A 72,089-nucleotide genomic window follows, 5' to 3' on the forward strand; every position below is an offset into this window, starting at 1 on the left:
GCTTGGGACACTGGTCAGTGGGCAGATGAATTGTTCTCTGGCCACCCAAGCCAGGTCCTGCCAAACCTGGCTGTGCGATGACCAGTATGCCATGGGGTCCATGGATAGGGGTGGACGAAAGTCACTTACCTGTCCTCGAAGGATGTTTGCGGTGGGGGGAAGGCGCTTCGCTGGTCCCCCCGCGAAGTTCAGGCCGGGGGGGGAGGCTTCCCGCCTCTCCCCGGCCGAAATTCAGGCCGGGGGGGAGGCTTCCCGCCTCGCCCGGCCGCAAACGCGAAAGTTAAAAAAAACAAAAACGCCCCCTGATAGGCTACGTGACGATTCACGTAGCCTATCACGGTTAGATCTGCAAAGTCAGCCGTGATAGGCTACGTGAATCATCACGTAGCCTATCACGGGTGACTTTAAAAAAAAAAAGCGCGTACGCTAATGGCGGCCCCCATAAGGAGCCACCATTCGCGTTCCTTATTTAGTCGCTGTAGTCTACGTAAATCTTTACGTAGACTACGGCGAAAATAAGGGCAACGCAAATAGCGTTGCCCTTATTTTCGCCGTAGTCTATGTAAACATTTACGTAGACTACAGCGACCAAATAAGGAAGGGGAATGGCGGCTCCCTATGGGGGCTGCCATTATCCGTACACACTTTTTTTTTTTTTTAAAGTCACCCGTGATAGGCTACGTGACGATTCACGTAGCCTATCACGGCTGACTTTGCAAATCTAGCCGTGATAGGCTACGTGAATCGTCACGTAGCCTATCAGGGGGCGTTTTTTTTTCTTTCTTTCATTGCAATGGCGGCGGCGGCAGCCAGTCAAAAGACCGGCTGCCGCTCCCGCCTCGCTCGAACACCCGCCGAACCGCCGGCCGGACCAGCCACCGGGAGGGACATTCGGTGAAGGTAAGTCCTGTCCCGGGGGGGGTGCGGGGGCGGTGCATAGGATTTCTCCCCGAAACTTGTTCGGGGGGCCGAACACGTTGGCGCTTGGCCCCCCTGAAGTTTCGGGGAGAAATTCTCCGCCATCCCTATCCATGGACCAGTCCTCCATGGGTTCCACCAGGTAATGCTGCATAGACGTTGCGGCATCATCCTGGCGGGCAGGTTGGGTGCCTCTCCTCCTAAACACTGACTGCCCTGCCTTGGCCCATAACCCCTGGCTTGTAGTCCTGCTGGGAGTGATGCTGCTGGAAGGGGTGGGGAACAGTCTCCCCACCACCGCCTCCTCTTCCTCCAGCACCTGCCCCAGCCTCTTTGCCCATTTCCGCCTCAATGGCCCCACCAGTTTTTCCAGCCACATTGTCAGGGAGTTCTCCCCACAAAGGCTGTCTTTCAGGCAGGGATCACATGTGGTGGCCAACATATACATCCTCTCCTGGTACAGGGGCTCTATCCACAGTACTAGGCCATCCCTCAGCCTTGTCAACACTTCCCACACATCTGGCAGGAATCGCCTGCCTGTGGTAGGGTCCGCAGATTCCAGGAGCTCACCCCTCTGCTTCTGGAGATGCCTGGCTGCAGGGATCACCTGGCTGAGGAGGGTGGTGCTGGTGTTCAGGATCTTGGTGGCCTCAAGGAATGGCATGAAGACCAACAAAAGCTAGGACATGGCATCCCATTGCTGCCTGCCCAGGGGTGCCTGGATGCCAATATCCCTGACCCTTGACACCACATGGACAACATGCAATTGCTCCATCTTATGCTCCAGCATGAGGTAGGAGGAGTACCAGCGTGTTGCCACATCCTGCACCAGCCTGCACTGCAGGAGCCCCAACTCTGCCTGCTTCTCTTGCAGCAGCCTACTGCCCTTGACGCTGTGGTGGAAGTGCCCAGCCACCTTCCTGCAGCTCTCCAACAGGTTACAGATGCCAGACCTGGGGGTGGGATACGCCTTAGTGCTGCCAATTCCAAGAGTGTCCCTCACGGTCAGGTTGAAGACATGTGCAATGCAGCAGATGCCCTCAAATCTGCTGTGATGCACAGCCTTCACCATGTTGGCTCCCCCATCCATGACCATGTGACGGTGGGTGAGCTGATGCCTGGCCAGCCACCTTTCCACCATGTAGTTCAGGGCCTCCATAATCTCTGCTGCCATGTGGCACTGGTCCATGACTTGCACGTGAAGGAGGGCCCAGCAATACCCATCCTTCCCACCAGTCCCAGAAGCGCTGGCCGCTACCGTCCCTGTGGCCGCCCACCAGTGAGCCATCAGGGACAATTAAGCATGTGCTCTGCCCTCACTGGACCAAATGTCTGAGGTGAGGGGCACCATCCATGTCTCTGCCTGGCGTGGACAGTCCAGCACTTTCTCTCAGCATGCCTGGAACAGGGAGGGCACCACCCACCTGCTAAGGGTGGTGTGACACGTATGGGAGAAAAAGCCCGTATAAGGCCTGAACCAAAGTATCTGGTCTGAACCAAAGTCTCTGAGAGGGAAAAATACAGAGAATATTGTAAGGGATAGCTGAGGAAAACAAGACACAAAGAACTGGGTAAGGGAGAATAAACATTCCTGCACACAGATAAAGCAGGCTCCAACTCCAATCTCATGGACAATGGGTAGGCAAAAACCCATTCCGTACTAAGATACTGCCTTGCAGGAGGAATTTGCAGATCATTGTGACCCAGCTGTGTTTAGGGGTGTATTCACAGTTAGGGAGCACTGATGAGCACCCCCAACCCTAATGTGATTGGATATAGATAACATAGGTAAGCCTTTAATTGGCTAAAGTCTTTCTCTTCATAATTTTACTATGTACTTTGTTTTCCGTTAAAAACCCATGTAACCTGTTCCCAAAATGGTAGTTCCTTTGTGAACTACCCGTGTATACATGTTTTGGTAATAAGTGTGATTTCAGATACATTGACCACCAGCCTCATTTTTTATTTATTTATTTATTCCTTCCTTCCTTCCTTTGGCAGGGGCTCACGGAGAAGGGCCACTGAGGATGATCTTAAGGTCCTGGAAGGCACATATGGGAGGAGGCGATCCTTCAGGTAACCTGGCCCCAAGCCATTAAGGGCTTTAAATGTTAATACCAGCACTTTGAATCGGGCCCGGAAATGGACTGGCAGCCAGTGCAGCTGAAAAAGTAGGGATGGCGGAGAATTTCTCCCCAAAACTTCGGGGGGCCGAGCGCCAACGTGTTTGGCCCTCCGAAGAAGTTTCAGGGAGAAATTCTCCGCTCCCCCGCCCCCCCCCCGGGACGGGACATACCTTTCCCGAATGTCCCTCCCGGCGGCGGGTCCAGCCGGCGGTTCGTCAGGTCTTCGTCAGGGGCGGGAGCGGCAGCCGGTCTTTTGACCGGCTGCCGCCACCGCCATTCCAATAAAAGAAGAAAAAAAAACGCCCCCATGATAGGCTACGTGACGATTAACGTAGCCTATCACGGCTAGATTTGCAAAGTCAGCCGTGATAGGCTACGTAAAGCGTCACGTAGCCTATCACAGGTGACTTTAAAAAAAAAAGCGCGTACGGATAATGGCGGCCCCCATAGGGAGCTGCCATTCGCGTTCCTTATTTGGTCGCTGTAGTCTACGTAAAGATTACGTAGACTACGGCGAAAATAAGGGCAACGCTATTTGCGTTGCCCTTATTTTCGCCGTAGTCTACGTAATCTTTACGTAGACTACAGCGACCAAATAAGGAACGCGAATGGCAGCTCCCTATGGGGGCCGCCATTTGTGTACGCGCTTTTTTTTTTTTTTAAAGTCACCCGTGATAGGCTACGTGACGATTTACATAGCCTATCACGGCTGACTTTGCAGATCTAGCCGTGATAGGCTACGTTAATTGTCACGTAGCCTATCACGGGGGCGTTTTTGTTTTTTTTTAACTTTTAATTTCGTGGCCGGGTGAGGCGAGGCGCCTCCTCCCCGGCCTGAATTTCGGCTGGGCGAGGCGGGAAGCCTCCCCCCCCGGCCTGAATTTCGGCCGGGCGAGGTGGGAAGCCTCCCCCCCCGGCCTGAACTTCGCGGGGAGAGCAGCGAAACGCCTCCCCCCCACCGCAAAAAGCTGCGAGACCAGGTAAGTGACTTTCGTGTACCCCTATGAAAAAGTACTGGCATAATATGAGCTCGCAGGCCAGTCCCTGTTAACAATCTTGCTGCCCTATTTTGGACCAGCTGAAGTTTCCAGACTGTTTTCAAAGGCAGCCCCACATATAATGCATTGCAGTAATCCAGATGAGAAGTTATCAGAGCATGGATAACTGTAGCTAGGCTATCTCTGTCTAGATAAGGGCGTAGTTGGTATACCAGCCTAAGCTGATAAAAAGTGCTCCATGCTACTGAACACCTGTGCCTCAAGTGACAGTTCTGGATCCAAGGGCACCCCCAAACTATGAACGTGATCCTTTAGGGGGAGTGCAACCCCCTCCAGAACAGGTTGAATATCACCTAGCCGGGCAGATGAACCACCCACTAACAGTACCTCCATCTTGTCTGGATTGAGTTCCAGTTTATTGGCCCTCATCCAGTCCATTACCGTGCCCAGGCCCTGATTCAGAACAGCCACTGCCTCACCTGGATTTGATGAGAGAGGTAGAGCTGGGTGTCATCTGCCTATCGATGGCACCTCAGCCCACACCTCCGGATAACCTCCCCCAGCGGTTTCATGTAGATGTTAAACAGCATGGGGGATAAAATAGAGCCCTGTGGAACCCCATGGCACAATTGCCATGGCACAGAGCAATAATCCCCCAGCACCACCTTCTGGAATCGGCCATCCAAGTAGGAGCGGAACCACTGTAATGCAGTGCCTCCAACTCCCAACCCAGACAACCTATCCAGAAGGATACCATGGTCAATGGTATTGAAAGCCAGTGAGAAATCCAGGAGTATCAACAGGGTCGCACTCCCCCTGTCCCTCTCCCTTTGGGCGGGGGTGGTTCTCATTCCCTTTTGTTTCCCCACAGTTTCACACACACACGGCAGCTTGTCACAGGGCACCACAAAGGCCATCAACCTCTTGAACCCCGCATTTTCGATGAGACTGAATGAGCGTCCAACACCACCATCTCATTGATAGAGTTGGTGATCTGGTCAGGTGCTGGAAACCTCCACTTGGTGGACCCACACTTCCCCCAGCCCATCTCCTCCATGGTGGCCTGCCTAAGCCTCCTGGGGATGAGAGATGGAGAGCTTGCAGGAGTTCCAGCAGCCTTCCACTATCGGCCTTCTGCGTGCCCCTGCTGCCGGCCTGCTGGGACGTGGGGGCCTCTTCCCGCAGCAAGCCCAATTGGTGCTGTCTCCTTAAGTGCAGGAGCAGGCTGCTGGTGCTGCAGTGCCCTGGCTGCTTCCCCCTGCTGAGAGACGCCTTGCAGTGGCAGCACATGGCAGTGCTGGGATCCGCTCCCACCTCAAAGTGGTCCCACACGATGCTGCCCTGATGTTTCGGGGGAGCAGGGGACGTAGACTGCCTGCCTTGAGTCTGGGGGGGGGGCACCACACGAGCTGGAGGAACAATGGAAGAGGGGTCAGGTGCTGGAGACCTCATGTCCATCAGTAGGCTCCCCTCTTCCATCACAGATGGAGATGCCGCTCTTCCTTTGGCAAGTGTGCTAGTACTGCTGCTGCCTCCGCCAGCCTCCTCAAAGAGTGACCTCTGGGCACTGCAACTGGCTTCCGCACTCTACTGCCCTACTGCACCTGGATGCACTATCCAGACTAGGGGAGAGCCAGCTTGCCTACCAGTGCAGCTAGTGACAACAGCACCTCACCCATCTCTGCCCCTCCCAAGACCCCAAAGCTGCCTCACGTTGGGCTGGCTTGTTTGCCACATGGTAGAGTATTATTGGAATAATAAGTTAATTAATATAAATAATATGTGTGCAGTGCTTTGTCCACTGTATTGCAATGTGGACGTATTGCTTTGTTTGAGCACAACACAAGCACACACACACACATGAGCAAAAGAAAATCGAATTCAGAACTACCTAAGCAATTAAAAGGGTTTTAAAAAAATTATTAATTCATATTTAATTTTCTTTTAAGGCAAACAAGTAAAGTTCAAGAAATAGAGGAGGGCAGCGGAGGGGATAAGATAAGAGCCAAGAGCAAGCAAAGAATAGAAAAAAACTTTAACTTATGTTTTTGGAGGATCAAGCTGGAAAGGAAACAGACAGTTCACTTCAGAATTGCCGGGGAGGTGGGGCAGCCAAACAATGAGGCAAGGCACAGGTAGGCTGCTATAGTAATATTTTCTTATTCTAGAATTTAGAAAGCAAGAAAAAACTAAATGGTTGAATATTAATTAAAATAAGCGGTGGGGGGGACAGACAACGAAGGAACAAGCCAAGAAGTAAATGCTTGTTTTTAAAACTCTAGTTAAGACTGTGTTTTAAAAAATCTAGGAAACACAGAGTTGAATGAACAACAACTAGGAGAAAGGAATAGAACAAGCTGCAGTGAGGGCCAAACAAGGGTGAAGAACAAACTAGCTAACTACTAAATGTTTGCTTTTAAAAATCTTGGAAAAGCAGGGTTGAATAGAGAAAGAAGAAGCTGCAATGAGTAGCCCTGCCCCCCGATCTAACCAAACAAACACAGCCTTCTCCCAACCAACCACCTTGCACAATAAAAAAACGCAGCCTTTCGCCAAACTATATATAACCCCTCTTCCACCACCGTCTCTGATTGGAGACTGCTGGCATAGGTTCAGCCCTAGAGTTCCCATTTACCAAAGCATACTCCCTCCTCCTCCGCTCGCCTTCCTGCCTCCCCCCTCCTCCCACATCCGCTCACCTTCCCCCCTCCCTCCTCTTTCTCCTCCCCTCTGCGTAATCTTTCAGAAGTTGATACATGTTGGAGACAGCCTGTCTGTCTGGGCTGCTCAGAAGTGATAACAAAAGCTACGAATCTCCAAGGCAGATGAGGTGCCTTGTGGAGGAGCTGCTTTGGTTTGGGTGCCTCGGTGCTGCTCTGATCAGCTTTGTATCACAATGAGGCACCTCCGAATCAGCCCACTTCACCTCCTTATTCAGGCTTCATACTGAAGCGGTGCACAGCCCTAGTTAGAAGCTCAGTTTGTTATCTTGTTTGCTACATTTTTGTAGTGCCAGCTTTTGGTTAATCTTATATTTATGTTACATTTTCTTTCGCTGCTGATAGTGTAATCACAGAGAAAGTTTCTAACACTCATATAACGACCATGCAACTTTTCTTATTTTTTGAAATGTTCTTAAATAAAGCATTTTATGGATTTCAAGTGACTTTTTAGTCTGTGGTGATGTCTGCCTGCTTGGACTTAACTTGGTTACCCACCAGGGTGTCTAGAACAAAATCCATTTGATGTAGTTTCTGGAGTTAAATGGGACCGAATTAACATGGGTGCATTGGTTGGGAAATGAAGCCATTTCTAAGGACAGGAAAACAAAGTCAAGGCACTCCACGGATATCACTGTTGGATGATTACTGAGTTATAGGGATTATAACTCAGGTTATTTTTTGCATAATGCCAAATCTATTTTAAAAGCTGTTTCATGCTATTAAAAAAAATAGAGAACATGGGGAAGGAATCTAAGGCTCCACTGAATGACTTTTTCATTAGTAAAAAGAGTCTTCCGGTAGCAGTAACATCTAAATTGGTACACATTTGTGAAAGCACAGGGTGCAACACTTGGAGAAAAGTACCCCTTCCTATACCATTTGAAGAGGATAGTGTAAGTTACTTGAACAATATGTGGAGCAGGTAAAAGTGACGCCAGGCAGTATGATAGAACTGAATGCATCCCTTTGGCTCATGAGTATTGGATTATCACAGCTCACTGAGGAAAGGAATCAGGCAAGGCTAGCTTTGATAAGCAAAGCTGGATACTCTGATAAATTATGGTTGAAATGTGAATGTTTTGAGAGGGAGTTAAAGCAGGCAGTAGTTCAGAACTTAAGCTTGGTCAAAGAAAGAGAGGAACTGAAACAACAGGTAGACCTAATAGAGTCTAAATGTAATTGGCTGATAGCTGGAAGCATTCCGTGCAAGGAATGCAGACTTAGAAAGTGCTATCAAGGTTTAGACATAGCAGCTGAAAAAACAGCAGATTACATAAAAGTGTGAGGAGAATCATACTTCATGCATGGCTGTGATAGATAAGTTGAAGGGAACTCTGCAGGCACAAAGGACTGTTTGTTCAGTAGTCAGAGAACCTTCTTTGGATGCCATTGTAGATTATTTAAAATGCTATGAACATGACTGGGAGAACACTTGTTATGTGTGCAGTAGGAGCAACAGGAAATAGTTCCATCTGCTCATCCCTTACCATTAAAGGAATTGGGAAATAATCCCAAGAATTTGAATATCATCCTGAGTAGTGGGACTAAATAGGAGGAGGAAGATACAATCCAGAAACCTACCATTACTATGCAGCCCACCACACCCTTTAAAAAGAAGACAAATGGCAGAGTACCCTGGCTCCTTCAGAGATGACAGGAGGAGGAGAGATTGAACTAGAGAAAAGAGTTGAGGAAGAAGTTATTATTTGCCAGGTTGTAGTGCAAGTTCCTCCAACTCCCACTAGTAGGACAGTTGCACAGACAGTTTTTACATGTCTTACAGAAACAGAAAAAGAGGCTTTGGCAAAGGTGCTTGGTCCCTTGAGTGATGCAGATTCTAATATGATCTGCTAATAAAACTGGCTCAAATTCTAATTGCCATTGTGAATTTCAGAATTAGATAATTAGGTAAAACTTCTAATTAGGTAAAAGCAATGACAGCTTTCACAGCTAGTGTTTAAAAACATGTCCTAGCTGGTGGATTGCTGCTACTCTGCATATTTTAATTAAAGGTGAAGCAATTCCACAGTGTAGTAAGTCTCAACTACTGGATAAATTCCACTGAATATGTTTAACCGACTTCATTGCTATCCATTTCAGAGCATCAGGACCACACACTTATGGCACATCAAAGGAGTTTCTTCAATTTCAGATGGATTCCACTCTTGGATTTTGTGACAATCTGAACCGCAGGAATCGAAGGCTTTTCTGGGTCTGGTTTCAGTTCAAACCGGAGCAAAGTCAAGGCAAGAGCCACTTTCATCTCCATCATGGCAAACTGCTGTCCAATGCAGTTCCTGAGCAAAGAGAGAGATGATACAGCATTATATTTTCAAAGAGATGGTCATGGAACATTTGGCAAAATCAAAGAAGCCTGTACTGCAACTCTCGCACTTTGAGTAGGAGGTTACCAATTTTCATTTAGAGTCAACAGTCACCTATTGGGAATTTGATCTATATCTACAAGACAGCTGGCTTTGTGGTGTAGTGCCTGGACATTTAGGTAAAATTCCCTGGCATTTGAGTCATGGGGTGAAGTTCAGGGAGCAGGATGACTCAGGGGGAGGGGCTTCAATATCCCCTTTTGTATTTCCAAATATTGACATGAAAAAGACCCAAACCCAAAGGAATAAAAGGCTTTTCTACATGAGGTGTTTAACCTGCACCATTACCAAGGCTTCTGTTTCTGGATTCTTTGTGGGATTAAGATCAGCTCCTTTACACATGTTTTCTTTTCTTTTTTCTGGGGGGTTTCTTTCTCTGCCTTTCTATATCTTCCATTACTCAACCACTAGGTGGCACTGTGGTATAGTGGAATTACGCAAATACAGCAGGTTTCTTACCCCCTGTCAGAGATGACACCAGATTTCCCTCCTTAGGAAAAAAAACCCCAAAGCTAAAGAAGTTGCGAAGCATGAAAGAGGTCCTGGAGGATGACTGCAACATATATAAAAAACTCACCAACTACCATGAGTGAGGAATCACAACCGCACAATAAAAACCTCATGTAGAAAGGCCCTTATAAAAATGGTTCTAGAGGATTGGTATTTATTTATTGTGCACACCTGCAGAAAGGTAGCACGAAAGCACAAAAACAAACACTCAAAGTAATAAGCCTGTTTTTGAGAGGTGTGAATGGGTCTTTTCAATGTGTTGCTGGTGTGTACAATCCCATTAAGTGTGTTGGCACTATTTTGAAGTGCTGTAATCATGGAAATCACAGCAGCAGTGAGTACCTATGGAGTGCCATGTCGGACAATAATTTTCTCCACATGATCCCTGTGCCTGGAGATAGCTGAGCGTTATCATATGAAGAATGTTTTCCTGTGTGCCCTTTGCTATGCCCCAGTGAGAATTCTCAGGCAATACAAAAAATTCTCAGACCTTCAAAACAGAAACGTTAAAGTGTAACTCATGTGATAATATGAATGAGGGACCCAGTGTTGAAAAAGTCGCCCAGTCCTGACATAATTGCTTGACCATGTCAATACCTCCAAGAGTTAACAATCGCCTCAGCGTAACTGGAAGTGCAAATAAGCCTTTAAATGTCACTACCTTGGCCCAGCAGCAAAAGGCAGGAAAGCATAAGGGTGGCGCAAAGCTGAATTCTCTGGGGAAAATCTCAAGGGTTCAAAGACCTGAAAGAGAAATGTAACGTATGAATGTCTGAACTGATGTGGCAATGGTTCCTGGGGCCAATTCACACATCTGCTGGGCGGGGCACGATAGCCACTTCAAACTCCTGCATATGCCAGATCCTAGGCTGTGGCCAGCTGACTGTGCGCATCCACCACCACCACACACAGATATCAGCATCTGGCTGAATTAGGGCTCCAAATCACATGGAGAGCCCCCACAGATCAAGGAATTTCTCCCTTTCAGAAAGTCACCCACCATGTGTAAAGGGTGGTGGAAATGGCAACAGAAGACTCCCTCTATTCTCACATTTAGAGAACACTGGATCAGAATGTCTGGATACAGTTTGTGTGTGGTGGTGGGTAATACCCAATGGTTATGTTAAGTGAAGAAGCCCATGTATAGAAGTTTAAAATGTTAAACTTTTTTTTCCCTGTCCCTTCTCAGAATCTTGCAAGTTTGGAACCCCTGGCATGTGCTATTAGATAAAATTGTAATATTCATGGATTTGTCCATTTTGGTTTAGAATTTAAATTAGCATTTATGCTGATGATCTTTTGTTGTTTATCTCAAAACTCTAGTCATCAGTTCCAGCTTTGATGAAATTGATTAATACCTTTGGTGAAATGTCTGGCTATTCATTTAATTGGCCAAAGTCAGAATTAATGCCTATTGGAAAGAAGATATACTCTAGTGTATTAGCCAATTGGCAATTTTGATGGTGCCAAGAGTGTATTACTTACTTGGGAATAATTATCCCTAGCGATATATCTCAAATGATCAGGTTGATTAAACAAGTTGATTAACTTGTTTAATCAACCTGATGTCTCCAACATCTGCAGGTCAGCCATGCTGTACTTTGTTGAAATCTGGCTTCTAGGTGAACCCATCGCTGTTAACAAACCATGGTTTGTTAACCAGCTATAACCACAAAGAGAACCCATGGTTTGTTGTTATGAAATCTGGCTTGTTTAAACCATGCCTTGTCATGATGTGTGAACCCAGAATTGTGATTTATCTCTGGCTTGTTTGGGCTGCTGCTCACCCTGAAACAGAGGCATCGAGCAAAACAAGCCTGAACCACCCTGAAGGCTGGCAAAATTGGCAGGAGAGAAACATACCAGAAATTGAGAAATCAAGCTGCAGGTTGTTTGCTCATCCACATGACAATTCATGACTAAAGCCACAAAACACGGTTAACATAAAGCATGGCCTAGCATTGCACAGCTAATAAGTTTGATTGCTGGGAATGTGAGAATTTCCTCTTCAGGGGTTTTTCCAACCAAAACATCCCCCTTGCTGCTTTCTGTTTTACTAGTGAAGGGGATTTTGAACAGAAAAGGGCTGGTGGGGAACCTCCTATCACTCTTCACTCAAGACTGCAATCTCCAAAGGCTGTTTTCCATTAATAATGTCAGGACATTTTTTCTTCTTTGGGTGTAAAGTCTAATTTGGTTTCTTTTAACATGGAATGGTTCCAGACGGACAGTGAAGGAACAGAACGGTCTTTTGTTTTTTGTATCAAAATGCTTTTCGGGTATTATGGGGTTGTTTATTATTATCATTATTGTCATCGTCATCATCAACATCATTATTATTTGTATGTGTGCTGGTCAGTATCAGTGAAAAGGTCAAAAGTTTAGTTAAAGTTTATTGTCAGGATGTTGACTCAGGAAGACAACAGGGTGCAGAAGGCTCAAGGAATCAGGGTGCCTGAGGAAGAAGAGGAGATAAGAAAGTGAGCAGGAGGTTCAACAGAAGGTCAAATGAGATAATAAAATTTGCAAAAAGTTTTACTTGGATATAGGAGGCAGGATGTCTGCACAGAAGGAAGAAGAGTAAGAGTTGCAAAAGGTTCAATAGAAGGGCAGAGGAAGGACACAGGGATAGGAATTTAGAGCAAAGGTGAACATGAAACTATTCTCCTGATTGGCTGGAGAGAGGAGAGAACAGGCTGTTTTAAGATATAATGCCTGAGGCAGAGCGGCAAAAATTCAGAGGAGGATCAGAAAGATTAGAAGAGAAAATCAGAGTGAGAGAAAAGAGAAAGAAACCCAGTGTCCTAGAAAGAGCTGCTACTGCTGGAGAACTGGTAAAGAGAATGCTGGAACCATGTGTGACAAATTCCTAATATGCTGTAGCTCCGTTTTCCTCTAGAGCACCTGATCAGTTGGCTCCATACCGGGCAATCTGAATAGGCTCATCTAACCATATGCCACATTTTTGTCCTCAAAAATGCAACAAAACTTAAAGCCGTTTTTTTTTTTTTTAAAGAATAGGTTGACTGGTTCCAACCAGCTTGGTATTTTGAGATATAAGTTTATCTCAAGACATAAGATATAAGTTTACAGTTGTTAGGAAGGTGGGTCCAACCACTAGGTAATTTTGCTGGTTAGACCACTGACATCAGAAATTGAGGCTATAACAATATTGGCCAAAACAACCATCAGCCTCTGCTAAGGGGCCTTTACTAAACTCACATTCTCAGAAAAGTAAGAGTTAATTCACTCCTTCTGTGGCTTGTCATATATCATCTAACTGGATGCCAAGACTCTCTCTCTCTCTCTGTCTCTCAATCTGCAATCATGTATGCATATGCTCTGGAACCCAAGACTCCACTCCAATGGGGAACATGATACTAGATTAGTTAGAATGACTTTACTAATTTTTTTTAGAATTCTGTGTATGTGTATGACTGTTGCTTTCTCTTGGTTTTTCCCCTTCCTCCCCCTGCCCCCCCCCCGATAAACTCCCTTTTATATTTGGACATTTGGCTGCATTGTTTTAAAAGGGGATTCTCACAAAACAGTTCCCCGTGCTAAAAACTGCATGGTTCTGAAGTGACCATTTGTGTTTTTAGGATTTTTACAAGTTTCTGTTTCTAAGCTTTGTGGGGAGTGGGATCTAAAGTGACTTACTTTTTATTTTCTTATAGGGGTGGGCTGAAGGGAGGAGCCCTTGGCAACAGGGCTCAGAAACTCCTCAGACTAGGGTGTGTCAGGAGGTTCTGATTGGTGGCAGCCTATCCGTAATTCTTCTTTGGGGACCCCTTGTAAGTGAGGGGTGCACCAGGAGGAAAAATCATCTTCCCTCCCAGTCTCCTAACTCCATGACAGTAAGATATATTGCTGGGAGGTGACTTGAATAAAATAGGGACATAGTCTAGTTGGATCAGCTAGATGCATTTATTCCTAGTTATTTATTCCCCCATTGCTCATGTGTGTGCGTGCGTGCTGTATGAGTGTATCCATTTACAGATAAAAACTTTTTCCTATTAATTCTTCCAGTAAACTTTTAAACTGTGTTTTATTTGAAACTTGGAGGATTCTTTTCTTGTTGAGTTACCCACCCTGCATCTAATAAGTGTTTTAAGGCTGGTTGGGTGGAGGCAGCCAGAGGAAAAAAAAATCCATCTAGAGGCAGTAGAAAAACCCAAATGGAGAGAAGGGCACAAAGGCATGGGGGACAGTGTTTTGCCTGGGTTCCCTTCCACATCTGGAACATGGGGTCAAACAATCAAAAGGCAATGTGCAAGTATTGTCTTTCCCTCTGTAGCAGGTGTTTCTTCCATGCTATGGAAAAGCAGGGAAGAAACAGTAAGAAAACATGGGAGGGGTACAAATGGAAGACGATGACGTCTAGACTGCCAGTAAAATTCTGTGTTTGAGGCAGGGTAATTGCACAATAAAAACCTAACCTGGAAACACCTGAAATCACCATCTAACCTGTTATATATAGAAAATCATTTTAAATAGTAAATCGATGTATCTCTTCCCATAACTTCTCCTGTAGTCTATGATCTCTTTATTTGTATAATTCTAAGAACTATTGCCATTTCATTTTGAAGCATGTTCCATTCTTTCAAACGTATCTGGCAAGACTAGATCATTAAATCCTTTATTCAATTACCTCAGGACCTCATACTTCAGGGTTTCTGTGGAGTCCATGTATACTCAGTCCAACAAGAAAGACTGAACAGAAGAGGAACAATTCCCTATCATGCCTCACTCAAGACTGAAGCCTCCAAAGGCTATTTTTCATTATTAAAAATATCAACAGGAAATTACTCTTATGTAGGTGAAAAGTCTAGATCCCTCAGGAGTCTTGGGTGAGGAACTTTGTCAAAAGCCTTTTGAAAGTCCAAGTAAACAATGTCTAATGGATCCGCTCTTTCAACATCACTGCTGACACTCTCAAAGAACTCCTAAAGATTAATGAAAGAAGACTTAACTTTGCAGAAGAATGTTGATTCATCAGCAATTGCCCTTCCATATGTTTAATAGGTTTATCTTTAATAATGCTTTCCACCATAAGAACATAAAAACATAAGAAGAGCCATGCTGGAACAGACCAAGGGTCCATCTAATCCAGCATTGTGTTCACACAGTGGCCAAACAGCTGTCGACTGGAAACAGCACCCTCCCACCCATGTTCTCAAGCAACTGGTGTACATAGGCATACTGCCTCTGATAGTGGAGGTAGCATATAGCCATCTGGACTAGTAGCCATTGATAACCTTCTCCTCCAGGAATTTGTCTAGCAGCTTGATTCTCTCTCTCTCTCTCTCTCTCTCTCTCTCTCTCTCTCTCTCTCTCAGGTTCACTTCAAAGACTGTTTCTGACCCCTCCCCCCATCCCCATGGGCCATCGGGACTAGTACATATTGATAGTCTTATCCTCCATGAAATTGTCTAATTCCCTTTAAAGCCATCAAAATTGGTGGCCATCACTACTGGAAGGAATTTCTTAAGACTCTTGTTACATAGGGCCATCAGCTACATCTTAAATACTTTTGTGAGAAAATCAGCAGTTTCACATTTGAGTTCTTTAAGAACTCTCAGATGGAGACCATCTGGACCCAGGGATTTGTTTGTTTTAAGTTTGTTAGTAAGGTCTAGAACATAATTTCTTGTCACCAGCATTTGCCTGAGATCCTCAGACTTCCTTCCTGAAAATATCAGTTCGGGAACTGTATCTGCTCTGCTTTTTCTGCTGTAAAGAAAGACACAAATAATTTATTCAGCTTCTCTGCAGTCTTTTTATCCTCCTTTAGTACTCCTTTCCTCCTTGTCACCCTTTCTACAACTTCTCCTGTAGTCAATGGCCACTTTACACAATAATTTTGTGTAATTCTGAAAACTAATATTAGGGTTGTATCTGAGCCCATAGAGTCCCAAGGCAGCTCTGATTCCGAGGAGGAGATACAATTCGTGGGGGAGGAACTCTCTCAGACTTCAGAGGCGCAGCTGGAGGGGGAGCCCCCCCCCCGCTCACATCCCTGGGAGTGACAGTGACCCAGGCAGGGAAAGGAAGGGACAACTTGAGCTTTTAGATGTGAGGCACAGGCACAAGCGAGAGATTGCAGGAGCCGAGCTTAGGCACTCAGCCCGATTAGCTCGACGTCAACAGCTGCACCCAGAAGCCTCATGGGAGAGGGGGAGATCTTCCCCTCCCACCCCTTAAGTTCAGGGAGTTGCTGCGTTTTTCCCAAATGGAGATCAACTGACGTCCTAGCCCTTAGAAACCCCTAGATGGCTGTTCCTTTGTAGTTCCTCTGAGTCTCGGGCAATTAGCATCTGTATGCTTCATTAGGATGAATGGAATTAAAGCTTTGGAAAGCAGCCCTTTTGTCTGATGTTGATTCTGGGTATTGGAGGATTCAGTAGGCAACAGGGGCGCTCCTGACAACTATTGACATTATCCTTCAGTTTCCCTAGTATTGACATTTCAGTTTTAAGTATGTCTTATCGTGTGAATATTTTCGGACAGGACTTGATCACTAACCCCTTTATTAATTTACCTCAGGACTTTCCCATACTTCAGGATTTCTGTGGAGTCCATGTATACTCAGCCCAACAAAGAAGCCTGAACAAAAGAGGAAAATTTCATTGTAAAGCATAATAAATTTGCTGTATACTGCCATGATCTCACTATGGATGCTGGGAACGCTCCACCCTTTCCTGGACAAAAAGGATCTGGTCACTGTCACTCATGGTGACATCAAGGTTTTTTAATTTTTTATTTATTTTATTTAAAACATTTTTATCCCGCCCTATATCATTAAGATCTTAGGGCAGCGTACAGATAAAATCAATTTAAACAGTATAAAAGATTAAAAGCTTACACTACTGTAATGGCCTTTGCTTGGATGTTTGGAAAAGTACAACTGGTTCAGAATTCACCTGCCACAGTATTAAAAGGAGTTTGGAGCATATCACCCTGACATTGCATCAACTACACTGGCATCCAACAGATTTCTTTGCCAATTTATAGTCTTGATTTGGCCCTTTAAAACCTTAATGGGTCTAGGAGGACAAGGATATTTCAAACACTGCCTTCTTCCATCAGAACTTATCTATTCACTCCATGTAATGGAGTGTAAATGAAGCGCCTCTGTAACATGGACATAAAATGCAATATCTTGTGTCAGCCTCTCATTACCAGCTCTATGTCTCAGGTGGCGGGTACTGCTGAACTATGATATGGCCTCCAATGATTTAAACTGGGTCTTCTACAAGCTAGTCTGCTGCCCTCAGGTGTGGTGGAGAATGGTGTCAGGAGCCCCCTAGCTGCCTCTTTAAGTCCCCTCCAATAGCCAACTCACGACACAGACAAAAGGGATTCTTTCCATGGCTTTATTCCTTTACAGCTTAATGACTCTTTCAGATGCTAATCACCAGCGACTAAGCAAGGAAACACACTGGGGTAGTTAGCAGAGTAGCCTAAGCTCCGGGTAAGGCAGTTGGTCCCCGTTTGAAGGGGAAGAGCAGGAAAACTCTGAACTTATGGGCTATGGAGAGGTCCTCCCTCTTACCCGGGGATCCTCGGAACGCGACCGTTGTGTTAGCGCCAAGCGGGCAGAGCGCCGCCTCTCAGCACCCTCCATCAGGGTGGATCCACCCTCTGTCTCCGCCGAGCATCCAGCAAGATCCCATCCCCTGCTCTCTCACTGCCAGGGTCACCATCTCTCTCAGGAATGCAGGCAGGAGGAATCTCTCCCTGCCACTGTGCCTGTGAGAGATGAGTGAGCTCCTCTCCCACGGGTAGTTGGTCCTTCTCAGAATCAGAACTACTCTGGGGCTCTATGGGCTCAGTATCCACCCTGACAAATGTTGTCCCATCACTAGTGTCAAAGAAAGATTCACCTGCCAATCCAGTTAGCTTCTGTAGGTGGAATGGAGGGGGCACCATCTTGTTCTTTGCCTCAAGCCCTAAAATGACTTGGGATGACCCTGCTTCTCCCCCTCTGAAGACAGTCAGGGAGCATTACCCAAGCTGTATATCTGCCCAATTATATGCTTTCATTTAGGTTTGTTTTAATGGAATTATATTTCATGTTTGAATTGTATCTTTCCATTAAGTTGTTTTTTAATTTCACAGCTGTTTGATACGTAGATTTTTTTGTTTGCTTGATTAATCTTCCCCCACCCCCAACCTATCTATTACCCTTATACAATGTGTTGGGGAAAACAGTCCTTCATACACATGCTTTCCTTTGGGAGAGTTGAAATGAAATCATTTAAAGAGGGAAGAGAAAAAGCTGACCTTCTGGTAAGGTTCGTCCATCATGAAATGTCACAGGTGAACTCAGTACTCGAACTATTATAGGTACTGGAGGGTAAAGTCGAAGGCTCTCTTTAATGCACATGGTGGTGTATGCCAGCTTCCCTAGGTCATCCCTGTAAAGAACAAGGAAAATTCACTAGAGAAAAGATGGGTCAATCATTAATTTTGTTGAAAGACTCCCAAAAAGATCAACGTCACAAACTTGACCAGAAAAAAATTCATGCCTAAAAACATAAGCCTCATAATTGGTTGAATCAGGGTCAAATTGGACATGACATGGGATACCCTCAAACAGGGTCTCCTGCATTTCAAAAAAATCCCAAATCAATGGACAGGCCTGATTAGGGTTGTGAGACTGTGGGAGAGGTCATATGGATTCTCTATGTTTCCTTCAACAGGCAAATAGCATTTTATGCAGAATTTTAATCAGGAAAATAGGTCAAGAGCAAAATGTTGAAGAATTATCATCAAAAAGTTATTCCATAATGATTTCAACAGAACAGGACGAGGAAAGTAAAATTTTAAAAATCGAAAGATAGATGGAGGGGAATTGTAACTATAATATCTCAGTATAAATGTGGAAATATATTTTAAAATGACCTTCAAAATAAATTTCTACTAATTTATTCAAAAACCACTGTAGGACTTTACTCTGTATTGACAGCATTTCACATCTGAAGTATAATGGAAATACAATAGGAATATTTCTGGTAACTGTTTCTAATGACAACCACATCCATACAAGATGAAGAGGTGATATTTTGGAAAGAGGTGGTGTCAATAACAAGACAGATAACTTCAGTAACATTCCCATTAACTTGTAAATAGAGGAAGGACCAAATATTACACACAAATTTTGGATTTTGAATGTTTTTGAGAACTTGCTGCAGGGTCTGACTATGGGTTACATCAGCACTGCAAGTAGTTATATCCATATTGGAGAGAGAGAGAGAGAGAGAGAGAGAGAGAGAGAGAGAGAGAGAGAGAGAGGTGTATGATGTCACTGCAGTGTAGTCCAGAGTTGTTATCTAGTCAGCTAATGGGTATGGGGTGGGGGGTGAGTCAGTTGGGTGGCGGTGAGGATAGGACTGTGAAGTATTCCATGGAAAGAAGGATACTTACTTTCATTTCTTTCATCAAATTCCCTTCTGATCTCACTGTTTATAACACACACACCCCCGCACACACACACTCACACCATATGTATCATATAAAAAACCTGAAAATCCCCATAGTACCACATGCATCTGACAAAGTGGGCTATAGTCCCCGAAAGCTTATACCAGAATAAATTTGCTACTCTTTAAGGTGCCACAAGACCCTTGGTTGTTTTTGCTACGAATATAGTTTCTTTGAGCTGATGTTCATGAAAAAAAGAGGCATATGGGTGGGGCATATGAGAAGCAAGAGGATGTGTTACAAACTTTGAATGTTTAATAAGAGTTATAAATGTTGGTGTCAGTCTTCAGGCTCCCCCGCCCCCTGGGACCAGTGTAAGTTATGCATAAATGGCCATTTTACATGCTAGGGAAGCTTATTAGGAACATAATGTAAGACAATTATGTTTTCTAGTATAAAATTATTTCCTTCATTTTATTATATTTATGTTCTGCCTTTCCTCCCCATTTTTACCCTCATAACAAGACTGTGAGGTAGGCTAGGCTGAGCAGTAATGACTGGCCCAGATCATCCTGTGAGAAATGGGAGGCATTTGCTGGTCCTCCTCAGGCAGTAAAATGTCCTGGGCCAGCAGTGGCAGTGTATGTGTGTCTCCTGTTCAGCTGTTGCATCTGAATGAGTCAGTGAATCAGTTTATGTCTCTTTCTTGAGTGTATGAGAGAGAACATTGAACGGTGTTATGTTTTCTGTGTCTGTGTGCTGTATGTTGTTAAAGGTTAAGCTTGTGTTTGCATTTGAGTTTTCTACCATGGAAGAGAGATAAGTCTTTTGCTTCCAGAAAAGCATGGAAGATATTTCTACTTAAATATGTAGTGAAAAATGTTTTTGCATTGTTATTATGAATTGTTAGCTCTCTCTCTTGCTCTCTCTCCCTCTGTGTGTGTGTGTGTGTGATGTGTGTGAGTTCAGTACTGGGGGCAGAGCAGGAGGCTCACTAGAGACGGCTACCCTGGGGCCTATCATGGCTAGGGATGTATGGATTGTGTAAAATCCGTTCCATGTGTGTTTCATGGATTGTCAGGTGCCTTTTGTTCTGTTGTCCACCTATTGTTCAAATTGGATTGTTTTGTTTGCAAATTTGTGCAAAATTGCATTTATGAAAATGCACAAATTCCCCCCCAAATGCACATTTTCACACTTTAGCCTATGGGGGAAATACATATTTTTGGCTGGATTATTCAAAAATGTGTGTATTTTTCTATGATGAAAATCAGTTTTGCGCAAAATTCCTGAAGGTTAGAAAAACAATCCACAAGTTGCCGAAATCTGCCCGATAGGGCAGAGGCTGTTTGTCAGCACAATCTGCAGGTCAGTCACAAAAATCCAAACTCATTTGGTTCTGTTGCTAGTTATGTGGCAGCATCATAACCATAAGCTGGTTATGTCTCAGCATCATCATTTTGTGTGGTTGTGTGACACCCCCCCCCCATACATGCATGATTGTCTGTGGAATCTGAGCTGTATCTGGTACAAGAGAATGTGGGTCTGAAGGAGTGCTTCTGTGTGGCTGTGATCTCCCCACCCCTGCCTTTGCACGTACAATCTTAGATTTCATGTGCGTCTGTTCTTCCTTTCTGTGGTATGGGTTGCTGGCTGTTGGGGATTCAAACACTGTTCTGCCTCCTCTTGGCACCACCTCCTGGCCCCTTGCCAGGCAAGAGCCAGGAAGGGCAGGAAGAATGATGAAGGCATTTTCATCTCCTGTTCCTCTTTAAAAACCTATTTATAGCTAAATGACAATCAGAGCCTGTCTAGCTTTCTTACCTGGCAGCAGGCAACAATGGGAATAAAGAGGCTTGCCCACTCATATATCCCCTTTCCTCTCTCTCCATCCTTGTCCGAGGTCACAACAGCAACCTCAGAAGAGGAGCCATTGTGGAGCTTTTTGTGGCACTTGGGGGGGGGGATCCTTACTTGGACCTCCCTACTGAGGGATGTCCAAGTAGGACCTCATATATCTGTCTATGGCCTGAGGGTGGGGAGATCTACCATATCCTATGGCCCCTAGGATGCTCTCCCAGGGGCCATTGGAATGCTTTGTAAAGTGGTATAGAAATGAAATGAAATGAAGAAAGAAAGAAAGAAAGAAAGAAAGGAAGAAAGGAAGAAAGGAAGAAAGGAAGAAAGGAAGAAAGGAAGAAAATCAGGGCCAGAAATATTGGAACAAGGATAACTGTTTTGGCAGTTCGCCTCTGTACACCACCACATTGAAGTTGAAAGGAAACACACCCAGATGGGAGCGAAGTCAGGACTTTCAGCTGTAATTCAAGGGGTTTGACAAAAGTGGGGCACTAACCATTCAGGAAGGACAGCCAGTGGCATACACCCCCCCCATCATTGCTGGCTCATAAGTAATGGAAGGAATGGCTGACAAGCAGCTGCATGGCCAGGTGCAGCCTGTTTCTTGGGTACCCCATGACCAATCAAGCAGATAAAAGGCCTGGAGGTGGTTCTGAGTGTTACATTTGCATTTGGTAGCTGTTCACTGGAACTCCCAACATGAGGTCCAAAGAGGTGTCCATGTGAGTGATGGAGGCCATCATCTGGTTGAGGAAACAAAATAAACCCATCAGAGAGATAGCAAAAACAGTGGGAGTGGCCAACACAACAGTTTGGAACATCTTGAAAAAGAAGGAATTAACTGGTAAGCTCAGCAACAGCAAAAGGCCTGGAAGACCACGGAAGACAACTAAAGTGGATGACCGCAGAATTCTGCTCATGGTGAAGAGGAACCCTTTCACAACATCCAGCCAGGTCAAGAACACTCTTGAGGAGGTAGGCATGTCATTGACAACATCTACTGTCATGAGACGGCTTTATGAACGTAAACACAGAGGCTTCACAACAAGGTGCAAACCACTGGTAATACTCAAAAACCGAAAGGCCAGATTAGCCTTTGCCAGCAAACACCTAAAAAAGCCTGCCTAGTTCTGGAATAAGATTCTTTGGACTGATGAAACCAAGATTAACTTGTACTGGAATGATGGGAAGAGAAAAGTATGGAGAAGGAAAGGAACAGCTCATGATCCAAAGCATACCACCTAATCTGTCAAACATGGTGGAGGCAGTGTTATGGCATGGGCATGTATGGCTGCCAATGGAACCAGGTCACTGGTGTTTATTGATGACCTGACTGCTGATCAAAGCAGCAGGATGAATTCTGAAGTGTATAGGGCTATACTTTCTGCTCAGATTCAGCCGAATGCTGCCAAACTGACAGGACGCCGCTTCATAATGCAGATGGAGAATGACCCAAAACATACAGCAAAAGCTACCCAAGAGTTTCTGAAGACAAAGAAGTGGGATGTTCTTCAATGGCCAAGTCAGTCACCTGATCTCAACCCAATAGGCATGCTTTTCACTTACTGAAGACAAGACTGAAGGCAGAAAGACCCACAGACAAGCAGCAGCTGAAGGCAGCTGCAGCAAAGGCCTGGCAAAGCATCTCGACGAGGGAGGAAACTCAGCATTGGATCATGTCCATGGGTTCCAGACTTCAGGCAGTCATTGACTGCAAAGGGTTTACATCCAGGTATTAAAGGTGATCCTTAAGTTTGAAATGATGTTGGTTTGTTCCATTACTTATGAGCCAGCAACGATTGGGGGGGGGGGTATGCCACTGGCTGTACTTCCTGAATGGTTAGTGCCCCAGTTTTGTCAAACCCCTTGAATTACAGCTGAAAGTCCTGACTTCACTCCCATCTGGGTGTGTTTCCTTTCAACTTCAATGTGGTGGTGTACAGAGGCCAACTGCCAAAACAGTTATCCTTGTTCCAATATTTCTGGCCCTGACTGTAGATGCCTCTTTTTGAATAACTATTTTTTTTCAAAACACTCCATCAGTGCTATGGGCGCGATCTGAAGCACACCTGACACCCCCCCCCCACAGTGGTTGCTTTGATCTAACACTGCCCTCCCCCACAAATAAAACCAACAGTGGGAGATCCTATTAATGGAACTCCCAAATCACATCTATTTTGGGTCTCAATCATTTACTATTTACTTGTCACTGGAAAATTGCCAGACAGTTTAACTGTGGGTGCTGAGTAACATTTTATTCTTTTCCTGATCACTTCCATCATTTGAGAGCCAATTCAAATATTTAGGAAGAGCACATGGTATAGACCTCTTTGCTCAGAAAATGTAGAATAAGGCCTGTTTTCAGATGATGCCCACTATAACCTATATAATTTAGAGCAGGGGTGGGCAAAAGATAGATCTGGATCTGCTGGTAGATCTCTGGAGGATTTTCAGTAGATCACCAAAGATTTCTGACTTCCAACTATTTGAGAATAGCAACAGCAACCCTAAATTATACTGCTGAATTGGAGAAAGCTTAAGATGACCAGGACTGGATTTGTGTGTGCAAGAACTGAGAGCTTTGTTCAGCTGTGGTTCTCAAAACAAATTCCCAGGCTCAGAATTCTTTAATTCCAAATGTGGTCTTTTGAACCAGGCTCCAGTTGGTTGATTTCAAAGCTCTTGTCAAAAACAAAGTAGATCCCGCAAATCTGAAGTCTGCCCACCAGTCATTTAGAGCAGCTACATACCTCAGTCTGGAAGGGAAGGTGAGAGTAAAAGTAAAGATGGAAAACTAAATCCCACCATTGAATAGTTTCTTGGTCCCCAACGAGTTCCTGTATCTCCTCTCTGCATCTCTGCTGGTGCTCAGGATTTTGGGCCATGCAGTAAAACAGCCAAGAAATCCCACTGGCTGTGGTGTCATGACCTCCAAACATGAAAGTGTCCACCTCAGCACGCAGATCTTCGTGACACAATGGATTTCCCTTTTCATCCTAATAATGTAAGGATGATATCGGTGTGATGGTTTATACAAAAAGAAATGTAACTTTTAAACCAAGACCTAGATGTAAATGAAAGAAATGTGGGAGCAGCCAAAGAGGATATTAAAAGTGAATTATGCAGCTCATACATTGAACAGCCCTTCAAGCTATACTTTGCTCATGATACTGCTTGCCCCCCAGCTACTATTCACCTACCTACTACCCATGGTGTTTGTATATCTTCCTTCTTCATCTCATATTTGAAGACCAGGAATCATTCATTTTAGACACAGAGGACTGATGCAAAAAAGGGAAAAACTAAGACCCGCTGCACCGAAGCATTTAATATAGGAAATACAGGCTGCACAGTCAACATCGCTACACACGTTGCCCCGGGTATCACAGAAAACGTCCTCTGCACTTGCACTTGCATGCGCTTAATTTCCAGGCCCACTGACTCTTGTGAAATGGTCACATCACTCACCTTTGCACAGAGAAGAATATCCAGGAAGTCCAGGTGCCTCCTCTTCTGGATCTTCTCAAGTTCTTGCTCATCCTTCAGGACCTGTTGTCTCTCCCTAATTATTTGATCTGCGTTACAGATATGAACAAGGAGTGAAGGGCCAAACAATATATTCTTCTCACTATGAATGGTGAAGCTACATTTACACAACCCCTCCAAGGGAAGCACAGCGCTGGAAAGCCTGAGAAGTAGCAGCAGACAATGCAACCTGGGGGTGGGGTACCTTTTTCAGCTCAAGGGCCAAATGCAATTTTGGAGAAGCCCTCAGGGGCCACATTCCAGAGGTGGGCAGGGACAGAGGCAAAAGCCAAAGGGCCAAAAATACAAACAATACCATCATATTTTAGCTTAAAGCTCTTACTGGCAGTAACCAATCCTGAGGAGAGGCATTTCAACCTTTTTGAATGGAGGAAAAACTGTTGGGGATTTCCTGGCTTTTGTGCAATTGGTGATGGATGGAAAGGGGTGGGGTCCAGGAGAAGGGAGTGTGTCCATCTGGAAATCCAGAGGGCTGGATTTGGACCACAGGAGGGCTGGATTTGGCCCCCAGGCCTGAGGTTCCTTGCCCCTCATGTAACCCCTTCCCATTTTGAAATTAGGAGGGCCCTTCTGAAAGATCCCAGATTCCCACTAGGGAGAAACTGAGAAAAAGGGAGAATTTGAAGACCATCTCTTACCACTACGTTTTACAATAAAACCTTTTCTGCAGCATACTTGGTTGATCATATGAGGTTGAGTGGAAACAATGGAGCCAGGCAGCATCCAGTCAGAGGGGCCAGCTATCCAATTAGGCATCAGGTTAGAAAATAGTCCAAAGGAATCTGCCACAAAGGCATCCAGTTGCATATCCCACCCCATCGGTTCTCAAAAGTGGCCATTTTAAAAACAAAAGAAATGTGTCTCCCAAAGTACAAGGCAGACTTTTATAAACAGCTAATTCAGTGCTCCTGAGTCAAAAGTGCCAAGACAGAATGATACAGAGGAAGACCAAAAGAATGTACCTGTGTGGAGGTGGGCTAATCTACAGGCCTTGCGGAATTGACGCCCTTGAGAGCTAAACCAGTAAATGAGATCACTGTAGTATAATGGTACCAGTATTCTGCGATTAATCAGTGAGGTGAGATCAAAGATGGTTTTAAAACAAGAATTATCCCTTTGAGAAGAAAAGAAGAAACAGAACATTCTTAGGAAGCTCAAGTCCATTTATTTTAAATAAATAAACAAATGTAATAGAACAATACTAAACAGTACTATGAATCTTTATTTCTAGTATTAAGAATATTGATAAAAGGACAGCTGTATTCTATTATATTGCCCTAGCCCTCCCTTTCATTTAACACATCTCTCCCAAAGGAACTATGAGGTATGGGTAGTCTTCCATTTACTCTATTCAGATAGGACAAAAATGGAAACTAGATTTCGATCGCATTGTCCTAGTCAGTGATACCTTTGGATATTTGCTGTGATGGGTCAGTTTTTCTGATAGCACTACCTGCATCACAACTCTGGATTTTGTAACCTGTACTCAGCTTCCAATGTTTTGCAATCTCTGTATGAGCTGCACTAACAACGTTTATGGTAGATTTGGCTTGAAGAGTCTTCATGAATGGATAACAGTGCTAAAGAAGGATTCAGTACTATCATTTGTGGAGTCATTCCTAATAGTCCTGCATATCATGAAGACTTGGAAGGTCTCACAGCTTTCCCAGACTTCAGACCTCTCAAGTAGTCTAGAACATTGTGACTGATGTGTAGGATGAGCCCAACAACCCTGCAAGGTGGCTTGTTTCCCACATTCCTTCTTCCTTAAGAACATATTGCCAAGAGAGCACATACCTCCACCATCTTGAGTGCTTTCCCATCTCCTTGACTCAAAATGTCTCCATTTTGCCTGAAAAAGTAGATTCTCCCAGACTGAACTCCAAAGTATTTGTGGTTCCCTCCCTCCAATGCCAGGGTGAATAGAGTTGTGATGGTAGTTCTTAAGGAAGAAGGTGTGTTGCTTGCTATCATATCAAAGTGATTATTGTATTCTCTTTAAGCATACAGGAGGGTTAGAGTAAAAGGACGAAGTAAATTGAATGTGTCTTTTGGTTGATTTACTGACCTTCATTCCCCTAAAGTACTGATTCACTTATGAAAGTGACCTGTCTTCTTTACAACTGAAGGTCCATAAGCAGTGACAGGAAGGTTATTCAGGGATTCTCCAGTCATATATATATTTTCTCATATTATGAACACATGCCACATAACTTGATAGCTGTTACATAATTTCCCCAAAACACATTTTTGTGGTGTGTGTTTTAATGTCAACCACCCCACTTGGATCCAGCAGACTCAAGGACTTAGGGACCATCTCCAACCTGAGAGTCCTTTCAGGCCTTCCACCCAGTGGCCAATTCACACATAATGATTTTCAGGTGTTTACCTAAACTTGTTTAAGCATGCACTTACAAATATTATGTGTGAATGAAGAAGTGTGAATTAGAAAGCCAGGACTGGCTGTTGGGAAGACATTTGGTAGAAAACTGCCCACTCCACTCCCAACCTTTGTGAAGGTCAAAAGGGGCATTCTAAGCACATTCAGATGAAGAAGGGAAGCCTTAGCAGGTCAGGAATCCCATGGTCAGGAATTCAGTCCTTTGTGCCGAATGGGCAAAAGTCTTCAATGGGAACAGGAACATTGGGGGCAGAGCTTGCACACACAGCCACACTGCCCTTTTCATGTATTTGCAGTGAACACGTAAAGAAATCTACCCAGCATGTACAATGAGGTAACGGAACATTTCAAGCCGAAATTGAATTCTCAATTTAGGAAAACATTTTAAACATTTTTGGAATGTTTGGGAGCACAAATAAAATATCTCTCTCTTACAGACCAATCCAGCTTCTGAGTAACACTGATTGGTGGGAACAGGAGCTCAACTAAACTCTGCTGTGCCTATTGAATATGATGTTGTGATGCCATAGTGAATTTACACCCATGTGCTATTACCATTGCATTGGAAGTACATGACCAAGGCAAGGAGCAAAAAAGGGTGGAACTAGGAGAGGAGTGAACCTTGGTTACAATCCCCTGCTGACTCAAAGGCTGACCCTGTTCCTGATGATGGCACCATGTTATGCCTGCAAAAGAGGTGGCATAAGTTAAAATACGCCAATGGAATCAATGGGGAGCCACCTCTCCCTCTGACTCTCCCAGCCACTGGTATACTATACTATACTAATAGGGAACTATTGTGGGAAGATCAGGATAAAGGGATTTAACAATGCAGTTTAGGGCAAACAGCCCAAACTAGTCAGAAATAACCACTATAGATCACCAAAAAACCAAAAGGGTTCAGTGTGAATAGCCACTCAATTACAGTGCTCTCTCAACTTATCAAAATCCAGAAAGTGTACCTCATAGGGGCATCACAGTATTCTTTACTGACCTATCCATCTGGCAGTTGCTCTGGAAACTGAAGGCACATTTCATGATGCTGTCAAGCGTCATCAAGCCAACATCTTCAAACATCTCCAGTGATACCTCTGTGTCTCCTTGGACCAGCGTCTCCCATTTATCCTTATAAGACAATATATCATATGTATTTAATCCATTTATATACTGCCTAATATATCTAAAAAAATACTGAAGACAGGAATTTGAAAAAGCAGATTCCCAAAGATCTTTGTTGTCCATAGAAAGGCATGAACTGGTTTTGATTATCAGGTTTGGCTTATCAAATCATTAAAAACCATCTGCCTCAGGTGCTCACGTATACCAGTCCTCCCCAACCTGGTGCCCTCCAGATATTTGGGACTACAGCTCCCACCAGCCCCATCTAGCATAGCCAACGGTCACGGGTGATAGAAGCTGTAGTCCAAAACATCTGGAGGGCACCAGGTTGGGGAAGGGTGGTGAACACCACTAAGGCTGCAATCTTATACACATTTACCTGGGAGGAAGTTGCATTGAACTCTGTAGGATTTGCTTCAGAGTCAACATGCATAGGATTGCTCTGTAGGTTAAATTTCTACATTGATAAAGTAGATCTCTACTAGGGCTGTGCACCACTTCAGTCTGAAGCCTGAAAAACGAGGTGAAGTGGGCTGATTTGGAGGGGCCTCGGCATGATATGAGGTGGATCAGAACAGCTCCGAGGCACTCCAAAGAGAAGCAGCTCATCAATGAGAAGACTCATCCACCTCGGAGATTTGTAGCTCTTTTGATGCCTTCTGAGCAGCCCAGACAGCCTGACTCCAAATTATCAACTTGAGAGAGATCAGAGAGGGGGAGAAGAGAAGGAGGGAGTGGGGGAGAGGAGAGGAGGAGGGAGGGACCTTTGGCGAATGGCAACTCTAGTTACCAAATTAGGCCTGAATGCAACCCAGCAGTCTCCAATCAGTGACAGTGGAGGAGGGAGTGGGGAGATATTGAATAATCCTGGAGAAATATGGCTGTGTGCACTCATTGCCAGAGAAAGAGATAATTCTGGTGGAGGGCTCTGTCTGAACTTAGTGTGTGTGTGTACGTGTGTGTGTACGTGTGTGTACTGCTCTACTTCCTTCCCAAGTCAACTATTCTCTTTCTTTCTTTTGTAGATTCTTTATCAAAAAATCCAAACATTTAGTACTCCCTGTTCTTTGTCTCCCCCACCCCGCCCTTCTCTAATAGGTTTTACCTTTCATTCTTCTTGTCTGTTCATTTAAAAATCCAGAAAATGTTACTTTACTTGCCTTGCCTCATTCTTTAGCTTCCCCCACCCATGCATTCTCAATTCTCTCTCAACCATTAGTTTGCACTTTCTCTCTTTCTCTCTCTCTCTCTCTCTATATATATATAGAGAGAGAGAGTACTTTTTCCTGTCCTTGTTCTTGGCTCCCCTCCCTGCCACCTTTCTTGATTCCTGTATTCCCTCCCTTCCCATTTTTTATCCCTGCCGTTTCCTTAAAAAATAATAATACAAAAAATAAAGCCCCTTTTCTCTTCTGTTTGGATTATAGTCCTCACCCTCCCATTATTGTAGGTATTTCAGTGTCTGCTTTTCTTTTGCGCTTGTGTGTGTGTGTGCGTGCGCGCACGTGCTTCTGCTGTGGACAAGCAAACAGTGTGTGTCAAAGCACTACACAGTCCACATTTTAAAAACAGTGGGCAAAGCACCAGACACACATTAACATCTATTATTTAAATAATACAATACTACATTGTGTTGCAAAGCAAGCAACCCCAATATGAAGCATCTTCGGGGTCTTCTTGGCAAGGGCAGAGTGGGTGAGGTGCTGCTGGGACTAGCAGCACTGGTAGGCAAGCTGGCTCTCCCCCAGTTTGGATAGTGCGTCTGGGTGTAGTAGGGCAACAGAGTGCAGAGGCAAGTTTCAGTGCCCGGAGGACACAGTTTGAGGATGGTGCTGGCAGCAGCAGCAGCACTCTTGCCAAAGGAGCAGGATCTCCATCTACAGTGGAAGAGGAGAGCCCGCTGAGGGACATTACGTCAAAGGTGTCTGATGTCCTCAGCATGGTGGGGGTCAAGAGGAGGAGGTCCTCCAGAGTGTTGGGCAGGACAAGCAGCAGGCAGAGGCTCCACCACCTGACCCCTCTTCCATTGTTCCCCCTGCTCATGTGGTGACCCCCGAGACTCAAACCAGGCAGTCTCTGTCTCCACAGAAATGTCAGAGCAGCTTCGTGTGGGACCACCTTAAGGTGGGAGTGGATCCCAGCACTGCTGTCTGCTGCTACTGCAAGGAGTTTCTGAACATGGGGGGAAAGCCAGGGCACTACAGCACCAGCAGCCTGCTCCTGCACTTAAGGAGGCAGCACCAATTGGTCTTGCTCAGGGAAGAGGCCCCCACATCCCAGCAGGCAGGCAGCAGGGACAAGCAGAAGGCTGGTAGTGGCAGAACTCCTGCAAGCTATCCGTCTCTCACCCCCAAGAGGCTTAGGCATGCCACTATGGAGGAGATGGGGTGGGAGAAGTATGGGTCCAGAAGGTGGTGGTTTCCATAGTCTGACTTGATGTGCTGTCTTGGCAGGGTTGCTTCTGGTGTCTTGCTTCCTCTGTCAGACAAGACCACTGTGGTTGTTCTCAGTTCAACTCACTGTGCCCGCCTGGCAGGGTTGCTTGCTGTGTCTTGCTGCCTCTGTCAGAGAAGACAGCTGAGAGTCTGAGGCCATCGACTGTGACTCTGAATAGGAAAATACTAGGAGAAGGGGGTCATTTGCACTTCAAAGAACCCTACAGCAGAGATTAGGGATAGTGACCTCTTCTGCTTCAACACCTAACTTCTCTGATTTTTATCCCTTCTGAGTTTGGTTTGAGTTTCTGAGAACAGCACATTTTACCTGTGCTTAACACCAAAAACGACTGCTCCAAACTGTCTGAAATTTGGCAGGTGGTATCCCATCCATGGGCGCTGACAGTTCCCCAAATTTCATGTATTTCTCATTAAAAGTGAGAAAATAAAATGGTTATGGCCATTTCTATTTTCCAATGAAAGTCAATGGCAAAAATGAGCGATTGGATGTCCAAATCTTGCTTCGGACCTGAATCCAAAGCAAAGCAGATGGTGTCCGAATCAGTCCAAAGCAAAGTGGTGCTGCTTCAGAAGGTCCGAAGCAGCATCCTAAGTGAAGCAGGGGGTTCCATGCATAGCCATAATCTCTACATTCCTTCTTGGTGGGTGAAAAGGAGCAGGCCAGAGGGATGACAGAAAATCTCCGTTCTTCCCACTGCAATTTCTGTGAATGACTCCACTGGCATGTTCCTCCACATGTCATTGTCCTCCCATAGAAGCAGTTCACACAGGGACCTAGCAGGCCTCACTATCAGAAGGACACTTAGCCAGGAAACTAAACTCCTCAGGCCAAATCAGCTTACAGTGATAATAGTGGCTGGTCTCCCTACAAGCTGGCAGTATGGAAATGCCATGGAGGGAGATCCAGAAGATGCAGGAGTTACCACGATAACACACAAACCTCCTTAGCAGTAGCAGCTACTCCCCTTGCCTTTCTTGTCGAAAGAGAATGTGGGCAGAGGGGTTACAGTGTCTTGTTTAGTCTAAAATAAAAGCACACACACCTAGACAGGCCCTCTTTTGGAGAGGGTAATGGGGGGAAATCACCCTGGGCCTCACACATGGAGAAGGTCGTATCAACATTTATGTGTTTATACATGTATGTATGTATGTATGTAATGCATTTCTTAGCTAGTTTTCAAGATGACAAATAGTTCACTCCAACTGAGGGGGAAAAATGATGTTGACCAGGGTGCAGTGAGAAGGAGTGGGGCCCATGGACCTTTAGCTCTGTGGTCTGTCATGACTTGAGTCTTAGAAAGGGCCTGCTGGCAGGCTGAGAGGTCATCAGTGCTCACTGAGTGGTGGTGATTTGCAGCTCTGAAATGGATCGTGTGTGGCTGGCATTTGTTCAGTTCCCTGGAGATGCCCGGCAGATGAGACCGAAACTCAGGCAATAGAAATGCAGCACTGTTGGGGTATGGGGAAGGAGTGGCTAGTGGGTTAGTTTCCCAGGGATTTTGTAGCAGTTCTCTCTCTCTCTCTCTCTCCCCCCCTACACACACACACACACACACACACACACACACTTATTTGCTAAAGTGCCATCAAGCTGGTGTACGGCAATTTAAAACAATAAAACTATAACACGATAAAAAAACAAGATTTAACACATTAAAACTACATAAACTAAGTGGCTAAATGAAGATGATCTACAGCTAAGACCCCAGACAGGCCTGCTTTGCTCCCCAAATGTCTTACTTTATCAACCACATAGTCGACTGAGGTCACTGTTAGCATTTACATGTATGCGTTCATTCAAGGCAGGTTTGTATCCTGGGTTATCTTTAACCCAAAGAAACACTCCTTTTGGTGTGTCTGTCCAATGCCTTCTAATTCTTAGCACTAGAACCTCTCTGTCTGGAAGCCACCCTAGTCTCCTCCCATAGAGATGTTCTCCATGACTGCAGTCATTCTAGGTGGTCTTTTATTGCTTTTGTTGTCCCCTTGACCCACTTCCTCTCCTGTTTCACACAAGCTGTGCTGCTCTCCATGGTTTTCCCTGTATAGTAGTTTCCTTAGTGGTACTGTATTCATTGTTTTACATGAATAGGTGATACTAGCAATGGCATTTCCTACCAGCATCACTTCAACTGACTCAGCCACGGGAGTCACATAAGACTTCAGAATCTCATAATGGAATCCTGGCGTGAGCAGCTTCCGGTGCTGCTGCCACTCTGGCCCATTCAGGACTAGCAGCCCCCTTCCTGTGAGTGGGGAAAAATGGGAACCACAAGCCATGAAAGGGCAATGGATAGGTGCCATGGTCAGCAGTTCAAAGGCATGTCACAGACCCCGATCAGGATGAGAGGTGCATAATGCAATGCCCCATTTTGCAAGCGGAGCCCCCGCAAATGACTAGTCATACAGATCTTTGACCCCTGTCAGGGCCACTGGCCGTTTTACAATTCATCAAGGTTTGCTGGGAACAAATAAAGCTGAACATTTACTTGCACATTATACTTTGCTAGAAACTGTCTGAAATTGAAATACACACAGTAGTTATGCAACTTAGGGCACAAACTAGACGATAAATGCAAGATAGGTGAACAATTTCTTGTTGCTTTCTTCTTACTGAAAAACAGTATAGGACACTGCAAAAAGGATTGGAAGAGCAGCAGCAGGAGGGTTGCTGTATCGTTTCCTTTTTCTGATGTGTTTCAGCTCAAGATACTCTCCCCACCCCCAATAACTTGCTTTTTCATCCATAGAACCAAAGACTGGGGATCTCTGCATCTTTCTCCCTGTGCGGAATAAAGCAACAGAGGGATGGCAATTTTGACTAGACACAGTGTGGGAGGGGAAAGGATTAGGCAGAATACTACTCCATTCTCTTCATGAAACTGGAGGCCAAGGTATTGTATCCTTTGTTTCACCCCATTCTGAGACCACGCAAAGTTACTTTCCTTTTTTGCTCCCAACCTGAAATCTATAACTGCCCTTGAGTTGGGGCATCCAGCTTTTTGATTCTGGGACCCAGCATGGGCAAACCCTCTGTCAGAAAGCTCCAAGATCCACCCCAGGTTCATTTGGGTCTCCATCTGTTCCTTGTGATACTTCCTAGCATTCCTCTTCTCCTAATCGAGGGCCTAACCCTTTTTTCCAGGCCAGAGTTCCAATCTCCTTCATTTGAACCACCTCGCTGCCTTTTATGTTGAGATAGAGCTTCACATCTCTACAGTGATTCTTTGCTGCATTTTGCCCAAAGTCATTTCAAAGTGGTCACCCACCAAAACTGGGAGCCTGCTTGTTTGTCACAATGGGTGTGTGAGAGGACCTCCGCTTCGTATATTTTCCTCCATTCGTAGGGGCTGCAGACTTGAGTGGCCTATCCTGCAGGACCAATGGGGCAGCTGTGCCTTACAGTGAGGCAACATGGCTGCTGGGTTGTGGACTCTACACTCTTAGTGATTCCCAGCGGAAGCCTAGTGCTGAGGTCTTCCAGGGTCATGAGACTCATGTGACCACTTATATACACCTATTTAGCTAGCTTTTCCTCCTTGCCTCCTCTTCCCCAGTGCTCTCGCCTCTCTCTGTGTTAGATACTTTTCTAGGGGGCTGTCTTCACAAGCAATTTAGTGCCAAGTTAGAGCAGTTTGAGTTCCTTCATAACAGATGACGTCATCACCAATCCGCTGCCAACCAGCAGCTTCCTTCTTGAAAAGCCGCATTTTCTGAAACTCCTTTTGCTCCGACTTTTTCACTAAAAGCAGCTCCTTGGAAGTTTTACCACAGTGTGCCATGCCTCCCCCACCCCCCGCATTAAATCCTGGGCGTGCCTCTGTGACCTGGCAGTGATGTGGTCAACGGGGTGGGACACCCCATTCCCTCATGTTTCCCCAATGGAAGTAGTTTTTCCCATTGAGAAAATTCTGAGGAGTGCAGCAGCAACCTCTCACATTACCACAGTAGTGGGGACACCCAGTCACCTTGGGCAGCCTGCTTTTAATCTTTAACATATCCCCCCATTCTGTGCATGTTTACTCAGAAGAAATAAATCTCACTCCCCTGCAGTGAAAGGGTTAAAGGCTAACTTTAGTAACTCACCCTAAAGCGCTCTTTCACTTCTCAGATGCCCTCTTAAATGGCTAGTGTGATGTTGTTCTTCTTTGATGTCCTGTAGTTTCTCTGATGTAATATTGTTTCTCTGTTGTTATGTAAAGTCCCTTCTCACTAGATCAGTAATGATCTTTCAGTTTACAGGAGCTTCTCATTGAGCAAGGGGAAGCGGGGGAGTTGGAAGCAATAGCCAACAATGCATACATGGGGAAAATGGGTGGGAGCAATAACTCCGCAGCAGATTGCTGGGATGAAGTGAAAGTGGGGTGCAGGGGAGCTTTCAGGAGCCTTCAGATGCTGCACTGGAGAACTGGGGTTTTGGATTCTTCAGGGAAATCTGCACACACGGGGAAAATTAGTTGCTCTCCATGATGTAGTAGCAGCGGGGTGCCTGGACAGGGGCAAGCCTTTCTCATTGGTTGAGCAGCTCCTGCCAGTTTAATGACATTCAGTTCTACTCCCCTCACCCCACACAGAAGTATGTTCCTTTCAAGGTCTGAAAACCAGATTTTAAAGGTAGGGTACACTCGGCTTATCTTGCTTCATGTGTCTCTGATGGACCAAAGCCGATTCCATGAAAATCCAGGTAATACTCCAACGTGCTTTTCATTCCGTTGTTGTGAAGATCGCCCCTAGGATTACCAAGGATACACCTTGCTGCCAGACACTCCAAATTCTATTTTTGCAATCAAATTGTGTTTGGCTCCAGGGCCCCGAATAATGGCTTAGTCAGCAGTTCGGTCTCCCCATCATCACCTTTTGGTTGTTTCTAGATAACTTGGTCCACCAAGCTGTCAATGCAGCCAGATGGTTACCCCACTGTGAATGCATGAGCAGCAGCCTGTAGATCCAAGGGTAGCCTGTGCCCACTATCTGTTTCCAAGTGTCTGTGACCAACAAGGAAGGGAAGTCCTTGGCATTCCCTTTACTCTGTACACAAGCAGGAGGTTTCTATTGTGCTCATGTCCTGCTTGAGAGCTTCCAAGAGGGATCTGGTTCGTCACTGTGGAAACAGAATGCCGGAAACAGGCCTTTGGTCTGATCCAATTCAGCTCTTATGTTCTTAGCACACTCTGTTGACAAATGGCCTTTGAATATACAATCACATACTTGATCTTAAAGCTAAACTTCTTACAAACAGTTCTTGCAATTCACCTGGAGTTGGAAAAGCAACAGAGAGCAGTGACTGTGACTGACTGACTGACTTATTTATATACTGCCCCATAGCCTAAGCTCTCAGAGCAGTTTACAAGAATTCATTAAAAAATACACCAACATGATAAAAACAGTCTAAAATATTTGCTGTGCCAACTTTATAAAATGATGCCATAGCAGGTAGAACTATAGAACAAACACACCTTACTTAACAATGTGAAACTCTTGCACCAACTAATTACAAATGGGTGCAGATCAAGGTTTCAGTTCTCTGTTGCCATTTCCCAATACTGCCCTCCATGTACTCACTCATGCGATTAAGCGACTATGATTGTGTGATTGAGATTTGTGACTGGGTGGGTTATTATTTTGGATTAGTATTATGTGTATTTAAAACTGGGTCTAGTAACGATATGCTTGGTTGACGTTGGTGGGGGAGGTGCCTTTATTCCAGTGATTGTAGGCAGAGGTAGATATGGCAGGACAAGAGAACTGGGTCATCAGAGCATTAGGGCTCAGAGGTGTTTGTACACTTCTGTGTTTCACTCTGAGTTCTCAGGCTCCTGGTAGCTCATCCACTGTGCTTGCACACACCCTCTCTGGGGGACCAAAGTTTTTTAAGGACATGAGAATATCCCTGTTGGACCTGTTACAGAGGAGTTCCAGACATGCTGGCTTTCACATGTATTGTGCGCTATAGATTATCCAGAACCTTGGCTCAGGAATCCATTTTGTTTCAAATGGTACAACCTTGAATAGCTGCCAGGAACAAGGATAAGGCTCTGTAATTACTATAGATGTGTAGGAGCCATACTGTGTATGTGCCTCCCCCTTGATCACCCTAACTGCCATGTCACCACCCAGCCAACCAACCCACAAAGATACCTTTGACCTGGCCAATCAGAAGCCCTGGTGGGGAAAATGGTCCAGTTCTGAAGTGTACTCACCTTCCAGACAGATCAAACACTAACTTAAGTACCCTTGCTGACCCCGTTTATTTTGTGCTATGCCAGCTTATCCCAGCCTGGTGCCCTCCAGATGTGTTGGACTTCAGCTGCCATCAGTCCCAGCCAACATCAGGAATTCTGCAAGATGTTGTCCAAAACATCTGGAGGGCACCAGGTTGGGGATGGCTCAGCTATGCTACCCTGAATAGCTAGCTGGATGTAAAATTAATCAAGAGGCAAGGAACCTCCCTGCACCTTCCCTTTGTTTGAACCAATCCTGGGTCCAGCCTCTGAGCCATCAAGCTTTTGTTCCCTTTGTTTTGGACACTGTAACCCTATAAATCCAATTGGAGCAGTCGATGTTCATTCTGTCTGCTTGGACATCCCTCAGATATATGTATCAGCTCTGAGAATAAACCTGGGATCCAAATGGTTTTCACTAACATTCCTTGTGACTCTTTCTGAGCACGATCCTCTATTCTACACTGGTGCTGAGCCCACATGATTTCCCAGGCCAGAGTCCTCCCCTGCACTCTCCTATTCAACCAATTTATGATATGCTTGCCAAGATAGACCTGGTACTGTAAGGCCCCAGGGGTAACCAAGTTCCCAGTAGTTTTAGAGTTTTTAGAGATCCATAATGCTCTCTGCTTCGGTTAATTTGTTGTTCAGTCGTGTCCGACTCTTCGTGACCCCATGGAACATAGCACGCCAGGCCTTTCTGTCCTGCGCTCTCTCCCGGAGGGTGCTCAAGTTCATATTCATTGCATCGGTGATGCTATCTAGCCATCTCATCCTCTGCCGTCCCCTTCTCCTTTTGCCTTCAGTCTTTCCCAGCATCAGGGTCTTTTCCAGAGAGTTTTCTCTTTGCATTTGGTGGCCAAAATATTTGAGCTTCAGCTTCAGTATCTGTCCTTCCAATGAGCACTCAGGACTGATATCCTTTAGGATTGACTGATTTGACCTCCTTGCAGTCCAGGGGACTCGTAAGAGTCTTCTCCAGCACCACAGTTCGAAAGCATCAATTCTTCAGTGCTCAGCCTTCCTTATAGTCCAGCTCTCACAGCCATACATTACTACTGGGAAAACCATAGCTTTGATTAGACGGACCTTTGTCGGCAAGGTGATGTCTCTGCTTCTTACTATGCTGTCTAGGTTGGCCATAGCTTTCCTCCCAAGGAGCAAGCGTCTTTTGATTTCATGGCTACAGTCACCGTCTGCGGTGATCTTGGAGCCCAAGAAAGTAAAATCTGTCACTGCTGCCATTTCTTCCCCTTCTATATGCCAGGAAGTGATGGGGCCAGATGCCATGATCTTCATTTTTTTAATGTTGAGTTTCAAACCAGCTTTTGCACTCTCCACTTTCATCCTCAACAAGAGACTCTTTAGATCCTCTTCGCTTTCTGTCATTAGGGTGGTATCCTCTGCATATCGGAGGTTGTTGATAATTCTCCCAGCAATCTTAATTCCAACCTGTGATTCATCCAACCCGGCGTTTCTCATGATGTATTCTGCATATAAGTTAAATAAGCAGGGTGACAATATGCAGCCTTGTCGTACTCCTTTCCCAATTTTGAACCACTCGGTTGTTCCATGTCTGGTTCTTACAGTTGCTTCTTGACCCTCGTACAGGTTTCTCAGGAGACAGGTAAGGTGGTCTGGTACTCCCATCACTTGAAGAAATTGCCACAGTTTGTTGTGATCCACACAATCAAAGGCTTTAGCGTAGTCAATGAAGCAGAAATAGATGTTTTTCTGGAATTCTCTTGCTTTCTCCATGATCCAGCGAATGTTGGCGATTTGATCTCTAGTTCCTCTGCCTCTTCGAAACCCAGCTTGTACTTCTGGTAGTTCTCGGTTCGCATACTGCTGAAGCCTAGCTTGTAGGATTTTGAGCATCACCTTGCTGGCATGTGAAATGAGCGCAATTGTGCGGTAGTTTGATCACTCTTTGGCGTTGCCCTTCTTTGGAATTGAAATGTAAACTGACCTTTTCCAGTCTTGCGGCCACTGTTGAGTGTTCCAAATTTGTTGGCATATTGAGTGCAGCACTTTAACAGCATCATCTTTTAGGATTTTAAATAGCTCAGCTGGAATACTGTCATCTCCGCTAGCTTTGTTGTTACTAATGCTTCCTAAGGCCCACTTGACTTCACTCTCTAGGATGTCCGGCTCAAGTTCAGTGACCACACTATCATGGCTATCAGGGACATTAAGATCTTTCCTGTATAGTTCTTCTGTGTATTCTTGCCACCTCTTCTTAATCTCATCTGCTTCTGTTAGGTCCCTGCCTTCTTTGTCCTTTATCATGCCCGTCTTTGCACAAAACGTTCCCTTGAGATCTCCAATTTTCTTGAAGAGATCTCTAGTCTTTCCCATTCTGCTGTTTTCCTCGATTTCTTTGCATTGCTCATTTAAGAAGGCCTTCTTGTCTCTCCTTGCTATTCTCTGGAACTCTGCATTCAGTTGGATATATCTTCCCCTTTCTCCCTTGCTTTTCACTTCCCTTCTTTCCTCAGCGACTTGTAAAGCCTCATCAGACAGCCACTTGGCTTTCTTGCATTTCTTTTTCTTTGGGATGGGTTTCGTTGCTGCTTCCTGAACAATGTTACGAACCTCCATCCATAGTTCCTCAGGCACTCTGTCTATCAGGTCTAATCCCTGAAATCTATTCCTCACCTCCACTGTATATTCATAAGGGATATGATTGAGGTCATACCTGAATGGTTTAGTGGTTTTCCCTATGTTCTTCAATTTCAGCCGAAATTTTGCAAGAAGCAGCTCATGATCTGAGCCACAGTCAGCTCCAGGTCTTGTTTTTACTGACTGTATAGAGCTTCTCCATCTTTGGCTGCAAAGGACATAATCAATCTGATTTCGATATTGACCATCTGGTGATGTCCATGTGTAAAGTCGTTTCTTGTGCTGTTGGAAAAGAGTGTTTGCTATGATCAGTGTGTTCTCTTGGCAAAACTCTATTAGCTTTTGTCCTGCTTCATTTTGTACACCAAGGCCATGCCTGCCTGTTATCCCGGTGATTTCTTGACTTCCTACTTTAGCATTCCAATCCCCTATGATGAAGAGGACATCTTTTTTTGGTGTTAGTTCTAGAAGGTGTTGTAGGTCTTCATAGAACCGATCAACCTCGGCTGCTTCGGCATCAGTGGTTGGGGCACAGACTTGAATTTCTGTGATGTTGAATGGTTTGCCTTGGATTCGTACTGAGATCATTCTATCGTTTTTGAGATTGTACCTCAGTACTGCTTTTCCCACCCTTTTGTTGACTATGAGTGCTACTCCATTTCTTCTAAGGGATTCTTGCCCACAGTAGTAGATATAATAGTAGTAGATATAATGGTCACCTGAATTAAATTCGCCCATGCCTGTCCATTTTAGTTCGCTGATTCCCAAGATGTCGATGTTCAATCTTGCCATCTCATGTTTGACCACCTCCAGCTTACCTTGATTCATTGATCTGACATTCCAGGTTCCTAAACAATTTTGTTCTTTACAGCATCAGATTTTCTTTTCACCACCAGACACATCCACAGCTGAGTGTCCTTTCGGCTTTGGCCCAGCCGCTTCACTCTTTCTGGCGCTACTTGGAAATACCCTTTGCTCTTCCCCAGTAGTATATTGGACACCTTCCGACCTGAGGGGCTCATCTTCCAGCGTCATATCTTTTAGCCTTGTGAGACGTTCCATGGGGTTTTCTTGGCAAGAATACTGGAGTGGGTTGCCATTTCCTTCTCCAGTGGACCACATTTTGTCAGAACTCTCTGCCATGACCTGTTCATCTTGGGTGGCCCTGCACGGCATAGCTTATGCGAATTATTAATAATTCGGTTAATTATTAAGTGCAATTTCCTTGCAAGTGGGCTCCTTGGCTTGTAAGATGAGTCAAAGGTCGATATGGCCACTTCAGCACATTCCATGCTAACAAGCTCTCCTATCTTATTAGAGGCTTGGATGTGCCTGGGAAGTGGAGCTCTGTTTGTCTTAAAGCTACAGGTGTCTGTGCTGGGAAACAAGCACTGTTAGGCTATGCTGGGAAAGCTTCAGATGAACTCTAATTAACTCTTGCTGCTGTCATGCTGCCTCACTGCTAACATGTATGTTATAAAACCCATCTTACCCCATGGCTCTGGGTTCAGTGAAGCTGCCTGATCCAACCATTGGGTATGCCTGTGCGCTGTAAGTACTCAATAAAGTCTCCTTGTAAGCAAACCTGGATCTGGCTGATCATTATCTCGGCACCTCTAAATTCTGGAAGCCCACAGCTGAGACATACAATACACCCAAGGAGAGCACATGACTAACTCAGGTTAGTGTCCCATTGAGTCCCACAGATGGATTCCATATGGTTAGGAGCACAGTTTGACTTGTGAGGCTACGCAAGCATTGCCAGGTTTGAGTTCAAGGGAGGTGATCTAGAAGTAGCTTAAGGTATTGAGAAGCTGCTACAAAGAAGTCACAACTGAATGGTTCCGGAGTCCCTAACAATGGCTTGGTTGGTCTCCCCATCATTGCCACAGTAGCTGAATTAGAAAGAACCATCCCTCGCTCTATTTCCTCTCCCACAGTCCACCATTTTCACCATCACCTGAGCTCCCTTGGTCATTTAGCCTTCCAGTTCCGTGCTCTGCCATTTCCATAGCATCACCTTCCCTCCTCATTGGCAAATGCTAACCTCCAACTTCCATCTTTTCTATCCTTTCTAGTTAAGCCTATTCCAACTGGTATATTGGCTCATGTGCTGGAGTTGTGGGAGGGGGTGTATACCAACCAAACTATTTTTCTCCTCAGTAATGAATGTGCATGCGTGTGTTTTTCAATACAAAAACTGGTAAAAAATAAAGCCTATGTCTTTGGACTTTTAAGTGAGCTAAGTATCTCACAATTTAGAAGTAGCTATCCCCCATTTCAATGAAAACACCATGCAAAAATCCAATATACGTGTACCACACCTCTGGTTAAAGGCCCCACTTGAACCACATAGGTAGTTGCACATACATTCAAGGAAGTTACACTTCTCTGCAAACAAGGATGCATGGCAACAGATCAGACCAAATACCTATTTAGTCCAGCATCTGGTTTCCCACAGTGGCCAACCAGATACCTATGGGAAGCCCACAAACAGGACATCATGTATGATTATGTTATAATCTACAGCCTCTGTCTTAACAGTAGCTTGTTCCTGTGCTGGGTATCTTTATTCAGAAATCTTACTTAATGTAGAACAAGAAAGGAAAAATGAAAAATACATACCAATCCATGGAACCAAGAGGTTATAAACTATGAGACATTTAGGATCTGTATAGAATAACAGAACAGGGGGGAAAAACTGTGTCAGGGTAACAATATGCAAGATTCATGAGAAAAAACTCAGATTTCTTTTTCAGCTACTAAACATATAAGCACTGTATTTAAATTATATTGGAAGAGCATGCACAGGATAAGGATATGAAAATATAGTTTAAACAAAATACACAATTAATATGTAATTGGTTTCTGTATTTATAATAGTGCTTTATAATATCATAATATACATTTTTCCAGCATTTATTAGGAAGGAGTTTTTAAAGTTTTTTTTCCAAAACTATCACATATTTTAAGAATTATGATGAAAAATACACCATTTTATGGAATTTACATTCTTGTCATTTTTGAACTTTCACTGAACTATTGAAGAAAGCTACAGCTTAACAAATAGACAAAAAATGTTATCAACATTCTCCAGGGTTTAAACAAAGTCTGAGAAATTTGATTATCGCACCTGTTAGCAAAAGAATCACTGAAGGCACAATCCTATGCATCTTCAAACAGAAAAAAGTCCTACAACTCCCAGCATGTCTCTGCCAGATATATCTTTTGCAGCATGCAGAACAGTAAGGAGAGTGAAGATGGGCAGTATTGTCCTTACTGTGCCTGGCTTCAGGGCAATGCTATCTCATCATAGCATCAAAGTGCAATCCAATCAAAGTGCAGGCAATGCTTCCCACTTTCATGCTGCCCTGTCTGTTGGGGGAGAAATGGTGGGTGGACAGGCAGGCTACTTTGGCTTGTATGCTCACATGGAGAGGGAGGAGTTGGGGAGAGATCAGATCCTGTCACACTCTCAATGACAATGAGGGTCTGAAATGGGTTTGGAACTAGGCATAGACTGGGTTCGCATGACACACTAAGCCATGACTGGTTGTTTTCTGGACCAACCCATGATGGGTTAGTGTGTTGTCTGCGAGCTGTTTTTTTTCCCATCCATGGTGGCTTGTTTCCCTCAAACAGCCCACCGTGAGAACCTACAGTCTGCGACAGAGGTGGTTTTACGTACGGTAGGTTAGCATATCGTCTGGCACACCAGCGTGGGTTATGGCAATGTCTTACAGAGGTGCTCAGCAAGAGCGGCCGAAAATGCTACCACCACTCTGCTCCTCTCAAGCATGCTCTGAGCAAACTTGTTTTCCTACCACATTTAGGTGTGTCTCCAACCCCAAATCATCCTCCCCCGCCCCCAGCGTGGTTCCCAAATGGTTTCACCTGTGGTTAAATCGTCACTTTCCCATGAAAAAGCCAAGTCGCACAATTATCCTTCAGTGCATGTGGTGGCTCCCCATAAGGAGAACCTATATATTAAATTCTGTCCAATTTCTGCAAAGTTTCAAAGAGTTGGATCCCCACCCCCACCCCTTTTTGGTAGAACGTTCCCACAGATAGATTCAAGGCAGTAGTAAGCAAGCCCAGTATTAAGCAAGCCAAATAAGCAAGCCAAATAAGCCACTTTGTCTGCCAATAGAAAGTTTCTTTTTATTCTGTGTTGTTGTTTGCTGCTGGTGCGGAGGGAGCCAGCAAAGGCTTGGAAATTAGGGTGGCAGGTAAGGAATAAGGACTGGGGAAGAGGGGGTAGGAGAGGAAAGGGAAACAAATAGTTTGTTTTGTTGTTGTTGTTGTTCAGTCGTTCAGTCGTGTCCGACTCTTCGTGACCCCATGGACCATAGCACGCCAGGCCTTCCTGTCCTGCGCACTCTCCCGGAGTGTGCTCAGGTTCATATTCATTGCATCGGTGATGCTATCTAGCCATCTCATCCTCTGCCGTCCCCTTCTCCTTTTGCCTTCAGTCTTTCCCAGCATCAGGGTCTTTTCCAGAGAGTTTTCTCTTCGCATTAGGTGGCCAAAATATTTGAGCTTCAGCTTCAGTATCTGTCCTTCCAATGAGCACTCAGGGTTGATTTCCTTTAGGATGGACTGATTTGACCTCCTTGCAGTCCAGGGGACTCGTAAGAGTCTTCTCCAGCACCACAGTTCGAAAGCATCAATTCTTCGGCGCTCAGCCTTCCTTATAGTCCAGCTCTCACAGCCATACATTACTACTGGGAAAACCATAGCTTTGATTAGACGGACCTTTGTTGGCAAGGTGATGTCTCTGCTTCTTACTATGCTGTCTAGGTTTGCCATAGGTTTCCTCCCAAGGAGCAAGCGTCTTTTAATTTCATGGCTACAGTCACCGTCTGCAGTGATCTTGGAGCCCAAGAAAGTAAAATCTGTCACTGCTTCCAATTCTTCCCCTTCTATATGCCAGGAAGCGATGGGGCCAGATGCCATGATCTTAGTTTTTTTAATGTTGAGTTTCAAACCAGCTTTTGCACTCTCCTCTTTCACCCTCAACAAGAGGCTCTTGAGATCCTCTTCACTTTCTGCCATTAGGGTGGTATCGTCTGCATATCGGAGGTTGTTGATAATTCTCCCAGCAATCTTAATTCCGACCTCTGATTCATCCAACCCAGCATTTCTCATGATGTACTCTGCATATAAGTTAAATAAGCAGGGCGACAATACGCAGCCTTGTCGTACTCCTTTCCCAATTTTGAACCACTCGGTTGTTCCATGTCCGGTTCTTACTGTTGCTTCTTGACCCTCGTACAGGTTTCTCAGGAGACAGGTAAGGTGGTCTGGTACTCCCATCACTTTAAGAATTTGCCACAGTTTGTTGTGATCCACACAATCAAAGGCTTTAGCATAGTCAATGAAGCAGAAATAGACATTTTTCTGGAATTCTCTTGCTTTCTCCATGATGCAGCGAATGTTGGCGATTTGATCTCTAGTTCCTCTGCCTCTTCGAAACCCAGCTTGTACTTCCGGTAGTTCTCGGTTCGCATACTGCTGAAGCCTAGCTTGTAGGATTTTGAGCATCACCTTGCTGGCATGTGAAATGAGCGCAATTGTGCGGTAGTTTGAACACTCTTTGGCGTTACCCTTCTTTGGAATTGGAATGTAAACTGACCTTTTCCAGTCTTGCGGCCATTGTTGAGTGTTCCAAATTTGTTGGCATATTGAATGCAGCACTTTAACAGCATCATCTTTTAGGATTTTAAATAGCTCAGCTGGAATACTGTAATCTCCGCTAGCTTTGTTGTTACTAATGCTTCCTAAGGCCCACTTGACTTCACTCTCGAGGATGTCCGGCTCAAGTTCAGTGACCACACTATCATGGCTATCAAGGACATTACTATCATGGCTATCAAGGACATTAAGATCTTTCCTGTATAGTTCTTCTGTGTATTCTTTCCACCTCTTCTTAATCTCATCTGCTTCTGTGAGGTCCCTGCCTGCTTTGTCCTTTATCATGCCCGTCTTTGCACAAAACGTTCCCTTGAGATCTCCAATTTTCTTGAAGAGATCTCTAGTCTTTCCCATTCTGTTGTTTTCCTCGATTTCCTTGCATTGTTCATTTAAGAAGGCCTTCTTGTCTCTCCTTGCTATTCTCTGGAACTCTGCATTCAGTTGGATATATCTTCCCCTTTCTCCCTTGCTTTTTGCTTCCCTTCTTTCCTCAGCTACTTGTAAAGCCTCATCAGACAGCCACTTGGCTTTCTTGCATTTCTTTTTCTTGGGGATGGATTGAGTTGCTGCCTCCTGAACAATGTTACAGACCTCCGTCCATAGTTCCTCAGGCTCTCTGTCTATCAGGTCTAATCCCTGAAATCTATTGCTCACCTCCACTGTATATTCATAAGGGATATGATTGAGGTCATACCTGAATGGTTTAGTGGTTTTCCCTATGTTCTTCAATTTCAGCCGAAATTTTGCAAGAAGCAGCTCATGATCTGAGCCACAGTCAGCTCCAGGTCTTGTTTTTACTGACTGTATGGAGCTTCTCCATCTTTGGCTGCAAAGGACATAATCAATCTGATTTCGATATTGACCATCTGGTGATGTCCATGTGTAGAGTCGTCTCTTGTGCTGTTGGAAAAGAGTGTTTGCTATGATCAGCGTGTTCTCTTGGCAAAACTCTATTAGCTTTTGTCCTGCTTCATTTTGTACACCAAGGCCATGCCTGCCTGTTATCCCGGTGATTTCTTGATTTCCTACTTTAGCATTCCAGTCCCCTATGATGAAGACGACATCTTTTTTTGGTGTTAGTTCTAGAAGGTGTTGGAGGTCTTCATAGAACCGATCAACCTCAGCTTCTTCGGCATCAGTGGTTGGGGCATAGACTTGAATTACTGTGATGTTGAATGGTTTGCCTTGGATTCGTACTGAGATCATTCTATCATTTTTAAGATTGTACCCCAGTACTGCTTTTCCCACCCTTTTGTTGACTATGAGTGCTACTCCATTTCTTCTAAGGGATTCTTGCCCACAATAGTAGATATGATGGTCACCTGAATTAAATTCGCCCATGCCTGTCCATTTTAGTTCGCTGATTCCCAAGATGTCGATGTTCAATCTTGCCATCTCATGTTTGACCACCTCCAGCTTACCTTGATTCATTGATCTGACATTCCAGGTGCCTAAACAATATTGTTCTTTACAGCATCGGATTTTCTTTTCACCACCAGACCCATCCACAGCTGAGTGTCCTTTCGGCTTTGGCCCAGCCGCTTCACTCTTTCTGGCGCTACTTGGAAATACCCTCTGCTCTTCCCCAGTAGTATATTGGACACCTTCCGACCTGAGGGGCTCATCTTCCGGCGTCATATCTTTTAGCCTTGTGATACATTCCATGGGGTTTTCTTGGCAAGAATACTGGAGTGGGTTGCCATTTCCTTCTCCAGTGGACCACATTTTGTCAGAACTCTCTGCCATGACCTGTCCGTCTTGGGTGGCCCTGCACGGCATAGCTTATGGCTTCACTGAGTTATGCAAGCCCCTTCGCTACAACAAGGCAGTGATCCATGTTTTGCCTGTGGTTAAATCCTCACCTTCCATGAAAAAGCAAAGCCGCACATTTATCTTGTATATTAAATTTCGTCCCCATCCTTCAAAGTTTCAAGGAGTGGGGGGGCACCCTTTTTTGTTTCACATGGGCAGAAACAGAGGACCTGGCAAAGGCTTGGAAAGGCTAAGGATGGTGGGATATGGTTTCTACCACAAAGGAAACTGGGATAGCTGGCCGGCCAGGTGGGAGAATTACAGGAGGAGGAGGGGCAACTCTGGTGTAGCTTGCTTGCCTGATCTTTTAACAGGAACACAGTAGGTTGTTCGCAAACAACCTACTCTGTGTAGCTTGTCACCCACCATGGGTTAGAGTGACGTGTGAATAGGCCCTTAGAATAAATGGAGCTATTTTCTAAGTTTGGAGAAAATTGTTATTTTTTGTCCAAGCCTGACAGTGGGAGTCCCCCCGTTACTACTATATATGTGCTGAAGGGGTAAGACTGACTGCAGTACAAGCCCAACATCACTGGCTATAACATTGTACCTTCATGTTGTAGGCAGATATGCCAGTGAAAGTATTTACGGCCAGTGCAACTATCCTGGGATCAGTAGAACGTAAGCGGCAAAATTCTTACCGCCTCTGTTGAACACCGCCTTCGCATATTCAGGGTGGTTGATGACGAAGAAAGCCATGAAACGTCCATACCACACAGGGAAACACTGCGGAAATTCTTCTGTCCATTTCACTACATTTCTTAGTTCTTCCCCATGTTTCAACTGCATATAGGTTTAAGGATAAACATAGTCAAGACAATGTGTGGCCACTTGCAGTGCTCAAAACATAATGTGTCTAGACAATTGCTTTGTTGTGGGGAGGGGGCTTGGTGCCCCAATTGTCAGTGCAATGGATAGGGAAAGATAGGGTCCTTTTATCAACTAGGAGTGGATGATAAAACATGACAGTGTGGTTGTCACGTCAGCTTTCGGGTCTATGTAACAGTTCAGTAAAATAGCGTTGCTGTTATCTTTAAGAATCTCTTCCTGGTTGTTGGGTCTAAAGAACGTGAACTCTGAGTTTGCAGCTAGCAGTTAACTGCAGGACTTAATTGTTGTGACTATTTGTTGCTTTGCTTTACTTCCTGTTTGCTCTTTTTGGTCTCGAAATCAAGATAACTCAAAGATCATATCCTCTCTGTGGTGTGAAGCTTATACTGAAGTTACTTCTGACACACATATGCTTGTGCTGGGAAAGGGGGGGAGGGAGAACACAGGGAAACCAGCCCCCTTTCTCACCAAACCGATACTGTGCAGGATCTCTATAGCGAAGCTGTGAAGTAGTTACTTCCTAAAGCAATAAACCAAACAATGGAGTATTGGAGCCTTGAGATCACGCTTAACCACATTTAGGGAATTGGGCTTTAAACTGTGCCATTTCAATTGAGGGGGATCTCTGAAAGTTTTGATGTGGGCATTCAGAGGGCAAGCCTCATTCAGCACAGTGGATGCTCAGTTACTTCTGAGTAGGCACTAATTGGTTTATGCAGGGATGGGAAACACACAGGAAACACCGTTTGACCTGGATCATGGTGAAAGGCACACCCCTGGGCAGGGCTAGCATACCCAAGGTAAATGAGGGGGTTGGGGCACACAGCAACTATACTGGGGAGAACCGGACTTGAGGAAAAGAATGAGACTTTAAGCAGTCTCTAGAAATCTGTTCTTTTCCCCGATAAGCTCCAGGATGGCTGCTGGATGGCCACAATGTCATGTATCCCCAATGACCTCCAACCACAGCCAGTTTGGAGTAAATCACTGGTGGAAACAGGCCCAGGTTGCCTTTTCTGCAGAGTCCATTGCTGTGTGTTTGGACCTCGTATTGGGCACAAAGGACTGATTAGTATACTGGCCACCTCATAGCCTAACAGATTTTCTACCCAAGCTGGTGGTGGAAATGGCCTTGGACATGATGAGGTACCCTAGGCTTTAAGTTCTGGGGCGCTTCAATATTTATACTGACACCTCCTTTTCTGGCATGGGTTAGGATTTCATGGCTGCCATGATAGCAATGGACTGTCCCTGAGTGCTTTAGGCTCTACACATCAAGCAGATCATGCACTTGATTGGGTGTTCTCTGCAGAGCAGGACAATGGTGACCTGGCTGGAGAGGAGGAACTAATAATTTCTTTGCACTGGACAGATCACATCCTGCTGTGGTTCAGACTTACAGGGACTGGAGGGGTGGGGGACCAGTTAAATTGATTCACCCCAGAGACTGATGGGTCCTGATGGATTCTGGACAGCCCTTAGGGGGTTTCCTGCAGGACAGTCCAAAAGCAGAGTCTGAGGCAAAGACGAAGTCAAGCACAGGCAAGCAGTCCCAATCAGGCACAATCCAAGGAACAGGGTCATATCAGGAGTCCAGGACTCAATGGCACAAGAGATCAGTCCACAGAAGAAGCAAGGTCAGATTGCAAGGTACTGGGAGATGAAATTAAGGCACTGTTCTCAGGTGAGACCTATTGGTTGCTAGAACTTATATAGACATATCTCCCATCCTACACCCAGGTACAGCTGTGAGCTATTAGTCCTGGCTTCAAAGTCTCCCTACTTCAAAAGAGAGCCTTGCTTTGAATAGACCTTACTCTGGAGGAGCCTGGGTGCTTTGTGTCTTGAGGTGTATGCTTCACCTCCAAGTGGCAGACTGTGCCTCCACCTTCTGGAGCTGGTACGCTCTAGGGTTGGGTGGATGCTTGGCCTCCTCCTCTGACTCCACAGGGAAGGTATCACCTTCAGGGGCCCCGTCCAGGGGTACCTCAGGGTTCACCATTGCTGAAGGGCACAATGTAGCTTCTCCAAAGCTTCTGGAGGTGCCTGGGGTCTCACTACAATCAAGGGGTCCACAAGGTCTTTAGGCTCTTCAGTGTCAGGTCTTCTTCCAAAGAGTCATTCTGGCCTGGGTCAGGCATGCACTCCTCTGTTACCATCATGTCTATGAAATGCTATCCAGCAGTGCTATTCAGGGTGGGCAGGGCTCTTCTCTGTCTGTGTCAACAAGACAGCTTATCTGAATTCTTAGCAGCATGCTGAAATTTATTCACAAAGCCTTTTACAGGCAAAAATCAATTGCATCTATTCAGAGTTGGATACCATGTTGTTTACAGTGCAGGTATATGTAATTCCCCTAGTTTTGTTCTAGCCAGTTTGCTTTGGATTAATTTTTTATTTATTTATTTATTTATTTATTGCATTTATACCCCGCCTTTTTTCCTCTTGCAAGGAACCCAAGACAGCTTACATAAGCTGAAATTATGGATTTTCCTCATTACAGAAAAGCCATTAAGTAGGGCTGTGCATGGACCCCCTGATCCAACCGCTTTGTGGCTTCCGAGGTGGGCCAGATTCGGCTTGGGCTGATTCAAGGGGCCCTTGACCCAACTCAGCCCCAAACCCAAAGCAGGATTTGGATGGCTGAATCCTGCTTTGCCCCTCCGACACCCCCCCCAACCTCTCAGCATCATACCTGGGCCGCCGCCACTGCCTCCACCACCACCTCCACCACTGCCACTATCATCTCCACTGCCAGCTTCTGAGCCCTGGACACACGCTGGCTCTTGTTTCAGGCAGTCGCCATTTTTAAAATGGCAACTTCCAGGAAGCGCCCCCAACTTGCTTCGGGTCACTTCATGCCCCCTCTGCTTAGCCTTGGAAAGGGCCCAAAGCTGCCCGCTTCGACTCAGGCCTCGGGTTGAAGCGGTGCACAGCCCTACCATTAAACAAATAACAATTGCTTTTCTGTAGTGAGCAGAGTAACAGCACACTCTCTTTGCAGGGTTGGACAGGAAAATCTGTGACTGAGGCACAGCGGGAGTTCTTTCTGGAGAAGGTGGATGACATGTTGGGGGTGCCCCTTCCTTTCCCTATTGTTTGCCATGATTTCCAGTTTCAGAGCCATTCCATGTCCTGCACCACAAGTCCTTTTCCCTGATCTACCAGCTCTCAGCCATAATTGTAGGGAAAACCAAATAGTGAGTTTTCTAGCTGGAGTGTGAAACTGAACAGCTGTGGCTGTCTGATTAGGATTGTGAAATTCACTGGGCTAGAGATGGGACATTCTCAGATGAAATAAGTGGGTTTTTTAATCTGATCCCCAACCATTTTTACTCAGAAGTAAGCTTAGCTGCAATGCTCTAGCTCTGTGGATGCAGGCACTATTATTTTTTAGTTTTGCAATTATGGTTGAGTACTATAGTAGAGTAGCACAGCTAACTAGCAGGGAAAACCAAACTTTTGTGCTGTTAAAGTAATATCTAGTTTGATCCTGCACTCCTTGGGAGAAGAGCAGAGACAGAAAGAAAGATTATTTCAAGCCTAGAAAGCTGGCAAATTGGGTATAAAATTTAAAATATTCAATAAAATAAGCCAAGTAATAAAAGACCTAGGATGGTTTTAAATTATAATTGTCTTGGTATCACTAATATCACTTCTAATATCATAACTACCTCATGTGCTTCAGCATAGTTTTATTCTAAAAAATATCCTTCAGTTCAGTCTCCAAGAATTCAGAATCTTTTATCTGTTACCCTAGCCATCAAGCTTTGTTGTTAAAGTTGTTTATACTTTCCCCCCATTTCTATGAGGAATGTTCCACTTAATTATATACCATCAAAGGCCATTCATAGATACTTCTCTGGCACAGCAACTCATAGTCTCAGAAATATATTTTAGCCAGAGGCTTTAAATCAGCCTTTCCCAACTTGGCGCCCTCCAGATGTGTTGGGACTACAACTCCCATTATCCCCAGCCAGCATGGCCATTGGCATCTGGAATCATCTTTATAAACATGTTCTGAATATCAGCCATATGTCTCAAGTTATTTATCAAAGAAGGAAGCAATAAGATACTAATTTGTCATAACCAGGGGCGTTGCTAGGTTCTTAAAAGATCTGGGGCACAGGCCCACAACCCAAATTTGCATATACGAGTCTAAGTGCACGTCTAATGTATGTGTGTGTGTGGTGTACATGCAGTATGCTTGCGTGTGTGTATAGACTACAGACAGACAGACATAAGAAGTATGCACTGACCCCCCACCCCACTTCAACTCAGACACCGATTCAGCATTTTGGAAAACATCCTGCTTCTACTCTGGCCAATTTGTAGTCGGACCACTTCAGCTCAGCACCAAACCTGAGTCAAGGTTTGGAAAAATGAGTTTTAATCTGATCCCCAACCATTTTTACTCAGAAGTAAACTTCCTGTTGACTACCATGGGAAATTAGAAAAAAATTGTAACTTTTTTCTCTTGGTCATAACTGGATGATAATTTCACGCATAGTAGCCCCCTAGAAGGGGATTACACCTGCCACAAGTCAGAAAAATAGGTGCAGGGTTTATATTTTGATTTTCTTTTAAAGGAAACTGCCAATAACATTTTAATTCTCTGGAAGAATTGGATAAAATTTTTGGGATTCATTGCCCCACCAGAGGAGATCCTGTCTGCCAAATGTCAGAATGCTAGCCACAAGGGGTTTTGTGCAAGGGTGGCCTTGACACTGTGAGGTCTCCAAAAGAGGACATACTTATCTCCCTATGTTCCTTGTGGACCATTGTTCTGAAAATTACAGACAGCCTAGAGTTGTCCCAAAGTAAGAAACCCGCAAAGTTTCAGAAGGGTAGGTGCAACAGTTCATGTGGAAGGGGAGCTCTCCAATTTGGGGGAGGGAGTGGTTTGCTTTCCCTTCTATTCACACCTTCCCCAATAGTTTTTGGGTAAATTTGTATGAAAATGCACAGGTCATTAGAGGTGTCTCCCAGGCAAGAAATCTGCAAAGTTTCTGAAGGATATACATGCATGCAAATTTAGAATTGCTAGAATTTATTTACATTTCACCAGTGTCAGCAGCAGGGGAACATGGGTGGGAAGGTGCTATTGCACTCATGTCCTGCTTGTGGGTTCCCAATGGGCATCTGGTTGGCCACTGTGTGAACAGAATGCTGGACTAGATGGACCTTGGTCTGATGCAGCATGGCTCTTCTTATGTTCTTAAATACAGAGTGCCTCTAAGCATGTTTTTCATTCACCACTGAGCATTCACATTCTCCCCCTACCAATTCTGTTCCCCTCCATACAACCATCCCTCCTCATCCTACCATCCTCCAGCAACATTTCATAAAAACAGATGTCTTGTTTTGTGCAACTCTCCTCTACCTCCTCCTTGTTATGCACAAGCTCTCATTGTAACTTCCTCACCATAACTTCAGTTGTGCCAAGACTTCACCAGGATTCAGCCAATGACTCTGTTTTCAAAACTAGAGCTAAGTTATGGAGAAACTCTGAGCATGTACTAAGTGCTTTTCCCTCACCACTGAACCTAGAGTTCATGCAAAAAAACAAAGAAAAAACCCCAAACCCCCAAATGACGAAACATGCATAGGACTGAGCTGAAAGGGTAGTCAATTCATTAGACGGAATTGGGTAGGCACTGTATTATGCATGCAGTACCAGACTCACAGCTCAGGACTTATTTCTGAGTAAACATGCAGAACATCAAGGTGCAAACCTCCCTGCAAAAGTAACTTGTGCTGGAATCCTATGCACACTTTTTTGAGAGTAAGCCTCATTAAACGTAATGGGACTTCTCAGCAGGCATACATAGGACTGCATAAAGTAGCAATATTTAGGGATCTCCCCTCCACTTAAAAAACAAACCCCAAACTTCTATTTTTTTTAATTAAAGCTTTCTGTTCATAGGAACGTAGGAAGCTGCCTTATACTGAGTCAGACCCTGGGTCCATCTAGCCCAGAATTGTTGATACTGACTGGCAGCAGCAGCTCTCCAAAGTTGCAGGCAGGATTCTTTACTAGCTATACCTGGAGATAACAGGGATTGAACCTGGGATCTTCTGCATGCCAAGCATGTACTCTGCCACTGTGCTACAGCCCTTCCTGTTGCTAGATAATGGCAACTAACAAACAAAACAGCCCCAGATTTGTTTCTCTGCAACCATGTGAACCCACTCTTCTCAAAGACTTGAGTGAGGAGAAGGAGAAAAACCAACCCCCTTGTCTGTTTGTATAAAGTCAGATACAGTTCAGAACTTCTCTTACCCACTGAAGAGAATTCTCTTTAAGAATTCCCCAAGAGATATGCTCTGGGGGAAAGAAAGAACAGGATAGGGGAGAGAAGAAGAAGAATGGTGATTGGAAATGTGTATGGGGGTGAGGGTTAGAGAGAATTCCCTAAACCAAGTGCCTCCTTTCAGAGATGTACTACTTCAGAGGAATTTAGGAGGCTGTGCAGGGTTTGCAATGATTGCACATACTTAAATTAACTTTTTTAAAACTGTAGAACCTATTTAAAAGCCCCCACAATTTCTTGATCATGATGCCATATAGTCCTCACCCTCCCTTTGAGATTATTTGAGTCCTACAGCTATTTAGGAGAAATTAAAGTGGAGGAGGAGAAAGAAGTTTGTGGAGGCTGATTGGATCCTTTGCAGTACTGAAGCTACTAAACTTCTGCAGAATCCAAAGGTTCCCGTTTGGGCCAGTAAAATCATGTGCTGTGTGAAATACCGGTGTTTCATAATAAGCTCTTTCTTCCCTTCCTTCTCCCTCTTCAAAATTTCATTGCAGGCAAGCTCTCAACAGTGGGCATGTAAGAGCAGAAAAGAAAAGGGGAGAGATGTTTTTTGCACCTCAAACCGCCCCCACACCAGAGATTAGGGATAGTGACCTCCTAATGGTCACCTTAAACACCTTCTGATTAGGATCTCTAATCCCCTAGGTCAGAACTTTCCAAACTTTTTGTGTTGGTGACACACTTTTTAGACATGCATCATTTCGTGACACGGTAACTCAGTTTTACTAGCAAACCGGAGGTTAAACTAACCTGTTATAAGAGATATGGACACATACATAAATTGTAATAACGAAATGTATGGGGATACAACATATCTCATGAAAACCTTTCATTTATATTTTTAAAAATATATGATTTGTAAGATAATAACATACATTGTTGTCATTTATGAGTAACAGTATGTAAATACGTGCAAGAATTTTAAAAAGTTGAATAACACCAATAACTACTTACCATTTCCAGGTCCAGGTAGGAGCTCAGCTGCAAAAACACATGAAGTAGAGAAGCAAAACTCCAACAAAAATGGTGTAAATATATATGTCTCACTACAAGGCTATACTGCTGTAAATATTTGCAATGCCTATGTCCAGAGTCCAGTTCCAGCACTCTCTGGTGGTACACTGCCAGTGGGTGGTTAATCCACAATTACAGCAGAGTAAAAATAAAAATAAATGGCAGAAATCAACTGAGCTCCATTCCGACTGGCCAAGATGGCGGACGGCCCGCTCGGTGCAGTCCCAGGTGGTGTTTCCACCTGTGTGTTACTTTGGCCTGGCCGCGCAGCAGCGAAGGGCACGCCCGAAACCACGCAGGGCTGGTGGCCGCTGCCACTTCTCCACGCCAGTGTCGGCCAAGCTCTGCTCCCAGGTCAGTGCCTCCCTTCCCCTCTCTTCGCCCCGTGCCTCTACCTTTCTGGGGAGCACAGGCTCGAAGCTCCTCACCTGCCCGGCGTAGCCCTCCCTGCTCTGGGGGCATCCAGCGGGCCATTGTTCTCCCCCGCTGCCTTGCAGCCGCACCGAGGACATGGGGAAGCCTCTCGCCTGAGCTGATTGCAAATTGCTTGACTAATTGCTCTGCTAACTTCGAATTCTCCACACTCCTTGTGCAGCCAGCGTTACCACACTCCTCACCTTACCACTCCAACACCACCAATCACATGCGTCCTGCATCAAGACGCCACGTGATCCTAAAGCAGCTAATGTTAAAGCACCTAAGCCTTAGCAGCTAAGCTGCTTTAACATTAGCTGCTTTAGGAAGTTCCGGGGGAGGGACCAAGCGAAGCAAATGTGAGTAAGGGAACTCCACGGTGCCCTTCCGCACAATTTTCACGCGACACACCTACACACTGCCGGCAACACACTAATGTGTCGACACAACGACACACACTTTGGAAAGCTCTGCCCTAGGTGATTAGACAGTTTTTACTTTTTGTTTTAGACTTTGAGAAAAGGAAATTTTATGCATGGCTAGCGCAAAAGCCACTAGACCTAACTGTCTGAAATTTGGTAGGTTCAGTCATCTGCACAGGGCCTGCTAGGTCCCAAAATTTCATGCATGTCTGTGGAAGCACAAATAAAATATTGCTCTTTGCTTTGACACATTTTCTTGAAAATAGCAAACTTTTCCTGTGACTAGCACAAAAGTCACCGGACATAACTGCCTGAAATTTGGCAAATTCAATTAGCTCCATGGGGGCTTCCAAGCCTCCTAACATCATGAATTTATCTTACCAACTAAAAAATATATGGCCATTTTTGTTTTCCAATGCAAGTCAATGAGAAGATGTAAAACAAAATCGCAATCAGGACAGCTCACAAGATCTGGGGCACAGCTCAAAAGATCCGGGGGCCGTACTGAGCTGGATCCTCCTCTAACAACGCCCTTGATCACAACACTGCCCAATTTTATAAGAATTGTGCTACCCTTCATTTGCAGATTCAGTTTGTTGCAGAGTATTACATAGCAAAATCATGCAATTTTAACAAGGGAGACGGAGCTTCCCAGGCAAGACAAAAAGAATCTCTTACCTTGAAAATATGGCCATATAGCCAGTGACCGGGAGGTCCTGGGAAATTCCTAAATCCTTTGAGCAGTTTCTGCCTCATCTGAAATAGCTGGATGGCTTTCAGAACCACAGAGGCAAGGATCAAGGCAACGGTCAGGTGGAAAAGCTGAGAGAGATTCCCAGGAATCAAGAACCACACAGCATTTCTGAGACTCTCCATTGCCAATCGCCTGCTTTTTCCAGTGTCTGGAATAAGTACGGAAAAATGCCAAGCTTGTCTGCTCTTGCTCTATGTGTACCAAACCAAAGTGTGAGTTCAAAGTTCACAGCAGCGGTAGGTAGTACTTTAGACGTCTCTTGGCTCATAAAAGCTCCACCAAAGAACTCTAATGAGTGACGTGGTGCCCCAAAGCAGGGCTGCCCAGCCGTTCTGGTGCCGAGAGCCACATCAGGCAGCGCTAGGAGGAAGCACATACACGTGCATGTGCGCCCACGAACACACACGCTTGGGGATCACTAACACTAGCAAGGGAATCGCTTCTCTTATCTCCGATAAGGAAAAGGGAAGGGGCTCCCTCGCTAGTGCCAGCGCTAGCAAGAGAAACCCCTGGGGTCATCAGGTCTCGCAGATTAAAATTTAATGAACAGCTTCACATTTAGTTCCTTAAACATATCCCTGAAGTCAGTTTCCAGAAACAAAATGTGAAAATCTTCCAAATGCAAAAACATCTACTATAATCCCTCTGCTCCCGCTGTAACGAATTCCTCACCACCTTCAAGGGCCATAGGAAACACGCTTATTTTGTTCACACATTCATTAACACCTGTTTAACGTAAACTTGCACGTGTTCAAGTCCCAAACTGTGCACTCGTGAGCGTGCTGAATGGAACTGCTGAAAAACTCACGGAGACTCCCTTCTGTCGTTCAGTCGTGTCCGACTCTCCGTGACCTCATGGACCACAGCACGCCAATCCTTCCTGTCCTCCGCTCTTTACTGCTGCCAGTAAAAGGGAATGGGGTCAATGACGCTTATTAAAAGCATCATCGAAGTAATTCCTCATTACTGGCAACAGTGCAAGGCATGGCGGCTCTGTTTTACTTCCTGAAACAGTTTCCTATACAGCGGTATACAGAGAGACTGCGCAATCCTATGCCTGCTCGGACAGAAAAAAAAAAGTCCTATAACTTCCAGCACGCCCTAGCTGGGCAAAGCAGGCGTAGGATTGCGCCCTAAATAACTTTGCTCACTTCATTTTCTTATACGGTGTCTTAACTTTTTTAACTTTAAACTTTTAGAGCTAAAAAAAAGCTATCAGAATTATTAAAATATATAATATTTAAATATCCATTCCACTGTCTCTGTTCAGTTAACTGTGGTGTGGATTCTGAGCCTTGAGGGTATAAGTTTAGTTTATATTGGTATGTGTTTTCTCTATTTTTGGTTTTTATTGTTAGTTTTAAAAATAATTTTAAATGTTAATTCTTAGTTTTTAGTAAAATCCAAATACTAAATTTTGTGTTATGCATACTTTTATAGAGAGGTCTAAACATATATAATAACATAATAAAACATATGTTGTTCTCTTGTGATATTTGCTCTGTGGACTAATTCAATAAATCTTATTCTCTGTCATTCTATGTGAACGTATGGTTTACTTTGATGAGGGCAATTCACAGTGAAAGCCTATACATGTCTACTCAGAAGTAAGTCCTGTTGAGTTCCACAGGACTTACGTCTAGGTAACTGTCTACAGAACAGTTGTTGTTGTTGTTCAGTCGTTCAGTCGTGTCCGACTGTTCATGACCCCATGGACCATAGCACGCCAGGCCTTCCTGTCCTGCGCTCTCTCCCGGAGTGTGCTCAAGTTCATATTCATTGCATTGGTGATGCTATCTAGCCATCTCATCCTCTGTCGTCCCCTTCTCCTTTTGCCTTCAGTCTTTCCCAGCATCAGGGTCTTTTCCAGAGAGTTTTCTCTTCGCATTAGGTGGCCAAAATATTTCAGCTTCAGCTTCTGTCCTTCCAATGAGCACTCAGGGTTGATTTCCTTTAGTATGGACTGATTTGACCTCCTTGCAGTCCAGGGGACTCGTAAGAGTCTTCTCCAGCACCACAGTTCGAAAGCGTCAATTCTTCGGCGCTCAGCCTTCCTTATAGTCCAGCTCTCACAGCCATACATTACTACTGGGAAAACCATAGCTTTGATTAGACGGACCTTTGTCGGCAAGGTGATGTCTCTGCTTCTTACTATGCTGTCTAGGTTGGCCATAGCTTTCCTCCCAAGGAGCAAGCGTCTTTTAATTTCATGGCTACAGTCACCGTCTGCGGTGATCTTGGAGCCCAAGAAAGTAAAATCTGTCACTGCTTCCATTTCTTCCCCTTCTATATGCTAGGAAGTGATGGGGCCAGATGCCATGATCTTAGTTTTTTTAATGTGGAGTTTCAAACCAGCTTTTGCACTCTCCTCTTTCACCCTCAACAAGAGGCTCTTGAGATCCTCTTCGCTTTCTGCCATTAGGGTGGTATCGTCTGCATATTGGAGGCTGTTGATAATTCTCCCAGCAATCTTAATTCCGACCTGTGATTCATCCAACCCAGCATTTCTCATGATGTACTCTGCATATAAGTTAAATAAGCAGGGTGACAATATGCAGCCTTGTCGTACTCCTTTCCCAATTTGGAACCAATCGGTTGTTCCATGTCTGGTTCTTACTGTTGCTTCTTGACCCTCGTACAGGTTTCTCAGGAGACAGGTAAGGTGGTCTGGTACTCCCATCACTTGAAGAATTTGCCACAGTTTGTTGTGATCCACACAATCAAAGGCTTTATCGTAGTCAATGAAGCAGAAATAGATGTTTTTCTGGAATTCTCGTGCTTTCTCCATGATCCAGCGAATGTTGGCGATTTGATCTCTAGTTCCTCTGCCTCTTCTAAACCCAGCTTGTACTTCCGGTAGTTCTCGGTTCGCATACTGCTGAAGCCTAGCTTGTAGGATTTTGAGCATCACCTTGCTGGCATGTGAAATGAGCGCAATTGTGCGGTAGTTTGAACACTCTTTGGCGTTGCCCTTCTTTGGAATTGAAATGTAAACTGACCTTTTCCAGTCTTGCAGCCATTGTTGAGTGTTCCAAATTTGTTGGCATATTGAATGCAGCACTTTAACAGCATCATCTTTTAGGATTTTAAATAGCTCAGCTGGAATACTGTCATCTCCGCTAGCTTTATTGTTAGTAATGCTTCCTAAGGCCCACTTGACTTCACTTTCTAGGATGTCCGGCTCAAGTTCAGTGACCGCACTATCATGGCTATCAGGGACATTCAGATCTTTCCTGTATAGTTCTTCTGTGTATTCTTTCCACCTTTTCTTAATCTCATCTGCTTCTGTTAGGTCCCTGCCTTCTTTGTCCTTTATCATGCCAGTCTTTGCATAAAACGTTCCCTTGAGATCTCTGATTTTCTTGAAGAGATCTCTAGTCTTTCCCATTCTGTTGTTTTCCTTGATTTCTTTGCATTGTTCATTTAAGAAGGCCTTCTTGTCTCTCCTTGCTATTCTCTGGAACTCTGCATTCAGTTGGATATATCTTCCCCTTTCTCCCTTGCTTTTCGCTTCCCTTCTTTCCTCAGCTACTTGTAAAGCCTCATCAGACAGCCACTTGGCTTTCTTGCATTTCTTTTTCTTTACAGAACTGTAGCCTTAAATATATTGAATGTTATCTTTGCCATGAATACACTCTCTCTCTATGGAACACAAATATTAAGTGCACAATCCTATGCATGTTTAGGCAGAAAAAAGTCCTACAACTCTCAGCATTGCCCAGCCAGTTGTAGGACATTCTTCTGTCTAAACGCACATAGGATTGTGCTGTAAGGGAGCAATCCTATGGCCGCTAGTCAGTGGCTAGATGGCCATTGGATATTCGGTTTTCCAGGAACCGACCTTGGAGCCTGTGCTCCGAGGTCGGTTCCTGGAGAACCAACCTTTCTCCCCACTTCCTCCCTGCCTGCGAGTCAGCGTGGAACAGCCCTGTGCACCACGCTTAGAAGAGGAGTGCAGAGCAGCCAAAATGGGGTGTTCTGGGGTGGGGAAGGCAGAAATGCCTGTATGTGTCATCCAGCAGCCTCCTCCCCTGCTCTGCTTTACCACGGTTAGACAGCCAAAATTGGCTGTCTAGCCGCAAATGCACAGTGGCTGAAGCATGGAGGGGACGATCCCCTCCATGCTTCTCCTGCCCTGCATTAGATAGGTGGTCGCCTCCAAGTTCAAGGTGGCCACCTATCCCCATAGGATTGCGCCCTAAGTTGCTTAAGGGCGCAACCCTATGACCCCTAGACATCGACTGGAGACACCTCAGAAGGGTGAGTTGGAGATCCAACCCCTGCCCCCTCATAGCTGGCACAGAAAGAAATGTGCCAGCTGCCCTCCGACGTTGGAAAGTGACCTCAGAGAGAGTGAAAAAGGGTGTTTCGGTTGGCAGGGAGGGGAGGAGACCAGAGAGGCCAGAATGTGAGCTATCCTGAGCCTCTTCCAGCCTCCTTCCCGCCCCCTCCGAAGCGCCAGCACTAGTAGACACCTAATAGCCCATCTAGTGAAATATGCAGGGTGGGAGGACAGAGAGGTGAAGATCACCAGTGCTGCTCCTCCTGCCTGCATTGGATGATCGGAAGCCTCTGAGCTCGGGGCCTTCCAGTCATTGAGGGTGCAGTCGATAAGACTGTAGCATAAGAACATGAGAAGAGCCATGCTGGATCAGATCAAGGATCCATCTAGTCCAGCATTCTGTTCACAAAATGGCCAACCAGCTGCCCACAGAAAACTTGCAAGCCAGTACAATAGCCCATGTTCCCCAGCAACAGGTGTACACAGGTATACTGTCTGTGATACTGTAGGTAGCATATAGCCATCAGGAGTTGAAGTCCCAAACATCTGGAGATGTACTTTCTGCCCACCCCTGCTATAGATAATTGATATATTGGAACGGATGGCTGAGAGGTACAGATGGCAACAAGCAGTATTCTGTCACTTTTCTCCTGTGTTTGTCTTGTAATAGACAATGTCTGTGCACTAGTTTGTATTAATTCATTTACCATATTTGTATACTACTTTTCATTAAGCTCACAGTGCTTGAGAAACAAGCAAGGAGGTTTTCAAAGTGGCATCCATGCTGCATCTCCAGGTAGGGCTGGGAAAGACTTCTGTTCCAAACTTTGAAGAACTGCTACTCAGTATAGACAAATTGAGTTACATGAATGAATGGCTTGATCTGATAAAACTCAAACACAAAGGAGATACGTATCCCAACTGCTCAAAACACAACAATGAATTGGGATTCACCACAAATTAATGCATTTAAAAACTCTAAAGAATTTTTGTTGTTGTTGGAATCTTTATACTAAAATTATTTTCAATTAAAACACAGATTAAAATGATCAATACAGGCCCCAATTGTTCAACATTTCTTAGAACAAAGACATAATGAAAAGGACCTGAAATTCTGCTGCATTGAACAAATTCAGGAGCAAGGACCTCAACTGCATAGGAGATTACTGTGCAGAGAGAACTCTTTTACACTTTAAGGACCAAAAGTCCCACTGGCCTCAGTGAAGAGGTGGATTGGACAGTTATGCGTTAAAACTTAAAAGTCAGCTATAGTATTGATTGTGCTGTATTAGTGAAGCTGTATAATTTGTCCTATGTATATATTGCAAATGTAATAAGTTGGTTGGCCCTTATGAGTAGTTTTGTATTTGGTTATGGATTATTTATATACTATTTAAATATTATGATTTTTTTTTAATTGCTTTAGCTTTACCTGTGAGATCTTTTTTCAGAGACTGTTGGTTGGGCCCTTTAAAGAGGAATATGGTCTTTACAAAGCCTGAGTCAGCACCCATTATTTCAAACATCTGGTGCTATTCTAGAGATATAAAGAAAAGGGAATGGGGTTTCCCAAATGCCATGGTCAGTAATCACTGCCATTGGAAGCAGGAATTATAAACATTATTTATATTATTTTTACTGCTAAACATTCATGTAAGTATTTTATTTTATATTTTTCTTAAAACTATGATTTGGGGACTTGTAATCATTTAATTATATGCTAGTATTTTTTGTTTAGGAACCCTCCTAGCCTTGAAGATTTGAGAGGCCCATTGTAGGAGGGTGTTTTTTTAGCTTTATTATTGCTTCAGTATTTTGGTTCTGATAAGAACTTCAGTTATAAACCAACAGGTAAGTTCTTGCTGAATAAAAACACTCATTCCATTTGGTCACCTTATCTTCCTATCCAACATTTTTATTTATATTCACAGGTTTATTTATTTCTGTTAAGTATTTCTTTTATTGTGCGTATAGCAAATTTTGTAGCTTGACCACAGTGGAAGACCTGTGTTGAATCACATTTGGTCATCTTATATTATTTCATATTGTGGTTGTATTGATCATTTTAATCTGTGTTTTTCTTGAAAATAATTTTAGTATAAAGATTCCAACAACACAATTTCTTTAGAGTTTTAATTGCACTAATTTGTGGTGCATCCCAATTCATTGTTTGTTTTTTGATCAGGTAAAAGACCAACTACCTACTTGTTTTATTTAATTAAGGATTTATAAACTGCTCCACATCAAGAGATTTAAGAATGGTGTACAACAAGTTAAAACACAAAAATATACAGTAAAAATAAATACAGCAATAAAACTGTGGCTGGAATTTGATTTTCAGAAAGGAAATGCTTGTCTAAAAAGAAAGTGTTATTTATTATATTTGTTATTTAGTAGAATTATATCCCACTCTTTACCTAGAGTCCTCAAACTGTTTACAAAATATTCACAAGTGTTTTACAAAATCTGTTGCTACTGCAAGAACCACATGCTCACCCTTCCCCACCCAAAAAACTAAACATCACAACCGGTTTCACTTGAGCAGAAGCCAGCATCTGATGTTTCTTCCCACAGAGCCGTTGATGTCAGATGCCTGGGGTGGGGGCAGGGAGACTCCAACTGGAGCAGGTCCTGATGTTCGCTTTGCCTGCTCTTGTCTCCTTTGCTCCATTTTCCTTCCCACAGAGCAGTTGATGTCATTTGGCCCTATGGGGGAGGTGGTTCATCTGGAGCGGACCTTGATGTTCCTTTTGCCTACTCCCATCTCCCTTGCTCCTTTTTCCTGCTGAAAAGTCTTCCGCAGACAATAGAAACAAAGTAGGAGCATGCCTGATCACAGCTGGAAGGGCATTGCAACAGGTTGGGAGCCATCACAATAAAGGCCCTACTCCTGAAGGTCTCTGAACGCATCTCCGATCCACGCGGAGCCACCAGGAGCACCGCTTCAGAAGACCTCGGTGATCAGACAGAATGATAAGTGAGAAGGCATGTCCTCAGTTATCCTTATCCCAAATTGTTTAAGGGTTTGTACACTAGTACCAAAACCTTAAATGTGGGCCAGTAGCAACTATCTAGTGCTGACCTTTCAGCAAAGGTGTTGCATGCTGATATGAAGTGACACCGGACAACAGCCAGACAACTGTATTCTGCACTAGCTGCAGCTTATATGGGTCCCTTGTACAACTAACATGATTGCACACCTCCTTGTTGACCATGCACCACAACAGACTCCAAGAGAGTGGTTCAATAGTTGCTTTATTAAACAGGAAACAAATAGGCTCTGAGACTCAAACATACAGGACTGAACTGGTGGAAGTGAAGAATGCAAAACAAAAGTCCCACCCACTGAGTCATGGGAGGAGTGATGATGGCTAAAGCCAATCCCCATTTAACCCTCTACCCAGTGTATAACACATCCCCTTTTCTTAGCTAGAAGTACTTCTCTAAAATAAGACAATATGAATTTTCTGCTGATTATGGAGTCAGAAGCACTTAAAAGCACTTTCCACTTGAAAATCCGTGTGCATTTTCATGTGTACTTTTCCAGATGTACGCATCAAGTGTGCACGTCTTTCAAATGTATGCATTTTCTTCTATTGAATAAAGTGCATTTGTGTGCATTTTTCAAATGTATGCATGCTGTGGAACACATATTTTTTGTTCTGTGAATCTCATTGCGAACTTGGAAGCAGACAGACATTGACCGCAGATTGCGTCTGAGTCCATGTCCAGTCCAGAAGGTGCAAACTGGGTAAATCCTGATCAAAAATGAACTAAAACTAATTTCTCACACCTCTCTGATTCAAACTGCAAAGTTATAGAATGAAATACAAAAACAGCAAAATACGGAAAGTACAGGTGTCTATGGTGAAATCCTTATGTAATGCATACAAACTAGGCCTGTAACATTTATTTGATTGTTTGGTTAGGTTAATTGCTGAAAACATTTTGATTAATTAAAAAAGGTCTCTTCCCCTCACCCTGCTAATTAGAAAACAGGCTGGATTTCTTAAAAATAATTCTATTTGGAGTACGTACGTTCTTTTGACAACTGCAGGTGGCAGCAGGCACTAGGATGGTGTGTTCTGAACACATCCTGTGTTGACACTAATCAGGGGGGTGTGGGATCACCTGGATCAGGAAGACTAGAAGCACAAGCCACAGAGATGCTGAACCCAGATCCAGGCCTATCAAAAGTCAGGAGACCCTTGAGACCCCCAAACTAGGGGTCACAGACAGCACGCTCTGAGTCAGACTCCTCTGAGGAGCTGGCCCACTTTATATCAGGGCCTCCAGTGCCTGCCCACTTTATATCAGGGCCTCCAGTGCCTGCCCACTTTATATCAGGGCCTCCAGTGCCTGCCCACTTTATATCAGGGCCTCCAGTGCCTGCCCACTTTATATCAGGGCCTCCAGTGCCTGCTCACTGGCATGAGCAGGGCCATGCCCAGGGGCGTTGCTAGGTTCTTAAAAGAACAGGGAACAGGCCCATAACACAAATTTGCATGCATATATAAATCTGAGTCTAACTGCACCTCTAATATATATATATATGTGTGTGTGTGTGTGTGTGTGTGTGTGCGCGCATGTGGTGTGCTTGCATCTGTGTATAGATTACATACATAAGAAGTGTGTACTGAACCCCCACCCCACTTCAACTCAGACCCCAATTCAGCATTTTGGAAAACATCCTGCTACTGGCTCAGGCCAATTTGTAGTCGGACCATTTCAGCTCAGCACCAAACATGAGTTAAGGTTTGGAAAAATGAGTCTTTATGCTTCCTGTTGACTACCATGGGATTTTTTTTTTAAACTAACTTTTCTTTGGGTCAGAACTGGATAACCATATCAGGCATAGTAGCCCCCTAGAAGGGGATTACACCTGCCACATGTCAGAAAAATAGGTGCAGGGTTTATATTTTGATTTTCTTTTAAAGGGAACTGCCAATAACATTTTATTACTTGGAAGAATTGGATAAACATTTCATGATTCATTGCCCCACCGGAGGAGATCATATCTCCAAATTTCAGAATGCTAGCCACAAGGGTTTTTGTGCAAGGTTAAACTTGACATTTTGAGGTCTCCAAAAGAAGACATACTTCTCTCCGTATTTTCCTTGTGGAGCATAGTTCTGAAAATTACAGGCAGCCTAGAGTTGTCCCTAAGTAAGAAACCAGCAAAATTGCAGAAGGATAGGTGCAGCAATTCATGTGGAAGGGGAGTTTTCCAATTTGGGGGAGGGAGTGATTTGCTTTCCCTTCACCCCTTCCCCAATAGTTTTTTGGATAAATTTGTATGAAAATGCACAGGTCAGTAGAGGTGTCTCCCAGGCAAGAAACCTGCAAAGTTTCTGAAGGATATACATGCATCCAAATTTAGAATGACTAGAATTTATTTATATTTCACCAATTTTAGCAGCAGGGGAACATGGGTGGGAAGGTGCTATTGCACTCATGTGTCCTACTTGTGGGTTTCGTGTGGGCATCTGGTTGGCCACTGTGTGAACAGAATGCTGGACTGGATGGACCTTGGTCTGATGCAGCATGGCTCTTTTTATGTTCTTAAATACAGAGTACCTCTAAGTATATGCAGAATGCTTTTCTTTCAAAACTGAGCACTTACATTCTCCCCCACCAATTCTATTCCCCTCTATGCAACCAGCCCTCCTCAGCCCACCATCCTCCAGCAACTCTTCATAAAAACAGATGTCTTGTTTTGTGCAACTCTCCTCTACCTCCTCCTTGTTATGCACAAGCTCTCATTGTATCTTCCTCACCATAACTTCATTTGTGCCAAGACTTTACCAGGTTTCAGCCAATGAGTCTGTTTTCAAAAATAGGGCTCAGTTATGGAGAAACTCTGAGCATGTACTAAGTGCTTTTCCCTCACCACTGAACCTAGAGTTCATGCAAAAAACCCAACCCAAACCCACAAATGACAAAACATGCATAGGACTGAGCTGAAAGGGTAGTCAATTCATTAGGTGGAATTGGGTAGGGACTGTATTAAGCCTGCAGTACCATGCTCACAACTCAGGACTTATTTCTGAGTAAACATGGAGAATATCAAGGTGCAAACCTCCCTGCAAAAGTAACTCATGTTGGAATCCTATGCACACTTTCCTGAAGGTAAGCCTCATTAAACATAATGGGGTTTCTGAGTAGGCATACATAGGATTGCATAAACGAGCAGTATTTATCTTCCCTCCACTTAAAAACAAACAAACCCCAAACTCCTGTTTTTATTAAAGCTTTCTGTTCATAGGAACATAGGAAGCTGCCTTACACTGAGTCAGGTCCTGGGTCCATCTAGCCCAGTATTGTTGACACAGACTGGCAGCAGCAGCTCTCCAGAGTTTCAGGCAGGATTCTTTCGTAGCCCTACCTGGAGATGCTGGGGATTGAACCTGGGACCTTCTGGGTGCCAAGCGTTTGCTCTACCGCTGAGCTACAGCCCTTCCTATTGCTGGATAATGGCAACTGACAAGCAAAACAGCCCCAGATTTAGCCGATGTACTAACTGTTTCATTGGTTACTGGTAAGAACAATAGAAGCGATATGATATAAAGGGCTTTTGCACACATGTCTCGGGGTCCAGACTGCTCTGCACCCGTTTTGCAAAACGTTCAATAAAATAGTGTTGGATCCACTGCTGCCTGCCTGGCATTCTTTTCTTCTAAACCGAAAGCAAGGACTTTTTATCTAACAGTTTGGTGCCGTGACTCGGATCCTGCTTCGGGGCGCGTCCCCTTCACGCTGAGCCGAGGGGCCGCGGAGGAGAAGTGGCCACAGGCGGTTGTTTTACACTGCCTTCTCCTCACGACGGTGGCGGCAGAGGCGCCTGGGGACCAACGCCAGAGGAAGAGGGAGACGCGATCACTCTTTTTAGGCACCGGCAGTGGATCAATAAGCAGCTGGACGCAGCTGTGGGTGGGACAGAAGAGGCTTTTGGGGTAAGTGAAACAGCTTACATTAGGGGATAAACGCGGGACGGTGGTGTGTTTGTGATTGTGTGAGACGCCTACGGGCGAAGCGAGTGGGGAGCCCCGATCTGCATTTCCTTACCCCGGAGACGGGCTAGGTCAGAGGAGGGCGAAGCGCAAGAATTGCTGACTGAAATTCCCACCGTCATGGGCGGGTCCCAATCTAAGTCTGCGAAGAAGTCCCATACGCCCTTGGAGTGTTGTTTGCGCAATTAGTCACATTTTAAGCAGGATTATGGAACTAAGATGACAAAGGATCGTCTTGTCTTTTTTTGCACCCGGGAATGGCCAATATTAGAACCCAAATGGCCACCCGAGGGGTCTTTTGACCCAACCTTGGTATCTGATGTGCGAACAATAGTAGCACAGAGGGGAAGTTGGGACCAGTTCCCTTATATTGATTCGTGGGCAACTTGTGTGACCCTTGGCGGCAGGCCTGCTCCATGGGTTGTTAAATGCATGTCCCTTGACCTTCCCATGGTGGTCAAAAGGAAACCACCAAAAGAAGGACCACCAAGGGTCGTGGCCACGGCACCGGAGGACCTACTGCTTCCTCCTCCCTACGGGACAGCCGTCGCAGGGCGCTCGTTGCAACCACCACCCTCTCCTGAGGGGCCCGCCCAGCGGTTTGATGCCCCCGAGAAGGACCCCTCTCATGAAATAGTACCAGAGGACCCCACCCCTCTAGTTGAACGCCAGGACACTCTCCAAGATCGTCTATATTCCCTAGAGGAAAGATTGGAGGTCCTACAGAGAGAGGCAAAAGGGGGACCTAACTACAACCTGCGAAAGGACCCCCAACCACCGGTGAAGTTCACCTTCCCCATCAGAGAAGTCCCTGACCCTACCGCCCAACATCCTCAAGGGACGATGTTTGTTTATGTCCCATTCACAAGATCTGATTTGTATAAGTGGAAACAATTTAACCCCTCCTTTGAAGAGGATCCCAGGCCGCTCCTGTCTCTGATGGAGAATGTGAGGCTTACTCACAACCCCACATGGGACGATACACAAATGCTATTGAACACCTGTTTTCTCAGCCAAAAGCCAACCATCCTTGCGGGGGCACGAGCCAAGTATAGGGAGGAAAATCCCCAGGCAACTGAGGAGGAGACAGCGGAGGTTCTGCCCACAGGGCAACCCAATTGGGGGGTGGCCACAGGGGCACATAGACGCTTACATGCTGACTATTTTCGACTCATTTTAGCAGGCATGAAGCAAGCCGCGAGAAGGGCCCCCAATTTGCAAAAAGTCCTGACTCTAAAGCAAGACAAAAACGAACCTCCTGCCGTGTTCCTCCGAAGGCTGAGGGAAGCCTTCGCTAAATATACTGACATTGACTTGAATGATCCAAATAATTTAAGGATCCTCATGACTCAGGTCGTGGGAAATAGCTGCCAGGACATCAGAAAGAAGTTGCAAAAAGTTGAAGGAGGGCTGGCAGCTGACCTAGGAGTTTTAGTTGAAGTAGCTCAAAAGGTTTATGAGAGGCAAGAAGAAGAAGGAAAAGAAAAAGACAAGAGGCAGGCCAAGCTCCTTGCTGCGGTTCTTGAACCTGACAAAGAGGGAGCTAGAAAGGGAAGGAAAGGGGGAAGGAAAGGATCTCCCCTGTAATGTATGGCTGTGAGAGCTGGACTATAAGGAAAGCTGAGCGCCGAAGAATCGATGCTTTCCAACTGTGGTGCTGGAGAAGACTCTTACGAGTCCCCTGGACTGCAAGGAGGTCAAATCAGTCCATCCTAAAGGAAATCAACCCTGAGTGCTCATTGGAAGGACAGATAATGAAGCTGAAGCTCCAATATTTTGGCCACCTAATGCGAAGAGAAAACTCCCTGGAAAAGACCCTGATGCTGGGAAAGACTGAAGGCAAAAGGAGAAGGGGACGGCAGAGGATGAGATGGCTAGATAGCATCACTGATGCAATGAATATGAACTTGAGCACGCTCCGGGAGAGAGCGCAGGACAGGAAGGCCTGGCGTGCTATGGTCCATGGGGTCACGAAGAGTCGGACACGACTGAACAACAACAACAACATAGAACTAAGATGACAAAGGATCATCTTGTCTTTTTTTGCACTCGGGAATGGCCAGTATTAGAACCCAAATGGCCACCTGAGGGGTCTTTTGACCCAACCTTGGTATCTGATGTGCGAACAACAGTAGCACAGAGGGGAAGTTGGGACCAGTTCCCTTATATTGATTCGTGGACAACTTGTGTGCCCCTCGGCGGCAGGCCCGCCCCATGGGTAATTAAATGTATGTCCTTGGCCCTCCCTGTGATAATTAAAAAAAAAAATTGACCTTCCCTATTAGAGAGGTCCCCGACTCTACCGCCCAATATCCTCAAGAGACGTTGTTTGTTTATGTCCCATTCACGACATCTGACTTGTATAATTGGAAACAATTTAACCCCTCCTTTGAGGAGGACCCCAGTCCATTGTTGTCCTTAATAGAAAATGTGAGGCTCACACACAATCCTACCTGAGACGACACACAGATGTTATTAAACACTTGTTTCCTTAGTCAGAAACCGATTATTCTTGCCCGCGCGCGTCAAGCTTAGGGAAGCGCTCCCCCTTGTGACCGAAGATCAGATAGCAGCAGTGTTGCCTTTAAGACAGCCTGATCGGAGACTAGCCACCGCTGCACAAAGGCAGAGGCATGCCGTATTTTTGGCTCATTTTAGCAGGCATGAGACAAGCTGCGCAGAGGGCCCCCAATTTGCAAAAAGTTCTGACTTTAAAACAAGACAAAAACGAGCCTCCTGCCGTGTTCCTCCGAAGGCTAAGGGAAGCCTTCACCAAATATACTGACATTGACTTGAATGATCCAAATAATTTAAGGATCCTCACGACTCAGTTCGTGGGAAATAGCTGCCAGGACATCAGAAAGAAGTTGCAAAAAGTTGAAGGAGGCTTGGCAGCTGACCTAGGAGTTTTAGTTGAAGTAGCTCAAAAGGTTTATGAGAAGCAAGAAGAAGAAGAAGAAAGAAAAGAAAAAGAAAAAGAAAAAGACAAGAGGCAGGCCAAGCTCCTTGCTGCGGTTCTTAAACCTGACAAAGAGGGAGCTAGAAAGGGGAGGAAAGGGGGAAGGAAAGGATCTCCCCTGGGGAAAGATCAATGTGCCTTTTGTAAGAAAATGGGGCACTGGAAGCGTGACTGTGAGGCTTTGAAGCAGAAAGAGAGAGGGGAAAATACGGGAGGAGCGCAGAGAGTTCTGTATGAACAAGAAAGAGATTAGGACAGACCGGGGCCTGGCCCCCTCTTAGCCGTCTCTGAGGCAAGACGGGACCCCATGGTCAAAATAAAGGTTGGGGGCCGCTCTTACAAAGCCCTTGTAGACACAGGGGCCGCCCTGTCCGTCCTCCCCCTCAGTGAGCCCCCAACGGGAGGTGGGGGGTTCACCACCATAATGGGGGTCGAGGGAAGGGCAACCCAAGTGCCCCTCTCTCGTCCCCTGTTCACCAAGGTTGGGAAAACACACCTAGAACATGCATTTGTCTGTACCCCCTCCTGTCCGGTGGCATTGCTAGGGAGGGACTCATTGACTAAACTCCAAATTGAGATTGCTTTTACTCCTGACGGAAGGATGGAGATACGGCTCCCTAAACAGCAGAGTAGTAACTACCAAATGGCCCTTTTAAAGGTTGCAGAAAAATCCACCCCAGAGGCCACCGAGGACTGAAGCCTAATAGAAAACAGAGTCAACCATCTAGGGGGGGTTATAAAGTGTCAAAAGAAAAAGTACAGTTGGCCCAACCAACTGTAAAATTCCTAGGCCACCACTTAACTAAAGGGACTCAGAGCCTAGGGCAAGAAAGAGTCGAAGTCATCTGTGACACTCCTGTCCCTAAGTCCCCCCACGAATTGAGGGCCTACCTGGGGTTGACCAGATTCTGCCGACTATGGATAGCAAACTATGGGGAAACAGCGCGGCCGCTGTATGAGGTGCTGCAGAAAGAATAAATAAGTCTTTCCTCAGTCTTAAAGCTGCTCTTGTGTCACCACCCGCACTGGCCATACCAAATCCCAGCTGGCCATTTAGACTTTATGTGCATAATAATAAGGGCATAGCTTGAGGAGTGCTTTGCCAGCGAAAAAGGCCCTCTTGGAGACCAGTGGGATATTATTCCAAAGTCCTAAATGTCGTAGCATGAAGATAGCCAAGTTGCCTAAGAGCAGTAGCGGCAACAGCTCTGATCTGTACCGAAGCCGAGAAAATGACAATGGGAGGACCCATTGAAGTTTGGGTGCCGCA

At 44.9% G+C, this 72,089-nt stretch overlaps 1 protein-coding gene across 1 annotated transcript; it reads right to left on the reverse strand.

Annotated features, from left to right (window-relative positions):
- Positions 1–5,936: 5,936 nt before the first annotated feature.
- Positions 5,937–56,780, reverse strand: LOC146348203 (cytochrome P450 4B1-like). The gene is made up of 12 exons (XM_084852577.1): positions 56,493–56,780; positions 47,458–47,599; positions 41,936–41,980; positions 32,586–32,713; positions 27,887–28,017; positions 25,454–25,605; positions 24,414–24,520; positions 23,751–23,941; positions 17,946–18,079; positions 16,201–16,265; positions 10,321–10,403; positions 5,937–9,062 (listed from the first exon to the last, which is right to left on the reverse strand). Exons 1-12 carry the CDS (start codon positions 56,688–56,690, stop codon positions 8,894–8,896), a joined length of 1,545 nt encoding a protein of 514 aa, XP_084708703.1. The 5' UTR covers positions 56,691–56,780; the 3' UTR covers positions 5,937–8,893.
- Between the last annotated feature and the right edge of the window lie 15,309 nt (positions 56,781–72,089).

This window comes from Heloderma suspectum, chromosome 4 (assembly GCF_057233095.1).
Source record: "Heloderma suspectum isolate Gila_16-S chromosome 4, 16-S_ref, whole genome shotgun sequence".
Classification (NCBI taxonomy): Eukaryota; Metazoa; Chordata; class Lepidosauria; order Squamata; family Helodermatidae; genus Heloderma; species Heloderma suspectum.

Excerpts from the sequence above, each read along its gene's own strand:
- LOC146348203 (XM_084852577.1), bottom strand. The coding sequence starts at position 56,690 with ATGGAGAGTCTCAGAAATGCTGTGTGGTTCTTGATTCCTGGGAATCTC. Across the intron at positions 32,714-41,935 it reads CCTCTTGGTTCCATGGATTG|GAAGGGGGCTGCTAGTCCTG; the intron begins GTATGTATTTTT and ends CCCCACTCACAG. Across the intron at positions 10,404-16,200 it reads AAGTATGGGAAAGTCCTGAG|GTCTTTGAACCCTTGAGATT; the intron begins GTAAATTAATAA and ends TTTCTCTTTCAG.